This window comes from Armigeres subalbatus, chromosome 1 (genome assembly GCF_024139115.2).
Source record: "Armigeres subalbatus isolate Guangzhou_Male chromosome 1, GZ_Asu_2, whole genome shotgun sequence".
Classification (NCBI taxonomy): Eukaryota; Metazoa; Arthropoda; class Insecta; order Diptera; family Culicidae; genus Armigeres; species Armigeres subalbatus.
The window spans coordinates 80,383,874-80,455,962 of record NC_085139.1 but is presented as its reverse complement, the minus strand read 5'-3'; the positions used below and the strand labels follow the sequence as shown (position 1 = coordinate 80,455,962).

Here is a 72,089-nt window from a genome sequence, read left to right as displayed (position 1 = left end):
TTTTGGTCTAGCAGAAGTCCTAAATATTTAGCTTTGCTAGATCAAATAAATGTAACCCCATTCATAGAGACGATATGTCTGCTAGAAGGTTTTAAATAATAAGCTCTCGGTTTATGTGGAAAAATTATAGGCTGAGTTTTGGAAGTATTCGGCGAAATTTTTCATTCAAAAAAATATACATATTTTTGTTGCAATCTACTACAAATGACACGAAGGCTTCGCACTTTGGCGGCAAGTCCTGTGTCATCTGCAAACAAAGATTTTTGACACCCTGGTGGTAAATCAGGTAAGTCTGAAGTAAAAATGTTATACAATATGAGCCCCAGTATGCTACCATGGGGAACACCAACTCTTACAGGCAATCTATCAGATTTAGAATTCTGATAGTTAACCTGTAGTGAGCGATCTGATAAATAATTTTGGATCAGTTTAATAATGTACAGAGGAAAAATAAAATTCATCAATTTTACAATGAAACCTTCATGCCAATCACTGTCAAATGCTTTCTCTATATCAAGAAGAGCAACTCCAGTCGAATATCCTTCAAATTTGTTGAGCCGAATTAAGTTCGTAACTCTTAATAACTGATGAGTGGTTGAATGCCCATGGCGAAAACCAAATTGCACATCAGCAAAAATAGAATTGTCATTAATATGAACCATTATTCTATTAAAAATAATCTTTCCAAACAGTTTGCTTATTGAAGAAAGCAAACTGATTGGGCGATAACTAGAAGCCTCAGCTGATTTTTTCCGGCTTCAAAATTGGAACAACTTTGGCGTTTTTTCCATTTATCTGGAAAGTATGCCAATCAAAAACATTTGTTAAAAAAATAACCAAAAAGGTTAAAGAGCTCTCAGGAAGTTTTTTGATAAGTATGTTCGAAATACCATCATCACCCGGGGCTTTCATATTTTTAAATTTTCTAGTAATAGATCTCACTTTATCCAAATTAGATCCTAACGAAGGGTCAAAAACATTCTCTTGATTGAGTATGTCGTCGAAGCTCCGTGTAACCTGATCCTAAATCGGACTAGTGAGACCAAGACTAAAATTATGGGCACTCTTGAACTGCTGAGCAAGCTTTTGAGCCTTTTCGCCATTTGTTAATAAATTTTTTTTCCCTCTTTAAGCTTGAGGTTTTTAAAGAATTTTCGTTAATTTCTAAAATGGTTTCGAACTGGGATCCAACTTCGAGACATTATTCTCAAAGTTGGTATTTCTCAGAATAGGGAAACGTTTTTGCCTTTCTCGTATAACAAAGTTGTACCGAAAGGCTATCATTTCACTATGAAAACGAACTTTTTATAGAAGCCTCGGAGACCCATAGTGTTACACCCAACCAGAGACTGCAACATTTTATTACAATCATGCATTAATTCCGCGTACAGTTTGCCATAATTTGCGACATATGCACAGCTTGTATTAAGTCAACGGCAGACCCTTGTATTAGGTACCCGGTCACGAGAAAATAAGAACTGGTTGTGTTAGTGTCTACATTGAATCTAATTTTACAATCCCCCATCGAGGAGTGAAATGCTGTATTCATCGACAACATCAGCAACCATACAAAAAAATTCGGTCCATACTTAGCACATCTAGAATGACGCGCTAACCATCTGGACTATTTACCAGATGAGGAACGACGCGACCAAAGGCAATCATAATCCACGTTTCATGCTATGCGGATGTGACAAGTGGAAGGGTAACAGGGATAGCAATAAATGATACGACTGGAATAAGCACCATGCATATTTGTGTCCTTTTCCGTTATCAAGCTAAATGGAATCGGGAAGATAGTGTGGGTTAAAGTTATATTGCTGTACACGATTCATATACTTGTTCTAGGAGGAGCCAACCAGATTCGTTTGGATGTATTTATCGAAACCAAGTAAACCGACTTAATGCAATGAGCTGTATTAACAAGGATGACATTCTCTGATCGGTTTGAATGCGAGATTTAATACAAAATGCTTAATACAAAGAATGTCACACAGAATTGTTTTGGGTGTATATACCAATCGACTCAGCTCGACGAACTGAGCACATGTCTGTCTGCTCGTGTGCATGGTATACAAAATCAAGGTAGGCTCGTAAAGAAAATGACAGTTCAAAAGTGACGTGATTGTTATCGCAGTATGAACGAGTGCAAAAAAGGCCAAACTCAATCGTAGAGCGTTGACTTGCTTCGTCCCTAGCAGCGATAGCAGTGACGTCAATTGTTTACAGTGGAAATTCATGTTTACGTACATGACGATAGTGCCTTGTTTTTGTATGCCGTGCCCGTGTGTAAGTATATGTGTGTATGTGTGTTTTATTTTTAATTTTTGAGTTATGACACTTATGGTTCTGGGGATCACCCCTGCCAAGTTACCTTCCACAATTGGGTAATCTTGCTTCTATGGAAGCTTGCTTCCACCGTGGTGGGAGGAAAAACCCTCGACTGAGGGAAAAACCTCCTTTACATGTTTTGTTACCTTGCTTCCCCTCGGACCGCAGGACAAACTGTCTACTTCATGGATTCTACCATTCGAACTTTCCATCTTTCTGTCCTATTCGTGTCTTTACTTAAACTTCTCCGGGGAATCGGGAGAACGGGGAAACGGGGAATCTAACTGACTCCGACAGAGCCCCAGCGAAGGAAGTTCTTCCGATACCGATGCCATCCACCGAGTGCCAAGGTCAGTCCAGCGATTCCGGGGGAGCAGGGCGTCCGGTTCACTGGTGCGCTGACGACCCGTGACTGGTTGTATTTCATCGCGAACTACTCGGTCTAGTCCCCGGCGGCGGATCTAGCCTACGCTAACAGAGTGTTCCCCGACGAAGGAAGTTCTCCCGATACCGAAGCTCTTTGGTCGTTACGCCATTTTTTCTGCAACTCGGATAAAATCCGTGTAGCTACCCCGTCGACTGTATTCCACGTGCTTTCCTCTCGGCACATTTTTTCTATCACGTTCTCTTGGTTTACACCGTGTATTTCCCTTCGAACTGCCTCAAACCTGGGGCATTCAAAGATCACGTGCTCCACCGTCTCCTCGATGTTTTCACACTCCGGGCAAAATGGCAAAGCAGGATGCCCAAGCCGATGTAAATACTTCCTGAAGCAGCCGTGGCCTGACAGAAACTGTGTTCAACGTTGATCCACGTTGATAAGTATGAAATGAGTCGGTGGGTCCACCTTCCATTGTCCGTACTGTCCCATTCATGCTGCCACCTCTCCATTGAACGGATTCTCTCCATCTTTCTCACGTTTCTCGTGTCTTTCCGCTGTCAATATCTTCCGCTAGGCTGATGCAAATAGGGACCATCCCGACGATAACGCATACTGCCTCCGACGATATCGTTCTGTAGGCGCTCGCGACTCGTATGGCCATCAGCCAGAACGCACTTTGTAGCCTTGTACGATTCGGCTTGGTTTCCAGCACATTACCCCAAGCGGGGACTCTATACCGCAGTATCGATGACGAGACACTAGCTAGTAGAGGTCTATTTTTATACAAGGGAGAATGCATTTACACACACGTGCATTGTAGTTGCCAAACTACCACACAGAAGTGTACTGGAGTGTCGGACTCGACCGTACCGGTAATACCGACTGAACTCCCTTGGGCTCCGCCATCGTTTCCCCCAGGAACTACCTCCCAGTACTACTTCTGGGGGATGGCAGTACTAAACGTACTCGCTCATTCTCGCTCACACAGGCACCCGTCCCATGCGAGTCTGACTTGGGTGCTCACTCTATCGCACCCTCAAACACACCCTACATACTCTGTTGCACCTCTGTCATGCCGTGTGGGTCTGACTTGTATGCCCACCTCTCTCATACCGTGTGAGTCTGACTTGTATGCTCACCCAAACACTTGATTCACGCTCATGCACTCCATGCTTGCACTCACGCTAACGCTCCTATGAGTCTGACTTGTGTGCTCACCTCTATCATGCCGTGTGGGTCTGACTTTTGTGCCCACCCTTCTCATGCCATGTGGGACTGACTTGTATGCCCGCCCACCTTTATCATACCATGTGAGACTGCTCACCTCTTTCATTCAGTTCGCGCTGACACATACTACTCTAGTCATTCGACCTAACACTCCCTCTGGCATCCCTTGTAGGACATTTCACTTAGGTTCCCACTTCTGACATACCATGTGAGTCTGACTCACCTCGCTCATAACATATGAGACTAGCTCAACTCTACTCAACTCATTCCTTTCGTACCATGTGAGACTGACTTGGATGCTCACCCACACTCCTCTGCCACGCCGCTGGGTATCAGTAGTCATAGGAACCAACATTCCTGCGCTACTCCCAGCGCGGCGTGTGCAGCAGTGGTGGAAATACTCGCTTCACGAGTAAGAAAAGATTGTAATTGGGCCTAACAAAAATGCCATACTCGCGCGAACCAACTGCCTGCATTTTTCTGGCGCTTGCTTTGTTCGCGAGTACGGGCAGAGCAAAGCCGGGCTGGGAGTAAAAACACGGTCGCGAGTTTTTGTGATTACTTCGAATACAATGGATAGATTTGACTTGACATAAACACAATAACAATAAACAATTGTGTTCTTGCTCGAACATCAGTGAAAAATAAGTTCTGAGGTTTTTTTTATGACTTTTAGCAAATTAACCCGAATGACTCGCGAAGCTTCACGAACATTTTTCGGGGTTCGTTTTTTTGTTTTCTCTGCGAGTAGTAGGTAGGCAAGAAAAAGGCAAAACAAATGTTCGCGAGTCTTTTGCATTGCCTACTTCTTGTTTTGTGAGTAAGATTCGCAAATTTCCACCATTGGTGTGCAGTCCATACATACACCTATTCATTCACACTTCTGCCATGCTTCGAGGTGACGATCTCGGTTGCCACCCGCTGCGCCATTACCTCTGCATGGGCAGACCATTCACACACTTCTCCGCGTTCGGCACTTTCGCTCTAACTAACCAATCACAAGTTAGTACTGCTTGTCGATTGCTGCTCGGCGCGCCAGATTCTCTGCAAGCTGCAGGCAATCTGAGTGGTTGCAGTCGAGACTGCGTTCCACTTCTTCACCGCTTGACACATTCTCTGGATAAGATTATAAGTAGACGTCTGGTGCTACTTCTTGGACCGCCAACGTTTGGCATGATCCTTGCTATTGCGCTCATAGCCTTCGCCGACTTTTTGCAGACGTAATCGACGTGGCTATTGAAATTTAGCCGGTCATCGATCATCACTCCCAGATGTTTCAGTGATCGCTTCGATGCAATCGCATGATCACCAACGACGATCTCCATCCGCTGAATCGCCTTACAGTTGCTGACTAATAGCACCTCCGTCTTATGGTGAGCTATTTGTAGCTTCACTCCGTTCATCCAGCTCTCGATCATTGCTATCGCCTCCGTCGCCAACACCTCTACTTCTTCAAGTGTCTCGCCCATCACCGTTAGTGACACGTCGTCCGCAAAACCCACGATTTTAACTTTTCTAGGCAACCGCAGACTCAGGGCTCCATCGTACATCCCGTTCCAAAGAGTTGGACCGAGAATGGAGTCTTGAGAAACGCCCGTTGTAACCCGCATCGACTTACGCCCTTCGTTAGTGTCGTACACCAACACTCTGCACTGAAAGTAGCTCTTCAGTATATGGCACAGGTAACCAGGGACCCGCATTCTATGCAGCACTGATGCGATGGCTTCGAAGCTGGCACTATTGAACGCATTTTTTACGTCTATTGTTACCACTGCGCAATATCGATCTCCTCTTCGCTTCTGCTTGGACGCCTTCTCAGCGCTCTCGAGTAAGGACTGTTCAGCTCATAAAGAGGACACTTGGTATTGTCATTGTCGATGTTTTTCAAACCATCAATCTTTTTCGAAATCTATTTTATTTTCGTTGAATATATTATCTGACCTTCTAGTAATGAAATCAAATTATCAACGAAACAATTCTAGCTCAGAAATTTGGGATATTAATAACAATCTCAATTTATTGAATTTTCAACAGCTCCAACCGTTTATATTCCGTTTTCGGGCTGCCACAGGCTCTACTGTTTCTAGATATCGACAAATCATAGACAGTGTGTTTTTTCCCGATCTTCTTGATGGTTTTGTTGAAATGTTGGTGTATATTTTTTTTTACAAACTGTCAATTTTGCTTATAAAAAAAAATTCGAGCGAAATTCGAGAAGCTTTGACAATAGGCGCCATTTTGTTAGATTTAAACTGTTTTATCTCTTTTCAAAAATTACAGTTGATTGACAGTGTATTATAATCTACGATAAGGCAAATCCATCGAAATTGACCAAACCGACTGTGTAATATCAATGATATGGAAATGCTAATATCATCTTCCAAACTTGGACGTACATGTTCATGATAGCATTAGAGGCGAAAGTATAGAATTGATAGTTCCGTTAGGATACGGCAGGCATGAAGAATGTTTTTATAGAAGTCGATTTGAAAGCGAGCGGAGGGCAATATTTGTGATGACACATATCGCACGACCTTCCTTCTGCCAAGCTCCCGTATGAAGGGGGAGGGAAGAATATCAGTGTGGAAGCTGATATATCTCCACTGGCAAAAGGAAGGTGGTTTGACTTGCTCATATGCCATCGCGTGCGGAAGGATTTGCTATCGACGAGTACTGTCTCCAAATTTCTAATATGACATCAGCATTTAGTCGAATAGGATTTTTATTGCACAGTTCTGTTTTCTCATTGCGTCCGTCTCGTCGCAACCAACTTGGCTGCCTCGAAGAGAACAAAGCAGAGAAAGGCACTGCTGCTGTACCGTCGACCAATAACAGCTGAATTGATGGATGCCCCCACCAAGACCCCCCCACATTTCCATATCATTGTAAATCGTTTAACTTCACGTAGAAGTAACACACACGAAATCATTAATTTAGTGTGTAATATCGTTATGTAAAAGTGTCCTCTCAATAAACTGAACAGTCCTTACCCTAGCAGCACGCGTAACATCTTTCAAATAGGTGTTTGTTCCTAATAAATTGCATTGAAGACACTGGCAATACATCGAGTCACATTAAAGCCACTTCCCAGTTTCAGAAAATCACAATGTTTCATTTCCGTTTAAGTGGCGGCGCAATATTCTACCTATCTGACTTCTTGGGTGGTTTAAAATTCTATGTGTTTCATATCAGAAACAAAACAGATAAGTTCCAGAGTTAATAACACTTCGGTTCATTGCTGTTACGACAATGTTTCTGATATGTTGCAAAACACTTTGAGCTCAGCTGAGCAGTATTTTATTTTGGACAGTCCCCTGCATGTTCCGTATAAGGTACAATGAAGTTACAAATGACTTTGAAAGCTTTGAAACAGTGGACTTTCTAACACTCAGAGAAATTCACATAAATGGTCTAAACATATATTAAATAATCAGATGGTCTATCGTATTCACTACAGTATTCACCGACGAAGGACTCGTCAAGCGGTCTCAATCTGTTGAACTGAATACGGGACATAATTTTGTACGCCGAATTGGGTCCTAAAATGAAGAATCGATATTCGATTTTCTTTCAGGGAACGATGAAGGTAATCATCCTGAACGTGTCAGCTTTTCTTTCGACTCAAAAATCGAAAAGAACATTGTTTAATTTGAAATTAAAAAATATATGAAAAATGCTTCCTCGACAATTTCGGTCTTGTTTGACGTACGGTTTCAAACGCACTAGCGAAACACCGCAGGGCAGTTTGATAGTTAATATATGGGGCTGACGTTTTGGGCTGATGGTTCATTCGTTCTGAAATGTTGCACAGCCAAAAATTTGCATTAAAATGTCTTAAACACAAAAATAGTATTTTTACTGATTTAGAATTTTACCAGAATTTTTATAACATCGGTTCAAGTATTCTTGACCGATGCACTATCGTTTGCAACCATAAACAAGGTAGGGCTTTAGGACCCAATTAAGAAGGGTTATTCCTCGGTAATTGGCGCACTCCAGTCTTTGCGCTTTCTTAAAGAGAGGGCAAATGAGGGCGTCCAACCAGCTGGCAGGAAATTCCTCGTCTTCCCATATTTTTGGCATAATATGGTGCAGAACTTCATAAAGTGGCTCACTGCCATGTTTGAGAGGTTGTAGGACAAAAGGTCGAAGGTCAAAAGGTCGAAGGACAAAAGGTCGAAGGTCAAAATGTCGAAAGGACAAAAGGTCGAAGGGTCAAAAGGTCGAAGGGACAAAAGGTCGAAACAATAAATCTGAGTCAAAAGGTCGAAGGGTCAAACGGTCGAAAGGTCAAAAGGTCGAAAGGACAAAAGGTTAAAAGGACAAAAGGTCGAAGGGTCAAAAGGTCGAAACAAAAAATCTGAGCCAAAAGGTCGAAGGACAAAAGGTCGAATGTAAAAAAATCGAAAGGTCAAAAAATCGAAAGATCGAAAGATCAAAAGGTTGAAACAAAAAAATCTGAGCCAAAAGGTAAATCGAATGTCAAAAGGTCGAAAGGACAAAAGGTCGAAAGGTCAAAAGGTCGAAGGGATAAAGGTTGAAACAAAAAATCTGAGTTAAAAGGTCGAAAGTAAAACGTCAAATGACAAAAGGTCGAAGGACAAAGGGTCGAAAGTGAAAAGGTCGAAAGACCAAATATAGAAATAGCGGTTGTTGGACAGAAGGATGAAGGTCGAATAAATTAGGCAAAACGTCGAGTGTTGATCAACCATTCCTTTGCACATTTATGTTTTACCTGATAATATTTCATTGTTGAATTTTTCCTTCTTTTAGTCATAGGCCGTTCTTTTGAGATTCACATATTTATATTTATTTGTGTTGCACCTGATTTTATTTTATTGTTGAATTTTTCCTTTTTTAATCAAAGACTTGTCATTCGAGTTTCGCACATTAATATTTATTTGTGTTTAACTGTGTTTCCTTTTGTTAAAACATAGGGTATTTTTATTTTTTATCAAAGTATTGCTAGGCTTTATTAACTTTAATTGTAATTCATGAAAATAGTTCTTCACTCATTTTCATCAAAATGATAATTCAAAATATATTAATTTTAGCTTAACATCTTCTAATAACAGTAATATTATTTTTATGTGCTCAAAAGATGATATGTTTTTATTCACAACATTTGTTTTTAAGTTACTATACACGAATGTACAAAATACATTTATTTTTATTATTAGAAACGTTACTCTGCAAAGTTGCGAGGGGTGTAGTTTTATCAAAATTTGCATTGAAGAAGATCCATTGATTACGTAACGCAAAAATTGGGAATTTTTAACCATCCTTCCCCCTCTGACTGACTTTTTGTAAGAAATATGTAAAAATTTTGTAGAGATCGTCACACTTCGCTCAACCCCCGTCCCCCTCCAAGCGTTACGTAATTTATGGACGCTCCCTTACGTGATTTGTGAATGTTTGTGTTTCATTTTGAAGTCAACTAGTAACCCTCTAACGCCCAAAACTGCCTTCAGACGGGAAACTTTAATATTTTTTTATTTTTTATTGTTCAGGTTTCAAAACATTTTTTTACCTGTTTTTCATTCAACCTTTTGTTATTTTTTCAACCCTCTTTTCCTTCGACCTTTTTTTCATTACGACCATTTGTCCTTTCAATTTTCTGACTTTCGACCTTTATCTCTTATCTTTTTAGCTTTTCGACATTTTGCTCTTTCGACATTTTATCCTTTCGACCTTTTGTTTTCGACCTTTTATCTTTTCGGCCTTTTGTCCTTTCGACCTTTTATCATTTCGACCTTTATCTCTTATCCTTTTTTCTTTTAGACATTTTGTCCTTTCGACATTTTGTCCTTTCGACATTTTATCCTTTCGACCTTTTGTTTTCGACCTTTTATCTTTTCGGTCTTTTGTCCTTTCGACCTTTTATCCTTTCGACCTTCTATCCTTTCGGCCTTTTATCCTTTCGAATTTTTGTCCTTTCGACCTTTTGTGCTTTTGACCTTTTGTCCTTTCGACCTTTTGTCCTTTCGATCTTTTGTCCCTTCGACTTTTTGTCCTTTCGATCTTTTGTCCTTTTGATCTTTTGTCCTTTCGACCTTTTGTCATATCTGCCTTTTGTCCTTTCGACCTTCTGTCCTTTCGACCTTTTGTCCTTTCGACCTTTTGACTTTTCGGCCTTTTGTCCTTTCGACCTTTCGTTCTTCCGAACTTTTGTCCTTTCGACCTTTTGTCCTTCCGACCTTTTGACCTTTCGGCCTTTTGTCCTTTCGACATTTTGTTCTTTCGACCTTTTGACCTTTCGACCTTTTGACCTTTCGACCTTTTGTCCTTTCGACCTTTTGTCTTTAGACCTTTTGTCTTTCGACCTTTTGACCTTCGACCTTTTCACACAGATTCGTTTGAGAAGTTCAGCCGGGAGCTGGTCCTTCCCAGCAGCCTTATTGTTTTTTCAGATCTTTAATAGCTTTTCTAACCTCATCTAGTGTAGGCTCCACAGCTTGTCCATCGCCGCTAATATTTATTCTGTTCACCGATGTACCGTCACTTCCACTATTCAAAAAAAAGTCTTGAAGTGTTGCTTCCAATTTGCATTTTTAGCAACCCAAACGTTGAGGATCATAGATCTTCTGGTCGGGGTCAATAAGCATATTTAGCATAGCATAGTTACGGTGTACTTCGTAGATTGGACACTAGTGATACTCATGTTTTTCTTCTGAAATCCTTATTCAGATTGCTATCAGAAATCAAGGTGGGTGTGTTGAATAAAAACAAGTAGGTGTCGAGTCAAATCAAGCTCTATTGGTGAAATGGCGAATGTTGCAAGAGAGAATTCTCTTCGTCGACTTCCCCTCTTTTGAATAAAAGTGACAAGCAGAGGATTTCTTTGCATTTTATCAACTCAGAATGCAAGTTCGCATTGTTTTCTATCTTTCTGAGGTGATAACCCTCAAAGAAATCAGCTGCTTGTCACTTTTATTTAAAAGAGGGGAAGTCGACGAAGAGAATCCTCTCTTGCGACATTCGCCCTTATTCCAGATAGAGCTTGATTTGACTCGACACCTACTTGTTTTTATTCAATTTTGTTTAGTGTGTAAGAAAATCATCGTTGCTCCGGGAACTCATCCGTTATCAGAGGATTTCTGTATAAAATAATGATTTCCAGAAAATACAAAGTCCGATCAGGCTAATTTCCGGTAGGATATAATGTGACACGATTCGAATGCAACATGTTGCGAGCAAATCGGTTGATGGATAAGTGCCTAAAAATGAGTCAGATTAGTGTGCACACACATACATACACATACACACACATACACACAAACGCACATACAGACATCACTTCAATTTGTCAAGCTGAGTCGATCGGTATATAACACTATGGGTTTCCGGGCTTCCTATAAAAGGTTCGTTTTTGGAGCGAGCATATGGCCATTACGTATACTTTGTATACGAGGATTTCGACTGGATGAAACACGAAAATCCAAAACCCGGCCCCATGTGGCATATTGTACCGTTTTACTCTACATACTGCTTTTTAATAATTTTGACAAAAGTCTTAAAAACACATGAGCAAACCATGGGGAAAACGCTTTCGCTTGGCGAATCACTAATCAGTACTCTGGTATGGACAGTACGTGGAGGCGCATTGTACATTGTAGGAGTCTCACTGAGGCGTTTTGCCTTGCCAAAATTTTGAAAGTTGCATCAAAATGTGGAGAATTTCCGTTTTTCCTACCTTCCAATCTATTATTTTGACACTTTTTCGCCTTTCCTACATAATTTTAGGTCTAGTTGTTTTACGGCCATCTAAAGTACGATAAATTTAAGGGAATACTCGAAAGGCGATTTGCCAGGGGGCTTTAGCAGATATCTTGCAAAGGGTACATTTGCCTCACTATACTTCTGTATTCGTCTTAACTCGCAACCGTATTAAAATAAATATGCAATTGTTTTTTTTATTGTTTAGGACAGAGAAAATCACAAAAATATGAAACAAAGCCACTATTTGATATTCATTTCTTACTTTTGATCAAATGAGTAACGAAGCCATGAGCAGAAACAAAATAGTTACCCCATAAACCGATGGCATTTTTAGCTGCAGACCTGTACTTTGCATCCCGCAGGTGTGGGTTGGCGGTGGTCAAATGGTTCCTCTAAGCACAAGTCCGTTGCTTCCTGTCAAAGAGTTTTGCACATAGTGCACATTTGGCCAAAGCCTTCCACCTCCAGTTGCTTCTCCGCTTTCCGTTGAACGCTGTGTACAAATACGTTCGTCAGCCTAGCAAAAAAAAAACTGCCTACCGAAAAACACATAAAGTTCACATCCGCGCACTAGAATGCACTTTTGCTGCACTAAAACTGCATCCTAGGACAGCCGTCGCGCACTACTAGTCTCTATGGCATACACACATTCCGCGAACAGGACAAAAAACCACTCCGGGAGATCCACTGAATCAACATCGTCCCACCAGGCTAAAATATCGATTTTAGGCTGACCACTGTCGCACATATTTAGTCACCCGGTGCGGGTCGGATTTGAATCTCGAAGCAGTACTTCGCACAAAATCGCTTCCGAAAACTATCTGCTAGAGTCCGACTAATGTGTGGGAATTGATTAACTACTAATGAGATCCGTCTCTGTTACTGTTGCATTTCACCTTTAATCTATTAATGAAATTTGCGTCCCAGTAGCTGCTTCGACAAGTGCATCATCGGCGTTCGGTGCCCGAAAATTATTATATACATATAAGCAACTATGGGGCTTTTAGGTTTCGTTTTTCATTTTAGTGAATATTGCCAAAAATCGAAAAAAGGAACCACGCTTCCATATGATCGATTGAGATTCAATGTTTGTTTTTTTTTGCATGGGAAAAGCATTGGAAAGAGCGGAACGAGGGAGGAAAATAAAATTAATAAAAATTAAACCCTATCCGATGCGAGGCGAACGGTTCAAAAACAATACTTTCCAAATGGGGAATGAGGTGGGGTGGTTATGGAACATGTTAGGGTGTAGCTAAAGGCAAAATATTATCAGAACCGGATTCGCAGTAGTAAACATGATAAGTTTAAATTCAGAAGCAGAATACAAATCTCAAATATATCTAGGAACAATAGGAGAAAAGGTTTTAGACATCAGCAGTCTTAAAAATATAGATGTTTGTATATGCAATTTTAGATGAAAATTAAACAGCAGTAGTGGTAACAGTAGTAGATAAATAATTAGAAGCTAAAAGGTCTGAATTGCAATCAAAATGTGTGGAAGAAAGCCATAAAAACAGATTCATAATAATCCAAAACCATCATTTTATTGCATTGTAGCTTTGAACTCAAACCGAACAATTATGGTTTTACTAACTGCATTGGAATTAAATGGTATCAAACCTGCAAATATTGCCAAACAAAATCAAACAATTGAAGCACCATCCTAGTGTTCCGAAAAGGCACTCTTGATATTTTTGTGCATATTGCACTCTGGGGATTCACTCTACTTTCCACTATGCACACAGGTTGCATCGCACCGATCGGCAACAGCAACAAAAAATAGTCGCTCGCTATTACCAATATTGGCTTGCAGTATCGAACTCCGAAGAAACATAAAAAACCATACACGGAGTGCTGCAGTACAGTACAGGCGGTAAGGAGGGTGGTAAAAGAGTGCAGGGTGGTAGAAAAAAAAATTCTCGCGCTTTTTCGCGGGCTACAAAAAAAATATGACAAAAACCGTTCCCCGAGTTTGCGCGGAAGCTGCTTTTCGCGAGGGTGCTTCTCGCCTATAGTTGCCTGTTGAAAAGTGGGTGGTGGAAAATTTAAGTTTTTTTTTCGGAGATTGGTTTGGTCTGACATTTTTTTCCAAAGAGCCCTTTGCAATCACAATTAATATAGTTCACGTTGGTTTTTGTTTACTTTGACCGTGTAGGAATGGACGGAACGAGGTCTTTCGTAGCCGTCGTTGCGTTTCTTTATTTTGCTATCGAAATCGATTTTATTGGGGCAATAAATTGCGATCATTGTCGGAGCTTAATGACACTTTAAATAAAGTGTGTTGATTATAGCAGTCTGAAAGTTTCAATGACAGTAAACATCTGATTGGGTAGTAATGGTAATATTTGATTTGACATTTTAGAACAGTTAGCAATGAATGTTGGCACCATATTACATTCAATGTGTACTATACTATGTATACCATACTATGTATCGAATGCATTAGAAAAGATGATGTAGAACATGTTTCTATTTTAGATCAGTAATTCAGTTTGTCTTTATTTGCTGCATTTAGCAACTTGCGAATGTGTCGGTTCAGTAATCTGCAGTCCAGTTACAACGTTCAGCGCAGCTACAACCTCAACACAGAAAAAGTTCACGAACGGTTAGAACGGAGTTGTCATTCCGTTGAAAAATCTTCATCAGAATCCATTTTGAGTAGACCACAACAAGACATGTTGGAAAATTCTGAGCAGTACTGCCAACGAAGCAGTTCATGATTTCCAAGCGCCGTTTGACTTTATTGTACACAGAATTCATCCACGAGTATTTGGTGATGGATCACATGAGAGAAGTGCGTGACGAGAATGAAGAACCGCCTCACTGCTTTAATTTGTAACTCCTTGCAGTCACGAAACCGAACAGTGCCACATCGAAACTCAGAGTTATTTTCACACTGATGGTAGGACCGGTTGATCAAGACGACGTAGAGAAAATGTATTGAATAATCAACATAACCCAATAAGATCAGCCTTTGCACAGGATCCTTTGGCGAGAGTCGGTCGATCATCCAATTCGAAAAGGAGTACATGCTAACTGGTTCTAAATCTGTGGAAGAAGGACTAAGGTCGTGTGAAGATGATTCGTTGCTGCATAGTTCTGCTGGTTTCAATCTCCACTGCAATCCAGTGTCACTACAGCCAGCCAGCAATCTTGAAAAGCATTCCCAGCTATTTGCGTGACAAGCAAGAAAGAATGACTATCGATTCGCCATCTACTATGAAGACCCTTGGACTATTTTGGGAGAGCTTCGGAAAGGTTCTGGTTCAAAATTTCATTTTGAAAGCAGCCGTTAAGGTAGCCTCAAACCTCGGGAATTTGGTCCGCGAATTTTTCCCCACGGATTTTTACAAATGCGAATTTTTCCGGATCTGAGCACCGAAAATCAAATCCTAGCCCCATTTAAAATACAACAAAACCTCAATGAGTCGATATTGAAGGGACCATCGACTCATGCGCGGAAATATTGAATTTTGGAATATAAAAATCTTGGGAAGCTGTTTGAAGCGACCATCAAGGTAACCCAGAACATATTTTTTTAATATGGAATAATTTGCTTCCATGAGTCGATATCGAGTCATAGAACATCGAGGTTGAACTGTTCACGTGGACCAAATTTCGTCGGAAAATTTTCCCCAGGTGTGAGGCTACCTTTACCGATTACGCACCGCATCATTTAATCTAAATTCTGCTCGCTTGTTTGATCTCAGAGCTTTGAAAAAGAAGATCGCGTATGATGAACTGATGAGCGCAGATCTGAAATCACAATGGCTACAGTTCCAACAAATATGAACCGACTAGAAGCACTTTCCTTACCCCGCTGGATCATATGCGACGATATTGTGAAGTTCATTCAAAGTTCTTCTTCTTCTTCTTATTGGCATTACATCCCCACACTGGGACAGAGCCGCCTCGTAGCTTAGTATATTCACTTAACCCTTTCCCGACCACGACTTTTTTCAATGATTTCGATAGGAAGGAAAAATGCAAGAACAAAAGTTATTTGACTAAGGTAGCTCAAATAAGTGGAAAACAAAAAAGAACATTTTTGATTGTAAATCAATAGTTACATGATTGTTTTCAATAGTTTAACAATTTGGACTTGAAATTGATTATATTTGCAGTTTTATGGAATCATAAAGATGTGTCCAATATTCCCTTTTGTTGTTGAAACAATTCGATGAAGGTTAGAAGGTGCAAAATTTGATGGTGCACCACAGACACCATGGGCGGGGGAGGGTTAAGCACTTCCACAGTTATCCGAAAAATTGCCTAGACCGGCACCGGGAATCGAACCCAGCCACCCTCAGCATGGTCTTGCTTTGTAGCCGCGCGTCTTTCCGCACGGCTAAAGAGGGCCCTCATTCAAAGTTAATTGCTTATAATCCGGGTATTGACCCACCCGAAGTGCTTATTAATTACTATGTCTGAAAATCGATTTATGTATGTGCACAACATGTGACAGTAAAATGTGTTGGAGGGTAACCACTTCCTTCGGTGGGGTTTAATCCCACGAAACCAACTAGACTAGATGCTTTCCCTACTTAGCTACGAAGGAGTTCCGTCGTCCTCCGCTTAGCGGGTACTGATGAAACCAAATTCCAAGCACCAGGTACGTACCCGAACTCTTGCGAACTATTTTCTGGACCAATCATTTCTCTCTCATGTATTTTTTGTACAATGCCATCCAAGTAGGATCAGTATTTAGTATTGTTTGGCTATTAGGAGCCTTTACCATATACCCGAATGCGAATGCGAAAATTGGAGACCGTCACTAAAATATGATATACTTTGAACGTTAATATCTCAGCCGTTTCTGGATGGATTTCCAATTTTTTTCACCATTTGGTCAAGGATCGGATAACGCTTTTCAGTATTTATTTGACAATACAAATTATTATTATTTATTATCGATGAATGGTAAAAAGTTTAGAAATAAGTAAATCAACTTGTACATGCATCGCAAGCACAGACACCAAAATCAAGCAACTTGCGAGTTTGGATCTAATCCTCCGTTCGTACAAGATTTCACGCACAGCGGACACAGCAGCACGAAGGTAGTAGTAGTAGTAGTAAAATTCTTCTTTATTTAATCATTTTATGTTTACCAATTATTTTTTACATGTACAGTACTCGGCCGGCTTGGCCTCCAGCTTCAATTTGAGTTTTTTTGTTTACATTGTTATTTAAGTTTTAAGATATGATATATCATGAGGGCCTTTAGGAGGTGCTAGTGTGTTTTTAAAATTTGATAACCTAACTACTATGTACGCTGGAACTAGCGCCCTGATTGGAGCCTGATCCGAATGCAAGCAACGGACCCTAAACTTTTCTTTACACTCATTAAAGCGTTCATGTAAGGTTTTTATTCAGGCCAGACGGTGGACCTCGGATGTTATTGTCCTGGGAAGGGTGTTGAGGATCATCCCCAGGAATTTGTTTTGGACCCGTTGAAATTTGAGGTGGTGGGTTTTAGCGCAGCTCTCCCAGACTGACATACCATATTCGATCACAGGGAGGATGATTTGCTTGTAGACATCAAGCTTATTTTTCAGGGACAATGACGACCGGCGGTTGGTCAAAGGGTACATAAGTTTCAACAAAACGTTACAATTTGTCACCGTTTTGTCAACCTGTTGCCTGAAAATAGGCTTGCTGTTGAGGGTCAAGCCAAGGTAGTCGGTCTCATTAACCCATTCCACAGTCGTACCATTGAGGTAAAATCTTACAGTCCCCAGGGGGAACATGTTTAGGGGAGTAAGAGTGGGGGAAAATGAGCTGGGGCTTCGCCGCGTTGATACAGATCTGACAGCTGGTGACGTACTCTGTCAGGGCATCCACTGCCACTAGCGCTCTGATCACTCTACCGTTGTAGACGATGGAGGTGTCATCTGCGAACAGAGTCAGAATGCCGCCTTCTGGAAGTACTGGCATGTCGGAGGTGAACAGATTGAAAAGCAGGGGCCCAAGGATACTGCCCTGGGGGACACCTGCGACGATGTTGTGCGCATTGGACCTCACTCCGGTGATTGAGACCCGGAATGTTATTGCCGACAGGCAATTGTTGATGATTTTCACCAGATAGCTGGGAAGATTGTAGCATTGTATTTTGTACACCAGATCATCATGCCATACATTGTCAAATGCCTTTCGCCATTTCTCGACATCGAGTGAGGCCATGGCGGATGTTTTGAGACAAACTTGTTCCGTCTGAGGACGTTGGTAACTCGAGTCAGATCTTATTCGAGCGGATCTTATTCGAGAAGTTGTATTTTTGAGGTCCTCCATTCTGGCCTTGATAATTTTTGTGATTCGATTGCAACGTGCCTTAAGCTCAGGCAGTCCGGTACGCTGAAATTGCCTGCGAGTGACATTCCGCAATCGAATCAAATCTTTGGTGAGAGTATCGATGTTTAGAGAGTTGCTTACCCGCCGAGCCGTCGGAACATGCTGCTCTCTGGCCACCGAGATTTCCTCTTCGATGGTGCACAGTTGGCGGTCGATACTTTCCGGCGTCTCCGGACGCACCTAGTAATCGACGGAGCTGTGGACGCACTGCTGGAACCGCTGCCAGTTCACTCGATGGTACACACTAAGAAAATATTAAATTTACATTCTACTGAATCTCAGTTGTATTTGAACGTATGCTTTAATGTACTCTCAACACCAAGTATTCAGTTTCGCAATGATGCTGGTTTAGAATGTACAGGATGTAAATTTACACGAATTTGGTGCCATCATAACATCGATTGATGCAGTAGGTATCGAACGTCAGTGGCGAAAACTTGTGGTTTGGTGACGGTGTGTTTCGGTATTTTGATTGCCGTGGCTGTAAAAAAGTGATTTCCTCATGAAAACATAAACTAAATTAAATAAACCATAAGTGTTTTTTTTTATTTCGTGGCGTAAAGTAGAATTTATTGCGTTTTCTTAGCAGTTTACTGGCGGAATGCTGCTGTACCGCAGAAAAAAATACCGTTTGATGGATGGCTTTTCTCCCTTGCAGATGATTGTGCAAGTTCATCCAAGCGATGTGATTAGTTTAAGTTTAAAAGAAATGTGATATTCGTTTTGTATACTGTAATAAATTTCATGTAGTAGCTTAGATCCTGTAATTAAATAAAAAGGGAAGTTGTCAAGAGTTTAAGGAGACTTTCCGTAGTGTGGAGCAAAGGCAGAGCATGATTGATCAAAGTGCTACTCACTGAATGTTGAAATGATTAGCACTTCGAAAAGCACCAATGATGTCTCCACTAGAATTGAAAGTGCTATGCTATTGAATTCACAGGTTCAAGGCTATTGATTTAAGAGTAGAGCGATATTGGTGTTGTTCTAAAATTAGATGACAGTTCTTTCATCTGTTCTGCTTATTTCAAGAGGTATTTCGAAGTGTGAGATGGAGTCATGGTAAGACGATGGACTTTGAATCAAAGGTATGTTATTCAAATCTGAGTTGAGGCAAATCTATTCTTTTTATTTTGTTGCTTTGTATTCAAAATATTGTGCACGTCAAATGGAAGTGGTGGTCTTTGAATGCCATGAGCTCAGCTATTGATATTGATTTGATTCCAAAGTAGTGCATATTCAAATGCAGAACAGTTCACATGGACGTGTATATTTTTACCGTGTAGGTCGAGGGTTGCGTGGATACCGGACCGACTCAGCCGAGTGGGGAATCTGGACTCAAGCTCGTGTAGTGGCCTTCTTCCATATCGTTGCTCCAGATGGTGCCGTTTCGATTTCCGCGACTGTTGCCCGCAGGCTTGTTGTTTGGCATTCAAGTCGCTGGCAATGATATACTGGCCTTGCCTCCACGTCAGCTTAACGATGTCCCTCCGAAAGGCAGCCGATGATCTATCGCCGGCTTTGGCTTGCGTTGGACAGTATGCTAGAAGTGGTGAATTCGACACCGATGGCCTCGATGACGCTGAGCTGGAAGTTTGGAATCAGACGACAGTTGATGTTGTAGCGAAGAGCGATGACCACACCGCCTCCCTTGGTCGGCCGGTCGAGTCGCGCGATGCGGAATTCCTGGATGTTGACGTTCACCTCCGGTTTTAAGTGCGTTTCGGTGATGAACGCCACGTCTATTTATTGACCTTCAGCTCAATTGTTTTGCTCTTTAGCGAGCAAGCGTTCCAGTCGACCAGGCCCACCCTAGCCGTATTTTTCAATGATGAATATGCCAAGAGTAAAGACCTGATCGAAGCGGGTTTTCCAGTGGTGAGCTGCGGAAGATCGGCATCAGTTGCTCCGGAGTGTACAGCGGAGATTAAAAATCAAATCCATAGATTTTAAAATGGGTGGATCAATTAATAAGGTTTCATTGGCCTTCTTTCTAAGGATTATAAATCACATTATCAAAATTATGGATCACATAAACAAAAATATGGATCATATGACCAAAATTATGGATCATATTACTGGAACTATGGATCATCATCAGGGTGAAAATTGCGCAAATTTCTGATTTTATGGATCAATTTCCAAAGATTTATGGATCATTAAATTAACCTTTATGGAATCTCCTGAACTATTTTATGGATTTATGGTAGCCTTTTATGGAACATTCATATGTTATTTACGGATCGTTTTCATTTTTTATGGATCGTTTTTTGCATATTGAACGGTGCAAAGCAAGGGCTGCCGATTCTTCCTGTGGGACGGCTTCGTTCTCCGACTGCCGACGGAACCCAGGAGGAGGGAGCGGGGCCATTCGCTGGTGGATGGTGCCGACGATGCTGGAGCTTGGACCGATGCACCTGCCGCTGCCAATCGCTTGTGCGGCTGTAGCGGTGGGAGTATTGGAATCACACGACGGGGAGCCGGGATGGCTGGAAAGTTCACCTCGTTGATTACAGGAACACGGTTCTTCTTCGGAATGATCCTGGTAGAATCCTTCTATCGGATTTCCTGGAACTCGCCTCGCTCTGGGCAGCCCTTTGTAGTGGCCCGATGTTTGTCGCCACAGTTGGCGCACTTGGGATCGGCCACCTTTATTTTGTCGCACTCGTCAGTCGGATGGGGTTTGCCACTCTTGGCTTGGCTGCACACCACGTTTCGCTATCGTATAACAGTACAGCTTTCACCTTAGTGTTGAAAATTCGTATTTTGGTGCGTTCACTTATCTGCCTGTTTTTCCAGATATTTCTTAAACTCGCAAAGGCAGCCCTTGTTTTCTTGATCCGTGCGCCTATGTCGATCTTGGTACCGCCGTCTGACGCCATTTGGCTACCAAGATATTGGAAGCTTTCAACATTCTGCACTGGTTGCCCGGCTACCGTAAAACTGGAAGAAGTCACCGTGTCCAACGATTTGGTTTTGTTGACGTTGATGACTAAACCTGCCGAGGAGGAGCGCTCGGCTAGGTCGTTAAGCTTACTCTGCATATCAGAGCGCCGCACATAGGCGTACGCAGTGTAAAAAGCGTGGCCAAAACTATGCTAATCATTTTGTCGGCTGTAAATGCATTCAATTAACAGCAAAGCTCTTGTGCTCTTTGTATTAAAGTAGTAGTGAAGTATGACCACCGACGGCGTCAGTTGCTGTTATTAGGTAGAGCACCACTTGGCGTAAGAACGCTGGCTTTGGGAGCTACAGCGTGCTTGCGACGAGTGGTGTCCTCCTTTGACTCTGTCATTGAATATGATTTTTTATGTTGTTTTTTCGTTCTTTAATTATTACTTACCAAGAATTCCTAAAATGTGCTTTGTTTGTTCACTTCGACTATACAAATTTGTCATCGGATAATGTTAAAGTCCCTGGATAATTTATTGATATTACAATCAATGGAGCAGATCGGATAAATACGTTGCACTTCAACCGCTTAATTTCTAAACAACCTTTTTCATCCGAAAATGCGTATGCTTTTCATCAAAGTCTAGCTCTTCTTTGAAAGCGAACCATTGTATGAGCTTTGTCGTTAAAATCATAAATATTAACTTTTTCGCCTAGCTTTTCTTAGAAAACTTCACTATATTTAAATAAAACAACTCACGATTGCGTGAGGATGCGTGAAATATTTTTCATGGAGCTTATTGAGGAAAATCCAATCTTTTCAATGCTGGCATTTTTGTTGCTTGATCGGGTTTGGAACCTAATCAAAAGTTTAATTTTTAAAACATATAATTGTAAAAAGGTAAAAAAGCTAGCAATTAATATCATAATTGACGAATTTCGCGCCAATCCTTCAATGGGGCTGGCAGCACCATCTCAGAATCGAATGAAACTTGGTGGGCATAAAGATATGGTATATCTAAGCCATTCTGCATACTTAGTTTTTCAAAATTGTCAAGAGTAACATTTGATGAGGGCCTAATTTTTCTTCATGGATTTTTATAAATCGATGTAACTCTAAAATATAATATAATGTTCCTGTGACATATTTAAGGAAAAAAAGTTTTTCTAAAACTTTTTTAATGTCCATATTGAGTGAAAATTTATCAGCGTGTTTTATGCCTACAGCGCCAATTATAGGTTCAGCAGCCTATCATCAACCAACGACACATTTTGGACGTATAAAAATTTGTTTGGGAAGCAATTTAGCATAATCTAACATAATTGTGGACCAACATTTGAAAAGGGTTTATGTTTAATTTGACTTTTTGTATCGAAGTAACTTAAAAACAATTACAAAAAAATAATTACTTTGAAAACGGGCAATGTTGCCGAAACGAAACTGAAGTGATATTTATTTGTAATAGTGGAAAAGAAGATGTTATTTTTCAGCAAAGGCTAACCACTGAACGGTGTAATTTAGAAACCGTTATAAAGCCTGTAGATGATTTTGTATCGTATTTTATTGAAAAAATTGATAAACTTATAATGGTATAGCTTATGACATTATTTGCAAACAGCAATACACTTGTACTGTTAGATTTCTCTGAAAATTATCCATTCATTATCCAAAATGCTGCTCAAGGAATAGTTCCCAGGCAACAATACATCCATTCGAAGTTTACTTTAAAAGAAACGGTTAATTAGAAAACGTTAGCTTTGTTAATCAGAAGTAATGACCCATGACACAACAGCTCTTCACTTATTCATTTCAAAATGAATTGATTTTTGAAACAGTCGATCGATTTTACAAAAATACTTTTGTGTCTGGGTGAGCTGCAGCACATAATAAAAATAAAAGGAACTTTGCAAGTCTGTGTAATTTAATTCAAAATATGGCTTAGAAGCAAAATGGCACTTTTTTACACCATCGCACGGAAAAGGCCCTTGCGAAGCTATTGGTGGCACTCTCAAACGAATGGCAAAACGAGCAAGTCTTGCCAAAGATTATGGAAATACCACAGACAAACAGACATAACAGCGTGAACAATTTTCTGAAAAAGCCATCGGGCAACTCATCTACCACCATCTAGCGAGCATGTTACACGAAATGATGTTTCGTATGACATCGTCACCAGAAGGCGCTGGAGAGAAATGGCAAACCCGAAGGATGACGACACTAGCGCCTCTAGTTGTGAATTGCGTAATCAATCAGATTCAAATTGACCGTTGAAGTCATGGTGGATGGTATTTTATCTAATGTTACATCTGTTTGCCTGTGGAAATACTATCAAGACTTCTCGGGAGTTGTACGAATGGGCGAATGGGCACGTTTTCAATCAAACAAAAGTATCACTATATTACATTTCTGATATATCACGTATGAACAATACCGCCATCGGGGGTGGCAATGGGTCTGGGGGTGAGAATGGGTCATCGCTCTCACCGCGAGCATGGAGGGCGTAGAGCAAAATCGTTCAAAAAGGTCTCTTATATTTTTGTCTTCTTGTTCTCAGATACATCCATTCTACAAGCATTCTAAGTAGTTGAAACAGTGACCCATTCTCATCCCCATTTGACCCATTGTCACCCCCGACGATGGTACTCAACAAGAGTTTGATGGACTTTTCAAAAAACTATAATTGGCACACAAAAGCTTCATTCTTTTATACTAATCGCTCATAATAAAGTCCTGGCTAAAAAATATTCCAACTCAGATGAAGACCCAAAAGTCTTTGAATTGTTCGACTAAGTTTACAAATTAATGAGTATTCAAGTAGAAATAAGAATTAAATGTAGTAACAAATAAAATTGAAGAAAAAATTAAAAAATGCGGAAAATTTATTATTCTTTAAATGTGCGTTTACCGGAAATCCCCCTAATGAAATTACCTACCGAGCTTCATCGTTTGGAATCAAAATGTTTATCTGATAAAAAAAAATCGACCTCCAATTTTTTTTTTTGCTAAACCAATTTTAATCTTTACATTCATTAATTTATTTTCTCGGTGAACGAAACGCTCTTTTATGTTTCAGACTTCATAGTTCAGACAAATTTACAATAGTCCATCAAACATCACAATTTTGTAAATCTGGTCATTTGTGTGTAACATTGATATAAGCAATCTAGGAAAATATACGCCCTTTTCAAATGTTGGTCCACATTAATGTTAGATTATGCTAAATTGCTTCCTAAACAAATTTTCATGCGTTCAAAATGTGTCGTTGGTTGATGATAGGCTGCTGAACCTATATTTGGCACTGTAGACATAAAACACGCTGTTAAATTTTCACTCAATATGGACATGAAAATGAAAATTGTTAGAAAAACTTTTTTTCCTTAAACATGTCACAGGAACATTATTCCCAGAAAAGTTAGATAATTAAAATACCTATCTGCAGAAAAATTTCATTCTGAGATGAGGTTTTTTGTAATATTGATTTTAATTTTAAAACCAATTTTTGTCAGTGTAGAAATCGGTATTTTATTTTTTGGATATTTTTCCGCCAAACAACACTTTTTTGTAAGTTTTGTCATTTTAGAGTAACATCGATTTATAAAAATCCATTAAAAAAATAGGCCCTCATCAAATATTACTCTTGGCAATTTTTGAAAAACTAAGTATGCAGAGTGACTTGGAAATACCATATCTTTATGCCCACCAAGTTTCATTCGACTCTGAGTCGAGTTCTGGTCGAGTTGGCGCGAAATTCGTCAATTATGAATCACCTAAAAACAATTTCAGATCGAATCAAGCTTGGAAAGGATTTTACATACCCTCATTATTTGTTTCTATATTGATTTTCATCTTAAAAATCAATAAAAACCCAGAAATGCACGGTAAAACATGAACATTTTTTCGTAGACAATTGCGATAAAACTAGAATGTAAATTATGGTGATGTTTTGGCAGCCAGCATGGCTCACAAGTAATCAATATTGATCCAAAAATCCCAGGAAAGTTAGTATTACTATTTGAGAGTACAAAAACGAAAAAATATGGAGATATCTAATAATATTGTTTTTGACTTTTGGCCAGCATTTGGGCTGAGATACTCCTTAGTGCGCCGTTGCGCGAGGAGTGCAACGTCATCAGCCAATTCGAAGTCGTTTAGGTGCTCCATGGTTATAGGCTGCCATAACAGCCCGCGGTTTGGTTCACGGTCAATCGCATTCACCAGAATCTCATCGATGGAGCCCTCGCAGCAAAGCCTTGAGCGGCTTCGTTTCGGGGTAGTCATGAGTGTAGTACTCATACTTGTGGATCCCGAGGAGCTCTACGACGGAGTGATAATGGTCCTTGTTTGCCGGCATCACTTTCAAGCCCACGCTGCAGAGCCAAAAAGTACATTTTAGCCCCTTAGCGATCAGCTGACGAATTTTTGGGCGTAAATCCGGCGGATCGCCCTTCACAAACACGGGCGGGCAATTCTCCTTCCGCTCCGGTTGCACCTGCGGCAGCTGCGATTGCTGCTTCTTCCTCTTTTCGGCGGATTTGCTTTCGGAACACGTTGCTCTGCAAAACCTGCTTGGAGGTTACCCGCGCCACCAAGAGCAGTGCGCTTAGGCACTTTTCCAGCGACCGAATCGGTCACCGAGTCTCCCATGACGGGTCCGGGAGAAAATAACGCCAACGCAACGAAGCGAAAACGTAACCAGCGAACGACTGGCCCACTGCGCACTGGGTGTTGTGTGAATGTGTCTTGTCCGTTGTCTAATGCTTGGTTTTAAGAGTTCAGTCTTCTCACAAAGAAATACAGATTTATAAGTTTCAAGCTCACAAAAGTTTGGGAAAACGATTATTTGTTTTAGATCGCTCAATTCTTAACGTTCACCAAAATCAAACCATTCTTGAACGTGGTTACAAGGTTACGCACCCCCAATTATCGGCAGGTGCCCTTTTCCTTGTATCAACAGTCAAAACTAAAATAATCCATTGTTGCTATTATTACTGTCCAAGCATTCATCATATTGATGGCGACTCGATTCCACACAATTTGCTCTAATAGGAAATTGACACTCGAATTTTCGACTGTGGCAGGCATCCACTGTTTGATATTAGTTACAACACTTGGATGCTGCAATCAATTAGTGCAATTGATCTGCCCGTCGTCATGTGACTGTCAGCCGACCATTCTCGGTGTAACGAATGGAGCCATTGTTGTTGCACGGTACTTAACCGACACGCAAACGGCGATGTGTATGAGGTATGTAATTTCATTACAAAATGAACATCAGTTTGTTGAACACGTGGTTACGGTTAGTTGCAGTTGATCGTTGTTGTTTTTCATTGGTCAAAGACTGTAACATTATGACATCGGTAAACAGTTTTCTGTAGCAAATCGGGACCGATTGACAGTGCCGAATGTTAATTGTCTGCGTGCTACATAGTGTGGCTTAGTAAATTAAATTGGATTTAAATGAAGTCGTGCCAGAGGAATCAAATCAAAAGTTCGGCAGAAAGTACACGGTTACTTTTCTACTACCGTCACTTTCACTTTATCGAAGTAAAGCAATTTTAGGTCATATGGCTGATCAATTTATTTTTTTTCGTTGCGTAAATCACTATTTTAATGATTCATCCTTTTGTTTTGGTTAAAAAATCAATCCCATTTATCCATTGTTGCATTAGAGAAGTTGAAAAAACCGACTAGTCAACCTAGCAGCTATGACGCCTTTCCCATTCACTGCAGAAAGTAATAGGATAGCACATTAGAATGGTCAAACCTAATACTTTTTTCGGTGTTAGGTCTGGACATAATTTCGACAAAAAATGTGGACTGATTTGCGAAAATAAAAACATTCGAACAAAACTGATGACCATCACACCGAATACTAATTCAAATCGTTAATTTTTATATTATGACAATATGTAAGTTATTTAGTTACATGAAAAAAAAAAGATTTAATGCAGTTAGAATGCCAAAAGTTTGGTCCTTTTGAAATAAAAATGGCATTACGAAAACTAAACTTTACTTCAGACCAAACCATCAGCACCGGTTACGTCGACACTGCTGGCATGGCTTCCATTATCCTTGCGCATTTCGTGTAAATAAATTCATTTAAAAGTTTTTCCTTAATTTCCATATAGCAGTGCTCAGCGCAGCGTGGCAAAAACTAAAAGGAAATTATAATTCGTATGCGGTGTACACAATGTTCCTTGAGGTCTGACTGGCTCTCAGCATCGTGGGTTATTTCCACTCTGTTCCGACAAACAAACACTCTATGCGGGCTTCTTGCGCCCATCCCCCTCCCACCACTATCTGCAACATTTAATGAAAATTTCAGTTCATAAAATTTGCCCGCTCGCGCAGACTCTCGTTTGGCTTTGTTATACGCTTCTTCACGGTTCCATGGAGCGGAAGAAAAAGTTAGAAAATTATATTTCTCCTCGGAAAGCCAAATTACCACATTTTAAAAAGTTAGTATTTTGCAACAACCGCCACCGACTGTGGAACGCTACGAGCTGTGAGCACGGAGTAGAGGCGCACACAATGGAAACTGCGGTGCGGTTTCGGTGGATGATGGTTGGCGTAGATTGAGAGGTTGGCGGCGACAAAAGTTTTCTTGGTTTTTGAGTGGATTGCGTTTTCTGGCACTGGGTAGGAATGAACTCTTGTTTTTTTGCCTTTTGCAATTCTGACGATTATTTTATCGATATTCCATAAGGCCGAGTAGTTGTTTAATGTATGCCGCCATGCCATGCCAGATTGTGTAACTAGGGGTCTCCAGTAGCCTTGCGAGCAAAGGCGTAGGATTGCCAATCCGGAGATGGCGAGTTCGATTCTCGGTCCGGGCTAGGATGTTTTCGTGTAGGATGGTAAAAGTTCACCTTTCCACGTTTTCTTTTACTCCACGTCTATTTGGGATGAACTTCTTTTCATCTTTCTTACACTTGTTATATTCCACCACGGTGGAATGGGGAACATTTAAGCGATCACGCATTCCGTCTCCGTGGATTTTGTCCTGAACTTGCTCACCACTAGGGCATCGGCAAAGTTATTCACAGCTTTTGATATCTCATCTTCAGTGCCGTACCCTAGTTAGAAACTTCATACCCCGCAGTATTAGATTATTATTATTATTTATTCAGACTAAGGCCGAAGTGGCCTGTGCGGTATATAAGAGTCTTCTCCATTCGGCTCGGTCCATGGCTACACGTCGCCAACCACGCAGTCTACGGAGGGTCCGCAAGTCATCTTCCACCTGATCGATCCACCTTGCCCGCTGCGCACCTCGCCTTCTTGTGCCCGTCGGATCGTTGTCGAGAACCATTTTCACCGGGTTACTGTCCGACATTCTGGCTACGTGCCCGCCCCACCGCAGTCGTCCGATTTTCGCGGTGTGAACGATGGATGGTTCTCCAAACAGCTGATGCAACTCGTGGTTCATTCGCCTCCTCCACGTACCGTCCGCTATCTGCACCCCACCATAGATGGTACGCAGCACTTTCCTTTCGAAAACTTCAAGTGCGCGTTGGTCCTCCACGAGCATCGTCCAGGTCTCGTGTCCGTAGAGGACTACCGGTCTAATGAGCGTTTTGTAGATTGTCAGTTTGGTACGGCGGCGAACACTATTCGATCGGAGCGTCTTGCGGAGTCCAAAGTACGTACGATTTCCAGCCACTATCCGTCTCCGAATTTCTCTGCTGGTGTCATTTTCGGCAGTCACCAGTGAGTCCAAGTACACAAATTCTTCTACCACCTCGATTTCGTCGCTACCGATGCAAACTCGCGGTGGGTGGCTCATCTTGTCGTCTCTTGAACCTCTTCCTATCATGTACTTTGTCTTCGACGTGTTGATGACTAGTCCGATCCGCTTAGCTTCCCTCTTCAGTCTGATGTAGACTTCCTCCATCTTCTCAAAGTTACGTGCCATAATATCTATGTCGTCGGCGAAGCCAAATAGCTGGACGGACTTATTGAAAATTGTACCACTCGTGTTAATCCCTGCTCTTCGTATTACCCTTCCAAAGCGATGTTGAATAGCAGACACGAAAGACCATCACCTTGCCGTAACCCTCTGCGCGTTTCGAAGGACTCGAAAATGCCCCTGAAACTCGAACTACGCACATCACCCGATCCATCGTCGCTTTGATCAACCGTGTCAGTTTATCCGGAAATCTGTGTTCGTGCATTAGCTGCCATAGCTTGTCTCGATCGATTGTATCATATGCGGCTTTGAAGTCGATGAATAGATGTGTGGGCACGTTGTATTCGCGGTATTTCTGCAGTATTTGGCGAATGGCGAACACCTGGTTTGTGGTAGAGCGTTCGCCCATAAAACCCGCCTGGTACTGCCCCACGAACTCCCTTGCAGTTGGTGCTAGTCGACGTCATAAAATTGTAGGCGGCGTTCAGCAATGTGATTGCGCGGCAGTTGCTACAAATCGCCCTTTTTGTAGATGGGACACACGACACCTTCCATCCACTCCTGCGGCAAAACTTCCTCCTCCCAAATCTTGGTAATGACCCAGTGCAGCGCTCTAGCCAGTGCCTCACCACCGTGTTTAAATAACTCTCCTGGTAGTTGGTCAACCCCAGGGGCTTTGTTATTCTTCAGCCGGCCAATCTCCTCCTGGATTTCCTGGAGATCCGGATCCGGTAAAATTATGTAGTGCGGGCGTTCTCCCAGGTCCATCACCATATCGCAAACTTCGTCTGTCACATCGCCATTCAGGGGTTCTTCGTAGTGCTGCCGCCACCTTTGGATCACCTCACGCTCGTTCGTAAGAAGGTTCCCGTTTATGTCCTTGCACATATCAGGCTGTGGCACGTGGCCCTTACGTGAACGGTTTAACTTCTCATAGAACTTTCGTGTGTTATTAGCGCGGTACAGTTGCTCCGTTTCTTCACGGTCTCGATCTTCCTGCTGGCGCTTTTTCCTCCGGAAAATCGAGTTTTGTCTGTTCCGCGCCTGTTTATATCGTGCCTCGTTCGCCCTCGTGCGGTGTTGCAGCAATCTCGCCCATGCTGCATTCTTCTCTTCCACTAACTGCTCACATTCGCCGTCATACCAGTCGTTTCTCTGATCCGGGGGCACCGTGCCAAGTGCAGCGGTTGCGGTGCTTCCAATGGCGGATCGAATATCTCTCCAGCCATCTTCAAGAGACGCTGCGCCTAGCTGCTCTTCCGTTGGGAGTGCCACTTCCATCTGTCGCGCGTATTCTTGGGCTAGTCTACCGTCTTGTAACCGCCCAATGTTAAGCCGCGGCGTCCGACTTCGACGCGTGTTGTACACCGTCGAGAGTTTTGAGCGCAGGCATACTGCAACGAGGTAGTGGTCGGATTCAATATTCGCACTGCTGTAAGTGCGGACGTTTGTGATGTCGGAGACGAATTTACGGTCGATTAGAACGTGGTCGATTTGGTTTTCCGTTTCTTGGTTAAGTGATCTCCATGTGGCCTTGTGGATATTTTTGCGGGGGAAGAAGGTGCTTCGGACTACCATTCCGCGGGAGGCTGCGAAGTTAATGTATCGTTGGCCGTTGTCATTCGATACGGTGTGCGCTTCTTTCTCGTCGTCGGATCTCCCTTCGTGTGGGCAGTGCACGTTGATGATGCTATAGTTGAAGAAACGGCCAGCTTGCACATCCTTGCGTTGATTGGCTGCCACCCAATCACGCGTTGGCGCATCTTACCCAGCACTATGAAGCCGGTTCCCAGCTCGTTGGTGGTGCCACAGCTTTGGTAGAAGGTAGCCGCTCGATGTCCGCTTTTCCATACTTCCTGTCCTTTCCGGAAAATCTTCTGCAGCGCCATGACGTCGAAGTTGCGGGGATGTAATTCATCATAGATCGTTCCGCGCGTTCTGTATGTTGCCTGTCGCAACCTGCTAAGCCTAGCGACTTGCAGTTCCATGTTCCAAGCTTCCAATCGTGATCCTTTATTCGTCGTCTAGGTCTTTGCCGATTATATCGAGTCGCATTATCTCTTATATTGTTCGTATTGTTTGGTTTTCCAGGCGGCTTATTGGGCCTGCGCAAACCTCCTGTCTCGTCGGAGGGCCGTCGTGTCAGGGCTGTTTAGCGTCCAATCTAACACCAGGACTTGGGCTTGTGCGCTTTGAGCGGCACACGGTTGCTTTGGTGGGGCCTACTTGCGGATACATGCAGCTTTTTATAGAGGTTTAACAGGGCACACTGTCAAACCCCACCACATCCTACACACTTAGTTTTATTCACCGACCTCGGCTGTGCGAATCTCGGTTTTAGCATTTTAACTGAGGTTCAGCTAACAAAATGCCAGGTTGCTTAGTAACAAAAATGTTCAGCTGAATATCGGCATCCGTTTGCTGAGATCACATTAAAATGCATTGCCGAGCAGACGGCTCTTCAAATCTCGGCATATTTTAGCCGAGATTCGGCATTCAAAATTAAGTGTGTAGGCAAGCCCCACAACTCGCAGATGGCCTGGGGAGACATCGTCAAGTCCTTGGACATAGTCCCTGCTGCCCGCAGTATTAGATACGAGACACTATGTAAGAGACGCCTTATGTCGATTTTTGGACCGACGATATTTGGCATGATTCTCGTTATTGTATTTATTGTCATCATGAATGTTTCACAAGTTTACGTGGCCGTTGAAATCCAACCGATATTCGAACATCAATCCGAGGTGCCCTTCGATGTAATCACACGTTAATCCGATATCGACCTCCAATGAATTATTTGGAATTCCTGAAAAAACAACACCTCTGTTTTGTGGTGGGCTATCCGCAGCCTTAATTCATTCTTTCAGTTCAAAATTGTACTTATCGTCTCCTTCACCGACACATCCACTTCTCCGAGTGTTTGGCCTTTTAGTGTATGATCTAATAAAGTCCCAAAAAAGTTCCGCTGTAAATCGCGTTTAATTTTGGTCTTCATTCATCATACATCAAGATTCTACTTTGGACGCAGCTCTTCAGGATTGACAGAGATATTCGATAGCCAACATTCCGTTTAGCTGACGCATTTAAGCACGAGGTGGCTTAACGGATCTCTTTTTTGTTTCTGATGACAAATGAATAGAATGACAATAATCCAAAATATGAAATTTAAACTGTTTTATTATTACTCTTATAATGGTCACAATAATCTCCTATAGAGCATCAACAAATTAAATGCAATGTTTTATTGCAGTTTTATTATTACTCTCAACATGGTTTTATTAACATCTTCTAGAGTGGTCCATTTAGTCGGAAGCCTATCTTAAAAGTTATATGAAGAGGTTTTGGTGGAGTTCTTAGTTTTAATAAATTCTAAAATGTTACTTGGGTTGTACGCCTTTTTAAACCGCTCTCGGACATGGTTAACATCGCTTATCAACCAAACCATTTTTTGCATTTAAAATGAACAAAGACAAACCATTTTTAAGCGTCTTCCTCTTTTAGTATTCTTAATCTGAATAATCAGATGTGGCGCGGTAGGTTTCCACAGGATTGGAGGAGAAGCTTGGTTATACCGATATCGAGGAAACGAAATTTCCAACTGGGATCTTTCCAGTTGCAGGCTGATCTTCTATAAGGTTGTACGTGCACAAGGTGACTGAGAGAATGATCAACTGTAATCTACGTGAGAAACTGAAGGAGCACCGAAGATTTGGGTTCCGTTAAAACACGTTCTGTTCTGGCTGTGGAATCAGCTCATACTATGTCAGCTTAAAGAAACGCCTTCGAACAAAGAAAGCACACAGTCTTTTATTCATTGGACATCTAGGAGGCGTTTAATCGTACAGAGCAACTAGTGCATTGGGGCTCTCAGGAAGCGTCCTCGTTTTCATTCGAACATATCTTTCCGATTATTCCGACTATACTGACAGATCAAAGCAGCAGATGGTGCAGTCCATCTTCGAGTGTCATCCTTGGGATTTGCTACACTGCCAGCAATAACGCTCAAGGAGCGTCATCGTTTGTCCGGCTCCAACATCAAATTGGCATCCATTGACTATGGGTTAACATTACGTTAGCTCTTTTGGAAAGTCAAAACCAGATCAGATGTACATATAGATTCAGGGTTAAACTCATCAAAACTCCGTCTAAGCTACTCAGAGCCAACAACAGGACCATCCAATGCTGGATTAGCCAAGTGGCTTCAAATACCCGATTATCATACGAGCTCAGGTATCAGGTATTTGGCGAAATGTTCATTATGCCGAACGGTCATAAAGCCGAATGAAAATTGAAAAATCAGTTCTTCTTTATTTTTCTGTCTCTTTTTCGCTTTTTTTCCTACTTCTTCCTTTTTTCTTCTCATTTCTTCCATCTCACTTCTAACTTCTTACTTTCCTCTTTATCACTTCTCATATATCTCTTCTTACTTTCTTCTTTCTTGCTTCTTAAATCTCATGTCTCGCGTCTGATTTTTTTTATTAGTTCACCATCTTCGGCAACGTCGCACAGATGAAGGTTAGCCGCTTCACTGCTTGTTTGTGAACGAGTCTCATTATATGCATGGGCATGGGAATGATGACCGTATGCATTTCGTAGTTGCTACTCCGTGATCGACCAGAACAATCGCAATTGCACAGGGAACCAATGAATGGGAGTTGCTTTCCAACCACGATGTGCACAGTCCGAGAGAGCTCTAGTATTTTGGATGGTCGATAACGGCGCTGGCCACGTCCTCACGGCAATCGGGGATGGGAAGGAATTGCTGATGCAGTCACTCGCCCACTGCAAGCCGAGAACACCACGAGTTCCTGTAGATTTTTTATTGGAATCTGGGGTTAGGTTCGTCTTGGATAACGGGTTGCCAATGTGATAGTAATGGAAAGGTGGTATGTATATTCTAATTGGATGCCGAAGCTAGCTGTTTTGCTCATTTCGAATTTTAACAGTTACCTGCTAGAACTAATAAAGTTGTAGGTATAGGAATAGAAGATGGAAACGGTATGAAAGCCCATTTTCAGTTCTAGCGATTGCTAGAACATTAGAAATATATGGGCCTGGAATTAAACCCACGATCTCCTGCGTATGAGGCAGAAGCGGTAGCCATATGACCACCAAGCCCGTTGTGAACGAGTCCCATTATATATTACTTCACTAGGGATGCCGTTGTCATTCTTCCTATTTTTATGTAGTTCCAGAAAAGGGAAGGATTCTTCCTGACAGAAGCTTGTACTTTGTGCACATAGTTATAGTAGCCTGAGAAATCCGCGGACAGTCGATAACATTCCGTCCACTGTATCAGACCGTAGAAATGGTATCCTGCCATTCTCGTCCATAAGTACGATGATTGGTTTATGGTGGATATCAATAAGCAGTAGTGTAGAAGTTGTCTAAATTTTATCGACGATCTCAGGAAGAGTGTTCAATATCGGAGCTCGGTGACAGTGGAAAAGCTGGAAGGGACGTACCCAGTCACCAACCGATAGAACTATAATATAGTTCTTAAATTAAATAGTTGCGATCATATCGAAAAAAAAAACAGATTAATCCACCTAGCGGTGATGGTGCCTTTCTCGTACATTATAAAATGTGACAAGAAAAGCACATAAGAGAGGTCAAACTTGCAATTTAGGAAGATAGATTCAGTTATTTCCATCATTCATTTCATTTATTTAGTTTACATCTAAACAGATAACACTGAATCAACAATTTGAGCCAATTTTCAATAGCGATAAATGCGGGAGGATTCGGTTAATCGGTTAAGGCTAGGTACAAAAAAGTGTGTCTTAGATTTTTTTGTACACACACTATGCTTGTATAACACTATGGGTCTTCGAGCCTTATATCAAAAGCTCGTTTTTGGAGTGGAGTACTTAGTATACGCGAAAGGCAACAATTTGTAATCGGAAGTAATTTTATCAACTTTTGATTACAATACGGAAGTAATTTTACCACGTTTCCTTGAACATGAGTATGTCATAGTTATAGCCGAATAACGCGAAACTAAGTTGAGTATTTTTTGTGCGCAATCCTCTGTCATTCTGGTAGTACACAGAAATCATATTTTTAGAAGAATGCCGAGCGGTGGTAGGTGTAACACCAACGATGGCTTGCTGGATGAAACGAAGCGGCCTGAAGCTGTTCAACGGCGGCTGGAATCACGTGCGACATCAGGCAGTAAGCCGAAACTACTAACAGTGTACTTGCCTGAAGATGGTTGTCGGAAAGTCCTTTTTCCTAACTCACAGTCAGGACCGGGACGGCTGATGATCGTGGCTCGACTGTGATGTATGGATAATGGTTTTTCTCAAGGCTTGAGGCAAGTGTCCGATCGCAGGATGTAAAGGCTTGAGATTCCACATTCAATCCGCAGTTGGAATCAGGGGAGGTGATCTGTTCGAGCTGAATGGCTTGACTAAGATAAGGAGCTTTCCTCACGGCCAGCAGCAAGTGTGGATCACGGTGCCCATTTGCGAGTTTGAGCGGATTGAAATTCAGACGTTGCGTAACGTCTGAAAGCAGGATCGGTGTAGGCAGGTGTACTTACCTGAGGAAGATTGCCGGGAGACCCATTCTTCAGTGTCGTGATCAGAGTAAAGGGTGGCAAAGTCATATAGCAGGTCAACAGTTTCAACTGGTTGCTATGTTGGGAAATCAATTCGTTGGGGTACAGACTTAAGGCGTTTTACAGAGATGGGACATTGGGACATACTCCAGGAAGAGTTACTCAAATCGAAGAGTTCATTGTATGGTGAGCTGTGACTGATTTTCAGCAGGTGACAATCAATGAATTTCACGGAATCAGAATAACATTCACCAACTTGATGGTTCTCAGAACATTGCGGATAGCATACGATTTTCTTGCAATGAACAGATTATTGGCCGTATTCGGAACAATTGAAGCAACGCATAACATCATTGATTTCGATCACTCCACAACGTTCCCAACCAATGTCGGTCTCCAATGTATGGATGACATTGATCGCGCGTCGTTTTTGCTTATTTGGATTAGTTTAAGATCAAGGGAATCCATTCTGTGATTTTGTTTTTTTTTGGCAACCCTAGCAGTACAATCTAAACGAATTTGGTTAATCTTACTTTTCCCTTTTTCATCATACTTTTCACTTTTCAATTTTTCCTTTTCGCTTTTCACTTTGATCTTCCATTTTTTTAATTTCCACTGTTCACTTTTTACTTTCCACGTTTCACTGTTCACTGTTCATTGTTCACTGTTCACTTTGCACTTTTCACTTTTCCAATCTTACTTGTCGTTTGTCACTTCTTACTACCAACTTTTCGTTTTTCACTATTCACTCACTTGTCACTGCTCATTCGGCCTGATGATAATTCTTCTAATGACCATTCAGTCTAATAACCGTTCGGCCTGATGACCTCCGGCGTAACGGCCTTCCACCTTATAACCCAGCATCACGTGCTCGAACAAACCCTTCCAGCGCATCGGGAGCTCTATTCGCCGGTGTCCAATCACTTTCTGCATATAGCCTTCGGAATTTTTACCTCAAAACCCATTGATGCTGTCTGCGCTGAAGGAAGCATTTTTCCTTCTCGCTACCAAAGATGTTATCGATCATTTAGTAATTTGCGTTCGATCATTTAGTAGTTTGCTAATAATTCATTCCAGAAGCTGAATTTAAAAATATGTTGTATGGTGGACTTCTAGTGTGAAGGATTTTTACAACTCTGCCTTTGAATTTTATTCAAAGTTTGAACAGCTAGTTACTATGGTTATACAAATGGATACAGTTATACATAGTTGATTGAAAACCAATTACGCCACGCTTCCGGGCCAGTGTTCACCAGACCGTTTTCAGAGCAATGTTTCCAGGGATCACAATTCTAGAAACTCAGCAGCTAGGAAGACTTACACAAAAATATTAAAAACCATTTTTGCTACATCGTGGCACTGGTTATTTCAGCGTTCAAGCAAAAGTTTTGCAGATGAGCAACGATCTGCAAGGATAACAAAATTAAAACTTCCATGGCAAAACAGGCGGTTCCGACTCCGATGAGGATTTTGAGGATTTATTTTTACTTCGCCAGGTTTCTTACTGGCATAGAAGTCGCACGTTCACCACAATTCCACTTGCGAGACGATGATGCTTGCATAATCTGCCCCGCACCTGCACCTTCTTTGACCGCAGTCCACCGTCGTTACCGCACTAGCAAACGGACTGAGTAAAATGAATTCTCTATGGGGAAAACCACTAGAAAAACTAACGTTATTATAACTCCAGCAGTGTGGATGAAAACGCAAACGTGCCAAGTGCGGCGTGATAGACACAGTCGACTGAATTTGAGTTCTTTTTGCCTTACCTACCTGGATTAGGGGACTGAATCATACCAATGTGGTTTTATCACAGAAGTTGAAGGTACATAGCTGAATAGATGTCTTGAAAATGGAATGGTTCTACACCGCGTTTGACATTTCGACCCTAGGTTTGGGTCTATTTTCAAACAATTGGCAACCCGAAAATTCCACATTATATTACCCGCCAACGGAAATGCTGCCAGTATAGCTCTCCTTGATTGAATGAACTTTGTCAATCTCAGCCAGCACAACACCGTAACAAATAAAATACGAAGCATTTTGTATACAAATATTGTATGAGACCTTACAATTTTGCAAGCTTTTCTCACAATATTTGTTTGTGAGTTTACATTATTTATGTAAGAATCTAACAATTTCACATATGCGCTATACATATACTTATACAGGTTTTTTGTAGTTTAATATACATAACCGTTAGAAAATCTAATAGTCGCTGGTTAGGGGTGCCAATTAATTCCAAATTTCTTTATCTCACGGTATCTTTGTCCAAAGAGGCTTATTTTCAAAAAATCAGTATCACCAAAACATCCACTACACGAAATTAAAGGTTTTCCTCTTTCACGTAAGTGTAGTTTTAAAATGTTCTATCGGCGGTACCGTCGTGCGGGGCTTCTTTTGAAAATAAGGCTACTTTGGACATTTTAAAACAAGAATTATAACGAAAATTACTATAAAATTGTCATTATCACCAATCGGGTGTCTTGTTGATAGTTGGACGGCAACTTTCTGTTACAAATTTGGTATTTTTCCGTTTAGTTTTTTTCAAAAAAATAAAAATCCAAAGTAGCCCCCGGAATCAAAAGAAGCCCCGCACGACGGTAGCACTTTTCTATAAAAATCGGTCAAATCTGCTATCATTTGAGATTTTTATGGAGTCCGTGTGTGTTTCATAGAAATATTCTAGAGAAGGTGACGAGCTCGGTGGTCTAGTGGCTACCGCTTCTTTCTCATGAGCAGGAGGTCGTGGGTTCAATTCCAGGTTCGTCCCTTTCCTATTTGGTATTTGTATCTAACTACTTTCTGTGTTTCATGGGTGGTAGGTCGATTGGCATACAAGTTTTATAATAATAAATTTCGGGATTAATGCAACATATTTTCAATTGTTTTTAATTATTGTTGCTTTTACATAATAAGGGAGATGCTGTTTATAAATGATTTTAGATTAAAGAATTTATGTGAAAATCACTTCTCGAAGACATTGGTAATCTCCATTAAATGTCTGCCACATCTGCTTTTTGCACTTACCGTTTTGCCTCTGGGTCAGTCACAAGATCGCTCTTGACATGTCACAAGAGACGAACACTTGAGCAACAAAATTGTAAATTTTCAAAAACAAAAAAATATTTTTAAGTCAAGGAAGTATACGCTTCTTTCTGAAACATGATTACAGATATGATGCAGAAATGAATCCTTATTCAGTTAATGCATTTGTTCAGTTTAAAGCAAGAGAAGGTATGATTGCTTCTTTCAAAGAATGAATTTCCCCAGAATACAAGAGAGGCTATGATTCCATTTTTCAATTTTGACATTTGCTCGGTATGAGGTAAGGAAGACGTGATCCCCTCTTTGGAAGAATGCATTTCTTCAGCAGAATGCAAGAGACGATATGAATCCTTCCTTCATTTTGGGCATTTGCTCGGTTTAAGACAAAGGGAGATATGATTCCTCCAAGACAGATTTGATCCCTGCTTTGAAAGGATGCGTTTGCCCGGTAGAAGACTAGAGAGAATGTGACGCCTATTTTTTTTTTCAATTTGGGCATTTTCTTGGTTTAAGGTGACTCGGGGAAGCACTACACACCGTGTTATTTTTCCTATCTTTTGTCTCTTTCTAGCATTATCACCTCGTAACTTTGGAGCGGCGTATTTCGGTTTTTAGTTGATTGATGTAACTGTAAATGTATCAGTATATAGATGGAGAGTAAGAACGCGCCGCTGATACTTTTTCAAAAACATATTTGTTGTAGAAACAAAATTAAGCATTCAATGATGAAAATGATGACGATTTGATGATTGTTTGTTCTTCCCGTATTCCCTTAAGGCAAGGGGAGATATGATTCTTTCTTTGACATGATACATTTACTCGACAGAAGGCAAGAGGGGATATGATGCCTTCTTTCAATTCAGACATTCGCTCAGTCCCAGTCCCAGTTCCAGCAGAAAGCAAGTGAGTATATGATTCCTTCTTTCAGTACTGAAATTGGCTCGGTTTAAGGCAGGGGGGACATGATCTGTTATTTCACAAAATCTATTTGCCCAGCAGAAGACAAGAGAGAGGATATGATTCCTTCTTTCAATTTGGGCAGTTGCTCGATTTAAGGCAAGGGAGACATGATCCCTTCTTTCAATTCAGACATTTGTTCGGCTAAAGACTCAATGTTTGTACAGTGTTCGCAATAATAACCTCCGAGGAGATATATAGGAGACATGATCATCACAGTCGAGCCACTCCAGCCAGTGATCATCAGCCGTCCCGGCCTTGTGCTTGAGACAGGTGGAGGGACCTTCCAACAACGTTTCTCAGGCAAGTACGATCTCAATACGACCAGTTCAACTCGTGTAAAAAATCCCGATTCCAGCCAAAATGCCGCAACGCTTCATCCAGCTGAAAATTGTTCCAACGTCATTGCTCAAAATGATGCGCAATTCTTGTGCGTCTACTACCAGAATGTCAGGGGCCTACGTACGAAAACGACGGACGTGAATCTACGATTGTCGGCTTGTGATTACGACATAGTAGTTTTAACCGAAACGTGGCTACGGTCTGATATATGCAATTCAGACTACACCATATTTCGTTGTGATCGTAGTGAGTCCACCAGCAACCTTAGTAGAGTGGGGTGTGCTAATTGCTGGGAAACGACGATATCAACGGCTTGCTTCCCGTAAATGCGTCTAGCGAGCAAGAAATTTCTCTAACCGAATCAATCTCCGCCAGCGGTCTGGTGCAAATCAACTCCATTTCGAATCGTAATAGTAGAGTGCTTGATCTTGTGTTCACGAGCTCGTCGGACATCTTAGAAGTTTCTCAGCCAGCCTTGCCCCTCCTACCAACAGATGATCATCACCCGCCAGTGCTAATACAAATGGATGTTTGCAGTTTCGTACCCGCTCAAACTGAACGCGATCCAGATGCTATAGATTTCGACTTCCGGCGATGCGATTGTCTCTCTCTTAATTCTGAGCTTTCTACGATCAACTGGAATCAATATCTCCAGGCGCCTTCTATCGATGGTAATGTTGTCTTGTTCTATGACAAACTGTATGAAGTTTTTCAATTGATGGTACCTCGTCGCCGAAGTGATAATCATGGTATTAGCAGAAACCCCTGGTGGAATGCTGAACTTCGTAACCAACGAAACAAATTGAGAAAAGCGTACAAAAGATTCTTCGCCAACAAAACCGATGAGAACAGGAATGCACTCCGACTGGTGGAATCTTCCTACAACGAGCTTCTTGACTCCTGCTACCGTAGACACCTGGACAACTTGCAGTCGAATTTAAAGAACAACCCCTCCATGTTTTGGAAGTTTGTGAAATCTCAGAAGACAAGTAACCAAATTCCGAAGACTGTGAATTACGGTAACGCTACTGCAACTACATCTGACGAGGCTGCGAACCTTTTTGCGGCATTCTTTCAAAGCGTATTCAATGCAACATCTCTGGCAGCAGGCTTCCAGAACGTCCCAGTCCATGAAATACGTCTTCCACGCTTTCAGTTCTCCCATCGTGAAGTGCTAGAGGCTCTTTGTGAGCTTGACGTGTCCAAAGGGGCAGGAGTGGACGGCTTAACGCCCTATCTTCTGAAAAGCGGTGCTGAATCTTTTGCGACTCCACTGCTACTGCTTTTCAATCAATCGATGAAAGACAATACGTTCCCGGAATTATGGAAAACTGCAAAAATGATCCCTGTCCACAAACCAAAAAGTAGGCGCAATGTTGAAAACTACCGCGGTATATCGATACTATGTTGTCTTGGCAAACTCTTTGAATCTATGATCCGCAAAGTCATATTATCAGCAACTAAACATGTAATATCGGATCACCAGCATGGTTTCGTGGCTCTACTACGACCAACCTGTTATGTTACTCTAACGTGCTGTTCCGTGAAATCGAACGGCGAAATCAGGTGGATTTGATTTACTTCGACTTTTCGAAAGCGTTCGACTGCATACCACATCATCATGCCGTCAGTAAGTTGCGACACACGGGCTTTCCAGACTGGGTAGCGGACTGGATTTTATCCTACATGACTGGCGGAAAAGCTTACGTTGAAACAAACTCTTCCCGATCCAAGGACTTCAACATTCCTTCGGTGTTCCGCAAGGCAGGGCCATAAATTTTCGTTCTCTACATAAACGACCTAAGCCTTCGAATCTCATCTGCAAAACTACTGTTTGCCGACGATCTCAAAATCTTCAGGATGATCAAATCATTACTAGACTGCGTTGCTCTGCTGACGGACATTGATGAACTTCTTCGCCTATATACCATCGATGGAATGGAACTGGACCGTGTCGCTTCAATTCGAGACTTGGGAGTCGTAATGGATTCTAGACTGCGTTTCAATGAGCATATTCTACAATTACTGCTAAAGCTTGGGCAGTTCTCGGATTCATTCGTCGTAATGCATCGCAGTTTACAGACATATATGCATTGCTTGGTATGGTTTGGGTCACCGTGAACTTTTCTATCGTTAATTTGTTAATATTTTCGGTGAAAACTAAACACACATTTTGCATAATTTTGCATAACGTTTCGGCCTACATTATGCAAAATTAAGCAAAGTGTGTGTTTAGTTTTCACCGAAAAATATAAAAATTAACGATAAATATATATGCATTGAAGTCACTGTACTGCGCCCTCGTGCGTAGCATTCTTGAGTATGCTGCCCCTGTTTGGGATCCTTACCACACTTCGCAAGTCATTCGTATTGAACGTATTCAAAAATCATTCATCCGTTTTGCACTTCGTCACTTACCGTGGAATGACCCTGAAAATTTACCAGACTATCCTGCTCGCTGTCAGCTGGTGGATCTTGAACTTTTGTCAAGAAGACGGTTGAAACTAAAAAGATTATTGGTCCACCTCATCCTCAAAGAATACATAGATTGCTCGGAACTTCTCATCGCTCCTAGCCGTAGGTTACGGCACGCTACACTCATCGCTGTCCCCATGCACTTGACAAATTATGGGTATAACAGCCCTTTAAGTTCCTGTTTCAGAAATTTCAACATTGTGTGTGAAATGTTTGATTTTAATATTTCTAAGCATTGTTTCAAAACTAGGATTAAGAATGTAGTTTAATTTTAGTCTGTACGATACCATCGAAGACGATTCAATAAATAAATAAATAAATAAATAAATGATCCTTTATTTTAAAGAATCTATTTGTACGGCAGAAAACAAAAGAGAGGAAATGAATCCTTCTTTCAATTTGGACATTTACTTGATTAAGGAAAGCGCAGATATCTTCTTTCAAATAATGCATTTACCAGGCAGAAGGAGTTCTGTATGTTTGACTGTTGTAGAAGAGGGTGACAATATGATTCATCTTTAAAACTATAGTGAACTCTCCCTAACTCGATATTGAAGGGACCATCGAGTTAGGGAGGTATCGAGATAGGGAACACATTTATATCTGACCGAATGCCTTTTGGCCGATTACTTTAAATCGGTTTCCTTATTAAGTAAAGTGAGAAATGAGATGATCGAAGTGAATAGTGAACAGCGAGAACTGAGAAGTGAGAAGTGAGACGTTCGAAATAAGCACAGAGTAGTGAGTATTGAGAAATGGAAGTGAGTATTGAGTAGTGCGATGTGTGCAGTAGCATGTGAGTAGTGGAAAGTGAGAAATGAGAAGTGAGGAGTCAGAAGTGAGGTGTGATAGTTGCAAAGTGAGAAGTAGGATATAGGTAGTGAGATACACGGAAGCATTTACGAGCAGTGAGAGAAGAAAATTGGGTAGTGAAAAGCGAGATGTTGAGCAGTTAGAAGTGAGTGGAGAGATATAAGACATAAAGAAGATGGAAGACACAAGAAGGAAGGAGAAAAAAAGAAGAAAAGTAAAAAAAATCTCGTTTCTTACTTCTCGTTTCTCGGTTCTCACTTCTCATTTTTTACTACTCCTTTCTCACTTCTCATTTCTTACTACTTCTTACTTCTTTCATCTCACCTCCTTCTTCCCAGTATTCACTTCTCACTTCGCACTTCTTACTTCTCACTATTCATTTCTCCCTTCTCATTTCACACATCTCATTTCTCACTTTGCACTTCTCATTTTTCACTTTTCACTTCTCACTATTACTTCGCACTACACTACATTTCTCTCTTCTAACTTCTTACTTTCCACTACTCACTTCTCATTCCTTACTTCGAATTTCTCAATGCTCACTTTTAACTTTTCACTTCTCACTTCTAACTATTCATTTCTCACTTCTCATTTCACACATCTCGCTTCTCACTTCATACTTACTTCTCATTTTTCACTTCGCACTTATACCTTCTTTTATCTCACTAATGACTTCTCATTTCTCACTTATCACTTTTCACCTCTAACTTTTTACTTCTTACTTTTTATTTCTCACAACTCACTTCGCATTTCGAATCTCTCACTTCTAACACTTGCCACTACTTGCTTCTCAATTCTTACTTCGCACTTCCCACTCCTCATTTCTCGCTTTCCACTTCCAACTTCTTATTTCTCACTTCTCACTTCTCTGCTTATCACTTTCACTTTTAATTTCTTATTATATCGTGCATGTTACTATTTCAGACATCATCGAGTTAGCGAGATAAAAATACATTGGAAAATTACTTCGATGATGAATCGTAGTGTGCCGCGGTCGGGAGTGTATCGGAAAATTTTTGCTCCCGTCATTTTTTTGCGTTTTATTCAACTTGCTAATTTAAATTTAAGTGAAAAAGTATTATGTAGAGAGATTTTACTGATCCGGTTTTTTTTTCGCCCGCTTTTTGTTCTGTGGTTTTTTGTCGCTCTAAGTGATACATGAGAATAATATTTCGCGTCCGGAAGAAGAAACAATTTTCAAACTGACATGCTGATTCCACACCGCCTACAATGTGACCCCTATCCAATAAATGACAAAAAGGAAAAACCCCTTAAACGAACTCCTTAACTTGTACCATCTACTGAAAATCGCCGGAAAAATCGTTTCTGTGGTCGTCGTTGTTCGCGTATCCTGCTGAATTGCGGAGCTGGTTGATGGAGAAGAAAAAAAACACTTGAATCTGGTGAGAAAGTTCCAATTGTTTCCTTTAACCCTCTAAGTCCCAAATGTCCGTATTCGCTCAAAACCATTTTTACTTCCATCTTCAGTCAAATTCAGATGTTAAACTTTTAGAATTGTGTTGCTATAGTTTTTCATACTTGGACATAATTTCTATCATATTAAAAGAATTATGTATCTTTTAAGCTCTTTATGATAACGGATTTATTGTGGAAGAATACTAACCACAAATATTTCACTCATCGAAATAATACAAATTTAAATACTAAAATATAAAAATAAAACCAACTTATGAAACACATTACATAAAAACTACTATGTTATTTTTAATAAAGCTTCTTAAAGTTACTTTGAAATACACTTTGATTGACTTCAATGTCAACAAAATGAATTATGAATTTTAATTATTTAAAAACTAAAAACATCCATCTAAAGGCGATCTTGGGAATTAGAGAGTTAATTGTATTATATTTTTGATACCTCATTTGTATCTATTATATTTTTGTTACCTCATATATTGCCAACTAAATACGTACAGGGCATCGTTTGCTACTATTGCTGCGGATATTGTGGGAGTCCCAGGTATCCGGTTCACGCTTTAGTTGGCAGCGGTGGCTCTTCTCGACCTTCTACTCTCTGAGTAGTCAGTACGAATAAGGGCGTCCTTGTGAAGTTTTGCTGTACCTGTTATGGCTAGCTAGTGCATCCCCATCCCCTACACTCTCTGAAGACACCCTTCTTGCTTCTGCAGTGATTCCTTTTTACAGCACTAGTCTTCATAACGAAAAGGGCACCATTACAGAGCATGAGATATGATCAAATTATTCGTAGTACTACTTGACCAACACCCCCAGCTGGGTGAGGGATAGAGGATGACACACACATTGGAAAATTACTTCGACTTAGGGAATATCGAGTAAGGGAGATATCGACTTACGGAGGAAATGCAGTATGCTAGATTAAAGGGACTTTGAATTTCATCGAGTAAGGGAAAATATCGAGTTAGGGAGAGTTCACTGTACTTCTCATAACGCATGTGAGAATAGGAATCCTTATTCTAATAAAAGTTATAAACGCACAATGGGCAAGTTTTCTTGCGTAATCTTTTTTTTTGTTCCTGTTGGGTGATTATCACTGCGACCATTCTTTAGATCTATTGTGATATACCAACCGTTTAATATTTACCTGTTCAAGGTGATAAGTACTATAAGAAGTGACTTTCAACACATGATTTTAGGTATTATCCCAGCATGGAAAGATGTGACGTATGAACCGCACCACCTTACATGGCGATAAAGACCATATTTCAGATGGCTGTAAGATACCCTTATCAAAGAACTTGATTCTTCTGTTGATAAGTGCAGCACAACTGCATAATAAATGCTCAGAGGTCTCACAGTCCTCATTACAAAACGACAAACATCATCTTCGACCTTCATTAGTTTTAAATGATATTTCGCCGAGCAATGTCCTGTTATTAAACCTGTATAAGTACACAGATCTTTTTTGACAAAGCGAGCAGCTTTTGTGTGTTTAACGCATTTGGTGTTAAAAATCTTTTAGCTTGACGGGCTATTGTGGAATTATTCCAGTTCCTATTTATCATCATTTTTCCCAGTTCCTGAGTTCCATTTTGATAGAGCTGCGTACTCTTACATGGTAAAATAAAAAAATAATTCAATGCAGATTTATCTTGCTAACAGGTGTGTCAACATTTGAAATGTTCCCGTTTTGACAGAAACCTTCTCTATTTTTATTTTGCTGCGTCGAACAATCATGCGTCCAATTACCACATATTACCCATATGATGCGAACAACGTAGCTGAATGGGTCGATAAATATCAATAATTAATAACACAGCTCTAATAAGAATTATGCCTAATAACCATTATGCCATACGGCCGTTATGCCAAACGGCCATTATGCCAAACGACGTTATGCCAAACGACTTTATGTCAAACGGGGTACAATCGTTCACGTTCTATCAAAACGATTCCTACCCTCCATACTATACCAAGAATCCCACTAATGGTTTGTTCGCCCCAGTGACATCTGGCCAAATGGCTTTTGCCAGAATTAGTTTCGGCCAAACGATCCTTCCCCTCGAATTCATCCCAAATTTACTTTTTAAAACATCCAACATTTTCCCTCGATATTCCACCAGAAATTCCTCCTCGAATTCTGCCAGAAGCCTCCCCTGATATTCCTGCCCGAATTCTGCCAGAAATTTTCCCCGGAATTCGTACAAAAACTACTTTCAGAATTCCTTCAGAAATTCGCCCCGAGAATATTCCAAAAAACTCCTCCAGGAATACCTCCTGAATTTTTCCCAGGAATTCCTTCAGAAAGTTTCGGAGTTTCTCCGAAATTTCCCCCAGAAATTCCTTCGAAAATTCGCATTGGAGTTCCTCCATAAATTTCCCCGGAATTATACCCGAAATTGCCGCAGAAATTCCTTCAGAAATTCATTCCGGTATTCCTCTTGAAATTCCTCCCGCTTGAGTTTGGGTCCGCGACGTTAGGCATAATTACGTTGGGCATAATGAACGTTAGGCATAATTGACATAGGGTATAATATACCTTAGGCATAATTCTACCTTCTTTATGTCATGGGCTGTTCTTTGGGTGACTTATGCCTACAAAAATTGCTTCAAAAATTCCCTTAAATTCATTCCGAAAATCCTTCAGAAATTCCTTCAGAAAATGCCTCCAGATTTCCTCTGAAAATTCTACTCAAAATTTGTTTGAAAATTTCCCCTGGAATTCCTTTATAAGTCCCCCCGAAACTCTTTCACAAAGTTCCCCTCCACAAGTTTCCTTCGAAAATTCTCTGAAATTTCTTCCTGGCCTTCTTTGGCCTCGTTTTATTTTGGCTTCTCTGTTTTTATTTCTAAAACTGCATTTTAATAAGTACATTACTAATTGAAAAGCCATATAACAATCATTTTATTCTAGAAGCTGAATAAAGTCCCCAGTTATTCTCCTGCAAAAAAATCTCATTTGAAAACTCAATTACTTTGAAATTGCATACTTTCCTGTGCAAAGCTACAATTCGATCAAAAACCATCCTATTTTATCTACATCGGATCATTTCTTTCAGTAACGCTCCTCGACATGTCCAGTTTTCTCTTACAACAAAGAAAAATCAATTCCGAACGAAATTGTTATGCAAATCCAGCCCTCTCTTCTCCCCGCTGAACACAATTCTTTCTACGGCGATGTCGTCCTACGCAAATCCCAGTACATAAGCCCTTCTCGTGCGCTGCAAACATCCCGTTCCTCCCTTCCCGGTGGTGGTGGGCATTGAAAAGAAGACCACAAGTTGAGATCGAGGCATTCGGTTCGGGGACGGGCACGGCCGCCTAGCGAAGTTTTAATAAAATATGAATCCCCTTTTAAAATACAAGAGTTCCACGATTACGATCCGTTTCCTTTCGGTCAGGAGCCGGGGCGGGGTGTGTGTGGTGAGAACGGAAGTAGCAAACAAAATTCCTCGCACACAGGCCACAGCCAACCGCCGTGTCCCGAAAATGCTGTTACACACCAACGCATCGCAATAGGGACCGACACGGGAGTGAAGGGAGAAATCTGTATTTACGAGAAGGGTGGCAATGGGAAGGCAGCAGAAATTTGCTAAAGGGTTTTTCCGTTCCAAAAAGATGGCTGAAGGTCTGCTGCTTCTGCTCGGTCGGTAATCATGTTGTTGTTGTCGAGGAGAGTGGGCGGTGACGATGGCGGGCGGAGGCAGCAGTAGTCTGAATGGCGTTCTAAAACAAGGTTCAGAAAAAGGCAGGAAATCATTGCTTCCTTTATGTGTTGGGAACGTGAAAACCAGAAAGCAGTTCTTAGGGATTGGAAAAGAATTAAATGCAGGGGATGCTGTTGTTGTTGGTTGAGTGCTGTACGCTAGGGTGCGATTTAATTAATGCTTTGAATAGCGACTCTGTTTTTGAAGTTCTTGGTGAAGCAATTCCGTGGTTGTCGATAACACTGCTGTGTCGATGGTTGATGGAAAAAGTTTGTGGGATTCGGAGTGGGAGAAATTATGATCTGGTTCTTCGCCGCGTTGATATAAATCTTCCAGCTAGAGAGGTATTCTGTCAGAACAACCATATCACGTTGGAGCTTGGCCACAAGTATTTCGATCACTCTGGATGTGCACGTGAGAGATGTTATCTGTGAAAACCTTTCTGAGGCTCTGGTATAGAATACGAAAAAAAACGCTCCAAAACATGTTACTCGTGAAAGATTGAGAAAAATGTTCTTCAATTGAAACACCCTAATGTTAGCCTTCATACAGTTTGTTGCTTGGATCAGGTGCAGAAGCTGTCCATTCCTTGCCAATCTGGCGCCTGAACTGTGTCGAAATTGAGTAAAGTGGGCACCTTCTCCCATACAACGCCAGGAATGTGCTATCTCGTGCATGTATATAGAACCCCTTTTCAGGGGTTAGCAGCAGCACCTAGGTCTCCACTTCGTACTGCATGATACTGATGAGGACGATTGTATCGTGTTCGGTGCTTTTGGGTTTCCAAAGATAAGCAATGAGATGGTTTATGTATGGTACTGGAGGGTAGTGCAGAAGGTATACAGTCTCCAGTCTCCTTACATATAATTTTAAACAAGGGATCTGCTCGGATGAATCGACCGACATTGACCGGCGTGCTGGACCGGCCTGTGCATATCGGCATACGAAGCCAAAGTGGCAGAAATCCTGAAAACCAATTCGTAGAAGGGTGGTTTCGTTGCTTTCTGTTTTGGGGGTCTGCAACCAGACTGAGATTGGCTTTTTAAGCTTTAATTTGTTCCATCCGGAAAGGAAGCCTTGATGCATTTTATTTTATGTTTTCGAGCAACTAAATTTGATTTCGTGCTTTACGGGCAGCAGGGACTATGTCCAAGGGCTTGACGATCCCTCCCCAGGCCATCTGCGAGTTGTGGGGCTTGCCTAGGATGTGGTGGGGTTTGACAGTGGGCCCTGTTAAACCTCTATAAATAGCTGCATGTATCCGCAAGTAGGCCCCACCAAAGCGACCGTGTGCCGCTCAAAGCGCACAAGCCCAAGTCCTGGTGTTAGGTGGGACGCTAAACAGCCCTGACACGACGGCCCTCCGACGAGACAGGAGGTTTGCGCAGGCCCAATAAGCCGCCTAGAAACCAATCATTACGAACAATATAAGAGATAATGCGACTCGATATAATCGGCAAAGACCTAGGCGATGAATAGAGAATCTCGATTGGAAGCTTGGAACATGGAATTGCAAGTCGCTAGGTTTCGCAGGTTGCGACAGGATGATCTACGATGAATTACATCCCGCAACTTCGACGTCGTGGCGCTGCAGGAGATTTGCTGGACAGGACAGAAAGTGTGGAAAAGCGGGCATCGAGCGGCTACCTTCTACCAAAGCTGTGGCACCACCAACGAGCTGGGAACCGGCTTCATAGTGCTGGGTAAGATGCGCCAACGCGTGATTGGGTGGCAGCCAATCAACGCAAGGATGTGCAAGCTGAGGATTAAAGGCCGTTTCTTCAACTATAGCATCATCAACGTGCACTGCCCACACGAAGGGAGACCCGACGACGAGAAAGAAGCGTTCTACGCACAGCTGGAGCAGACATACGATGGATGCCCACTGCGGGACGTTAAAATCGTCATCGGTGACATGAACGCACAGGTAGGAAGGAGGAAATGTATAGACCGGTCATCGGACCGGATAGTCTGCACACCGTATCGAATGACAACGGCCAACGATGCATAAACTTCGCAGCCTCCCGCGGAATGGTAGTCCGAAGCACCTTCTTTCCCCGCAAAAATATCCACAAGGCCACATGGAGATCACCTAACCAAGAAACGGAAAACCAAATCGATCACGTTCTAATCGACGGTAAATTCTTCTCCGACATCACGAATGTCCGCACTTACCGCAGTGCGAATATTGAATCCGACCACTACCTCGTTGCAGTATGCCTGCGCTCAAAACTCTCGACGGTGTACAACACGCGTCGAAGTCGGACGCCGCGGCTTAACATTGGGCGGCTACAAGACGGTAGACTAGCCCAAGAATACGCGCAGCAGCTGGAAGTGGCACTTCCAACGGAAGAGCAGCTAGGCGCAGCATCTCTTGAAGATGGCTGGAGAGATATTCGATCCGCCATTGGTAGCACCGCAACCGCTGCACTAGGCACGGTGCCCCGGATCAGAGAAACGACTGGTATGACGGCGAATGTGAGCAGTTAGTGGAAGAGAAGAATGCAGCATGGGCGAGATTGCTGCAACACCGCACGAGGGCGAACGAGGCACGATATAAACAGGCGCGGAACAGACAAAACTCGATTTTCCGGAGGAAAAAGCGCCAGCAGGAAGATCGAGACCGTGAAGAAACGGAGCAACTGTACCGCGCTAATAACACACGAAAGTTCTATGAGAAGTTAAACCGTTCACGTAAGGGCCACGTGCCACAGCCTGATATGTGTAAGGACATAAACGTGATCCAAAGGTGGCGGCAGCACTACGAAGAGCACCTGAATGGCGATGTGGCAGACGAAGATGGCGGATGGACCTGGGAGAACGTGGGCAGGACATAATTTTACTGGCTCCGGATCTCCAGGAAATCCAGGAGGAGATTGGCCGGCTGAAGAACAACAAAGCCCCTGGGGTTGACCAACTACCAGGAGAGCTATTTAAACACGGTGGTGAGGCACTGGCTAGAGAGCTGCACTGGGTCATTACCAAGATTTGGGAGGAGAAACTTTTGCCGCAGGAGTGGATGGAAGGTGTCGTGTGTACCATCTACTAAAAGAGGCGATAAGCTGGATTGTAGCAACTACCGCGCAATCACATTGCTGAACGCCGCCTACAAGGTACTCTCCCAAATTTTATGCCGTCGACTAGCACCAACTGCAAGGGAGTTCGTGGGGCAGTACCAGGCGGGTTTTATGGGCGAACGCTCCACCACGGACCAGGTGTTCGCCATTCGCCAAGTACTGCAGAAATGCCGCGAATACAACGTGCCCACACATCATCTATTCATCGACTTCAAAGCCGCATATGATACAATCGATCGGGACCAGCTATGGCAGCTAATGCACGAACACGGCTTTCCGGATAAATAAGCGACGATGGATCGGGTGATGTGCGTAGTTCGAGTTTCATCCTCAAGTACCTTCGAAACCCGCAGAGGGTTACGGCAAGGTGATGGTCTTTCGTGTTTGCTATTCAACATCGCTTTGGAAGGGGTAATACGAAGAGCAGGGATTAACACGAGTGGTACAATTTTCAATAAGTCCGTCCAGCTATTTGGTTTCGCCGACGACATAGATATTATGGCACGTAACTTTGAGAAGATGGAGGAAGCCTACATCAGACTGAAGAGGGAAGCTAAGCGGATCGGACTAGTCATCAACACGTCGAAGACGAAGTACATGATAGGAAGAGGTTTAAGAGAAGACAATGTGAGCCACCCACCGCGAGTTTGCATCGGTGGTGACGAAATCGAGGTGGTAGAAGAATTTGTGTACTTGGGCTCACTGGTGACTGCCGAAAATGACACCAGCAGAGAAATTCGGAGACGCATAGTGGCTGGAAATCGTACGTACTTTGGACTCCGCAAGACGCTCCGATCGAATAGAGTTCGCCGCCGTACCAAACTGACAATCTACAAAACGCTAATTAGACCGGTAGTCCTCTACGGACACGAGACCTGGACGATGCTCGTGGAGGACCAACGCGCACTTGGAGTTTTCGAAAGGAAAGTGCTGCGTACCATCTATGGTGGGGTGCAGATGGCGGACGGTACGTGGAGGAGGCGAATGAACCACGAATTGCATCAGCTGTTGGGAGAACCATCCATCGTTCACACCGCGAAAATCGGACGACTGCGATGGGCCGGGCACGTAGCCAGAATGTCGGACAGTAACCCGGTGAAAATGGTTCTCGACAACGATCCGACGGGCACAAGAAGGCGAGGTGCGCAGCGGGCAAGGTGGATCGATCAGGTGGAAGATGACTTGCGGACCCTCCGTAGACTGCGTGGTTGGCGACGTGTAGCCATGGACCGAGCCGAATGGAGAAGACTCTTATATACCGCACAGGCCACATCGGCCTTAGTCTGAATAAATAAATAAATAATAAATTTGATTTCGTGACATTTCACGAAATAGAAGAACACTTTATTTAAAATAAATGATTTTTCTAGGTTCAACTTGAAATTAACTCACGTTCTTATAAATATTGATCACTTTTGATATATGAAAAGAGCGTCATAAGAATGTTCATGGAGAAATCCTTTATCGATCGATACCTCTCTATAGTGTACATTTAAAGAAAAATCTAGAACACCTTTGGGAGCTTCATTGACTCCTTGTACAGAAATATAGGAAACAGATGCTTGTTACACTCGATCATACGAAAAAGCTATCCACATCCCTAATACAAACATTATGTATAGGATTGAGTTCTTTTTCAATTGACTTAGCTAGACGAAATTAAATGTTTGCGTAGAAAAATGTGAATTGAAATATTCGATTTGTTCGTAACATACCTATTCCAATGCACGGGGAATCCGAACGCATTCGAAAATATACCCACCGGAATTCTGTATTGCAGTTATGGCCTGATTTTTCACAATATCTCCGATATTTAAAAACTTTTTTGATTGCAGTAATCCTGACTATTTTTAAAATAAATGTACAAACATTTTAACTTGTAACGATTATAGAACTGGAGAGCTATTTTGCCCTTCCTGATTCACTGTGATGATCATGTTATGCCGAAGTCGCTCGCAACTTTCGAGTTCATTCCCATGCAAAACTTTCAAACTCATGCCCAAGCATAACTCCAATTCCAATATCCCCAATCAGTATTGCACCGTGCTTAATTTATAGCTAGAAAAATTGCATCAACCCGCTTTGCAACTGCACTCTATCACCGGACACGCCTCGGATGGCGAGTTTCATTGTCGAGATCACAATAAATAACTATGTGTTCCATAATTTTGCACCACACGCTCCAAAACGCCGCTGCTCCTCCGTCTCGTTTGACAGCAGCGAATAATGGAACGGCGAATTGAGATCCGGAGACATCCAGCCGCACACGCTGCATATGCGTGAAAGTAAAATGGAATGCAATTAGCCGTGTATTGTTCCATATCCTTTTTCATTATTTTCCATTCCATTTTATCCTAGCCGGATGGGAATGCACCACTTGATTGAAAGTTGGTGACTTCGGAGTATAGGGTTATGGCAGGTATTTTCGTCTGGGGTCCGCCTTAGGCTAGAAACCCAATGGATGAAACATGTTGCTGTCGGTCAACCGCGCCATAACCTCTGGTGGCATATTTGGACAAGAAGAAGTTGTAGCAAAAATAAAGCTTTCTTTCCGTGGCTTTCAAACCTATGACGGGGATCAGACCCTGGATAGCAATGCTGGATCAATTTTGGTGCAACCCGGATTGGTGGCTTTTAACCCTTTTCACAAACTTAGTGTATGAACGCCCGGAGACAAATATAGGGGAAGAGGTTCCAGTATGGGCAACCCTACGTATCTTTTGACAGATAACAGATGCTGTCATTCAGATAACCGTTATTTGTTTGCTATAGTAAAATGATGTTTTGTGCTCAATATCAAACCAAATTGACATCTCTACTTTGAACTATGAACAACTTTTTTTTACTAGAAAAACAACAGTAAAGTTTTTTTTGAACTTTTTTAAAATGTTATAAATTAAAGTGATTGAAAAATGAGTTCCATTGCATATTTATTTATACAGTCAGTTTAATCTATTTTAAGGTTCAATAACGATTGCCTTAAAACATTTTGCTTGATTTTTTTTCTACATTCCAAGAAGGCTGCGAAACTCGGTTGTGGGGACCGTTATTTTATTGACAAATCAATCAATATCGCTGTAGCTATCCCTTAACTTTTCTTTAAAATTGGTTGGATTTCTCTTTTTTTTAGCCGAGTTTTCAACCAAACCACAAAATTGTCATTAGGCCGAATAGCTCATCTTGCCGAAAGGGTCATTGGGCCGAAGGGGTCGTTAAATACATTTGGTCGAATAGGTCATTTGGCCGAATAGTGAGAAATTAGGATTGATAAAAAAAGACGTCTCACTTTTCACTCTTAATTTTTCTCTTTTCATTGTAAAAAGTGAGAAGTGCGAAATGAGTAGTGAGCCGTCTCACTACTCACTTCGCACTACTCACTTTTCAAAGTGAGAAGTGAGACGTCTCACTACCCAATTCGCACTACTCACTTTTACAGAGAGAAGTGAGAAATGAGGAGTGAGAAGTTGAACGTCTCACTCTTCATTTATAACTTCTCGCTGTATAAAGTGAGAAGCGCAAAGTGAGAAGTGAAACGTGTTACTACTCAATTCGCTCTCCTCCTTTTTTACAGGGAGAAGTGAGAAATGAGGAATGAGAATTGAGACGTATCTACTCTTACTCCTAATTTCTCACTTTTCAAATGACCTATTCGGCCAAATCCTTTATTTGGCCAAATGTACTATTTGGCCAAATGACCCTTTCGACCTAATGACACTTTTCGGCCAAATGACCATTTCGGTCAAACTACCCTTTCAGCCAAATGACCTATTCGGCCGAATGGCCCTTTCAGCAAAATGACCCTTTCGGCCAAACGACCCTTTCGGCCTAGTGACCATTTCGTCCAAATGGTCCATTCGGCCAAATGACCCTATCGGCCAAACGACACTTCCGGCCAAATAACACTTTCGGCCAAATTACCATTCCTGCTAAATGACCCTTTCGGTCAAACGACCCTTTCGGCCAAATGACACTTTCGGCCAGATAACCATTCCGGCCAAATGACCCTTTTAGGCCAAATTACCCTTTCGGCCAAATGATCCTTTAGGCCAAATGACTTTCGGCCTAATGGTCTGTTCGGCCAAATGGTATATTCGGCCAAACAACTTTCGGCCAAATGGTTTTCGGCCGAATGGGTTTCTGGCAAACGACCCTTTTCTCGTTGCATTCGCAGCATTTCAGCAATATCTGGTCTACGGTGAACACCTGGTCCGTGGTAGAGCGTTCGCACATGAATCTTGCCGGGTACTGCCCACGAACTCTCATATAATTGATATTAGTCAATGGCGTGAAATTTGAGAGAGTATCTTGAAGGCGGCGTTCAGCAATGTGGTTGCGCGGTAGCTGCTGCAATCCAGCTTATCGCCCTTTTTGTAGATGGGACACACGATACCTTCCAACCTTATCCTACAAAATCACCCAGTGCAGTGCTCTAGCCAGTGCCTTACCACCGTGTTTAAATATAGTTGATCAACCCCTGGGACTTTGTTGTTCTTCAGCCGGTCGATCTCCTCCTGGATTTCCTGGAGAACCGAAGCCGGAAGACGTATGCTCCCAGATTCACCACCATGCCGCCATCGTTATCTGCCACATCGCCATTCTGGTAAGGGTATGCGATAACACCTTTTTTTCGAAACGAAACGAAATAATGATTTACTTACGGGACTTCGAAACGATATGAGGTCATTCGATTCCAAATTTTACGAAACGAAACTAAATTTAATTTTTCTTCCGCAGAATTTTTATTAAATTATTTTAACATCATGTAGGTAGGTAGAGTAGAAGTACTGCATTTCATCACCATGAACGTACTTTAAAATTGTCACAAAATTGTAACTGCCAGTGACGTCCACCGTCTATGTAGTGGACGGCCACACGTCCCAAATTAGCTCACCGTTGGGGTTCTCAGAGTTGCCTTATCTGCTCAAGGGGTTCACAAGGGAATAGCATGAGAGTACGAGACAAAGACGCGATTACATGCAAAAGGATAGCGTAGGAAATAAATCAACCAAATAAACACATTTTTATTCATAACTAGCAGACCCGACGAACTTTGTTTCGCCTAAAATTGATTTGAAACTTAATTAATTATCGAGTTATGAAGAAATTGGTGTTTTATTTGTATGGGAGCTCCCCTTTCGAAAGGGGAAGGGGTCTCGAACCATCTTAAGAACCTTCCCCGGGCTCAAAAACCTCTGCATACAAATTTTTACGCCTATCTGTTCAGTAGTTTCGGAGTCTATAAGGTTCACAGACAGAAATTCATTTTTATTTATTTTATTTATTTATTTATTTGGGTGGTTCTACATCAACAGGCTTCGAAGCCCCAATGATGGTTTGTGCATTGACAAAAAACATATATTACAAAAACTAAAACTATCTTAACACCGTAAAAAATCTAGCTCGAAGCACGTCTCTTGATACATTAAAGTCAAACTCTGAAGCCACACGGTTGAATGTCCTCTGTAACCCAGTAATAGCATTATTCACTCCATAATTAGTACGATGAGATGGTGGTCGCAGCATCATATTGTTCCGAATTGCTCGAGGTCATACATAAATGTCTACTCGTTCAAGAATGCTCGGGCAATCTACTCTGTTTTGGAGGATGTCGGAAACTAGAAGAGCTCTAGCTACATCTCTCCGCCTTGCAAGGGTATCCAGACGAATTAGTCGGCAACGGTCCTCGTAGCTTGGTAGATGCAGTGGATCTTGCCATGGTAGTCAACGGAGTAATATCCGAAAACGTTTTTGTTATCCGAAAGATAAATCCCAGACATTTGGAAGCCTTATCTACTGCAAAAGATACGTGTTGCTTAAATGTTAATTGGGAGTCTAGTATTACCCCCAACTCCTTAATTTCGTCCACCCTTTCCAACTGAACTCCAGAAAGAAAATAGTTATAAACTTGTGTATTCTTTAGTCGAGAAAACGTAATAACTGAACATAGATTATGTATATAGATTAATTAATTTTTTCCAATTCATAGTGCAAGGATTGGGTTAGTAAGTAGGGATAAGGAATTGATGCGGCCGATTAAAACTTGGGGGCCCATTGTCGACATGCGCGCAGGTGACGTATCTGTGGTTACTCCTCATTACCGTCGATAGCCGGCTGGGCTGCTCGCTGGACGAGAAGACAAGGGCTGCGTGATATGTGACGCGTTCTTCCTAGCGGGTTGGACCGGATTCTGGCTACGAAGGGGACAGCCGGAGAAGTCGTAGGTGTTGACCACGAAGACTGGGCTTTTGCAGTTCGATGAGATGGAGGCTTTTGTGAGTTGGGCTGTCTGCAAGGCCGGATCCTTGTTTTGCCGAATGAACAGCCGACGCGGCCGTAAGGGTTGACCACGAGGCTGAAGGCTTTGCTATTCGTTGCGGCTTCTTCTCGGCAGCTTGGCGGCCGACTTAACCGGATCATGGCTTCTCAGGATATACAGTCGGCGTGGTTGCGGCCGTAATGGTTAACACGAGGACGTTGAGGTTTCTTCTCGTCAGGTTGGCGGTCGACTTAGCCGGATCGTGGCTTCACAGAACAGCCGGTGCGGTCACAAAGGTTGAATACGTGAACGAGGGCTTTGCTTTGTCGAGAATTTTTCTCAGCAGGCCGGCAGTCAGCGGGACCGGATCTTAGCTTCGCGTAGGGTACGGCCGGCGTGGCCGTAGTGGTTAAACACGTAGACGAGGACTTTGCTACTCGTCGGGGCTTCTTTTTAGTGGACTTGCTGTTGACGGGGCTGAACCGTGGCTACGTGGAGGGAAGAGCCGGCGAGGTCGTAGTGGTAAACCACGATGAAGAGGGCTTTCCTACTCGTTGGGCTTCTTTTCGGCAAACTCGGCACTCAGTCTCACTGTTTTCCCGGGAAATTAACCCTGTGATGGTAGAAAGTTTCTCCCCAAGCACTGCACTCCTCGGTCATACACAGTCGCACTCGATCACCGTACCATGTGAGGGATCAATCTCTTCTACGGGAATTTGCACAGTCCGTGGGTCTTTTCTTGACGTCTATTTGAACACGACTCCCCAATCAATCGATCGCAACCTCGGATCTCCAGTTTTTTCTCCTCTTTAGCACTTTTCTTCTTTTGACTCGGGTGAAAAGTCGAAAATGGGATAGGAACGTATTTGCACTTCTAATAGCAAAGTAGGCCAAATGCCTCTAAATAATTTCCCCATAAATTTATATTTATGCAATTGCCCAGGTGTTTGCCCATTGGTACCGTATTCGGTTACAAAATGCAAAATACTCTTATTATTGTGGAGGTTTCGGGACTATTACATGAAACGAATTCTTCTCTAGCAAATCTGATTACACTATTATGATAAACCATTGCTAATTCATATAAATATTTCGTTTAATTTTCGAGTATTTTGATTCAACTCCGCCACACGTTTTTAATTTTCGGTGTCCGCTTGAAATGGTGGTTTGAACGGATACTGAATCCATTAACGCCCTGGGCATAAATAAGGGGGGAGGCTTAGCCCTCCCTAGAAACAAGAAAGGTCCTTCTAAGGTTTTAAAAGTCAGTTAGCAGTGATTTCAATTTTCAACATGTAGCTGAAAAAGTTAGAAGACAAAAAAATTATCTTCCATATTGTCTAAGACTAGTTTAGTACTTTCCATTTAATTCCACTACGTAGTGGAATTAAATGGAAAGTACTAAACTCGTCTTAGACAGTTGAAAACATTCCACTAAAAGAGCATAAATATTTTTTCTATCTCCCACATTCAATATTCATCCTATCATAATGAAATGAATAGACAAATGAGCTTCCCAAGCAGCACACTTCTCATAAACGAGTTACTTTGACCCGCATTACCAAATTCAGTCATATATGAGTTCCTGCAACCAAATCTCGCTTAACTTTTCAAAAGGTCCTAAGTAACATTTTTTCATGAATTAATTTAAGTACTGCAATCAAAAGCTTTCATGTTTTTGTGTTGATTGCGCTATTCAAATTAAATCATGAAAAAAATGTTACTTAGGTCCTTTTGAAAAGTTAAGCGAGAAATCGGTTCCAATTGTGCTATTACGGTTGTTTCTTATTTCTGAGAAAGAATCTCATCAGCATCCGAGAAGATTCCTATCAGAATCCGAGAGGAATTCCCATCAGAATCTGAGATAAATTCTCTTTGGAGTCTCGAAAGAATTCTTCGAAGAATCATCGAAGTATTCCAACCGGAATCCAGAAGAATGGATTTCTTTCGGTATGGATACGCTTGGATACCCTTCATAATCTATGGAGAATTAACTTCAGAAGATTTGGTTCGAAATTCCCCCGGAATCGTTCGAGAATTTGCGTCGGGATTCCTTGACTACTTGTTTCTTAATACTTCGACGATTTACTTCGGAACTCCTTAAAGATTTAATTCGGATTCTCTCGAAGTTTTGCCTCAGAATCATAATTAATGGTTTGTTTGTTTTGAATAGCTTCGAAATCCTTCGACGATTTACTTCTACATCCATGGAACATTCACGTTTGAATTCCTGGAGTGTTTTCGGCTGAATCTCTGAAACATCTCCGTGGGAACTTCTGGAACATTCCCATAGGAATTCCTAGAATATTCCCATCGGAATTCGTGAAGGATTCTGTCGTGACTCGCCATTTTCTTCTGTGGGATTTTCAAATAAAATTACCCTTTTTGCCTTTCTCGTATACTAAGTATACGTAAAGGCTATATGTTCGCTCCAAAAATGAACTTTTTATAGGAGGCCCGGAGACCCATAGTGTTATATACCAATCAACTCAGCTCGACGAATTGAGGTGATGTCTGTGTGTGTGTATGTGTGTGTGTATGTGCGCACCAAAAGAGCAAAAAGTTTAGCTCACTTTTTTTGCACTTACCCTCAACCAATCTACTCGCAACAGGTTGCATTCGACGCAGTATACTGCCCCATTATTTCCTATTGAAAATTGGCCGGATCGGACTATGGGCTTGGAAGTTATGGCCAAAATACTTTTTCTCAGAAAAAAGTGCGGAAAAAAATCTAGCTCACTTTTAATGCTCTTACCCTGAACCGATTTCCTCGCAACAGGTTGCATTCGACGCAGAATCTTGTCTCATTATTTCCTATTGAAAATTGGCCCGATCGGACTATGGGCTCAGAAGTAATGCCCGAAATACTATTTTTTACCGCACGAGAAAGGCATCATCACCGCTAGGTGGATTAATCTGGGTTTTTTTGCACTAGTATAAAACACGTTTACTTGAAATAATCCAACAAACTGAATCGAATCTCCATGCCTGCTGCGATTAATCATTTTTTTTACCCATCACTGAAACATGTTCGCCAGATTCTCTGCCTACGAAATCCCTGGAACATTCCCGTTCAAATTCCTGGAATAATCAATTCGGAGTTCCTGGACGATGGAGAATCCCTAGAAAATTCCCGTTGGAATCCCTGGAATATTCCCTGAAACATTTCCATAGGAATTCCTGGAGGATTCACGTCGACATCCCGGGAGGATTTGCAATCGCTGTAACATTCTCTTCGGACTCCCTGGAATATTCCCCTCGAAATCCCTGGTAGATTCGCTTCAGAATCTTTGGAGGTTCCCTTCGGTATAATGGTCCTAAGTTTGAAGGTTTGATAAGTATTTTCGGCATTTATTTATGTTAGCCTGTTCTTCAAACGGACAAAGATTGCCCTGGTATCGAGACAACTATTTTAAGTTAAATTTTTCATCAGTAATCAAAGAAAATTTTTGTTCAACGTATGTATGTATGGATATTACAGTCAGCAACAACGAAACGTGCTAAATCGGATCCACTCTATCTTCCATCTATATCTTATAGCTACACCATACACTCAAAGAGACGATGAGAGTCGATCAGAACCTAATAAACTGTAAGTTTGAGTGATACTCTCATCGTCGGCGGACTCTTTCCTCTCACCGACAACCAACAATGAACTGGAAGCAACATAACTCACCACAGTCAAACTCGAAATCAACGAACAATATCGCACTGTGACACAATTGATTTACGAATATAACTAGGGGGACACACAGAATCATTTTATTATCTATTTATTTTCAAACTAAGGGCGGAGTGGCCTGTGCAGTGCATAAGAATCTTCTCCATTCAGCTAGGTCCATGTCTGCACGTCGCCAACCACGCAGTCTGCGGAGGGTCCGCTTTCTTGTTCCCGTCGGATCGTTGTTACGAACCACTTAAATCGGATTACTGTCCTGTATTCTGGCTACCTGCCCGGCCCACCGCAGTCTATCCATCTGTGCACGTTGGATGCTTCTCGCCTCCTCCACGTACCGTCCGCCATCTGAACCCTATCATTGATGGTACGGAGCACTTTCCTTTCGAAAACTCTAAGTGCGCATTGGTCCTCCAAGAGTATCGTCCAGGTCCGGTCTAATGAGCATTTAGTAGATAGTCAGTTTGGTATGATGGTAGCGATCGTAGCGTCTTACGGAGTCTAAAGTATGTACGTTTTCCAGCTACGATGCGTCTCTTAATTTCTCTGCTGGTATCGTTATCGAAGGCCACCAGTGAGCCGGCCCAAGTACACGAATTCCTCAACCATCACGATTTCATCATCACCAATACAAACTCGTGGTGGGTGTCTCGCATTGTCTTCTCTTGCACCTCTTCCTATCATGTTCTTCGCCTTCGACGAGTTGATGACTAGATTCTTCAGTCTGATGTAGGCTTCCTCCATATTCTCAACGTTACGTGCCATAATATCTATGTCGTCTGCGAAACCAAATATCTGGATGGACTTCGTGAGAATCGTGATGATCCCTGACCTTCTTATTAACCCCTCCAAAGCGATATTGAATAGTAGGCACGAAAGAGCATCACCTTGCGGTAACCCTCTGGGCGTTTCGAAGGGACTCGAGAATGCCCCTGAAAATCGAACTACGCACATCACCCGATCCATCGTCGCCTTGATCAACAGTATCAGCTTATCCGGGAATCCGTGTTCGTGCATTAGCTGCCATAGTTGATCTCGATCAATTGTATCATATGCGGCACACATACTACAACGAGGTATCGATTGGATTAAATATACGCACTTTGGTAGGCACGGATACTCGTGATGTCCGAGAAGAATTTACCATCGATTAGAACGTGGTCGATTTGGTTTTCCGTAGCCTTGCGGGGTAGAAAGTTCTTCGGACTACTGTTACGTGGAAGGCTGCAAAATTTATGCATCGTTGGTCATTGTCATTCGATACGATATGCAGACTGTCCGGTCCGATCACGATTTTGACGTCCCGCAGTGGGTATCCATCGTATGTCTGCTCCAGCTGTGCATAGAACGCTTCTTTCTCGTCATCGGGTCTCCCTCCGTGTGGGCAGTGCACGGTGATGATAGTTGAAGAAACGGTCTTTAATCCTCAGCTTGCACATCCTTGCGTTGATTGGGAGCCACCCAATCACGCGTTGCCGCATCTTGCTCAAAACTATGAAGCCGGTTCCCAACTCGTTGGTGATGCCACAGCTTTGGTAAAAGATAGCCGCTCGAAGCCGGCTTTTCCACACTTTCTGTCTTGTCCAGCAGTTGCGGGGATGTAACATCATCGTGTTGCAGCCTGCGAAACCTAGCTACTTGCAGCTCCAAGCTTCCAATCTTGATCCTTTATTCGTTGCCTAGGTTTTTGCCGATTATTTCGAGTCGTATTAACTCTTCTGTTGATCGTAGTTTTTGGTTTTACAGGCGGCTTATTGGACTGCTCAAACCTTATGTCCCGTTGTAGGGCCGTCGTGTCAGGTCTATTCAGTGTACCACCAAACACCAGGATTAAGGCTAGGGCGTGAGTTCCGTCAAACAAGCCCCACCACAACCAAGGCAGGCACCACAACTCGCAGTTGGCCTGGGGAGGGATCATCAAGACCTTGGACTTAGTCCCTAGTGTCATGTCGCGTTGCTGGATTTGTTGCTGTTGAGTCCATCCGTTTGTTCTACTTGATCAAAGATAGCAAGAAGCAATAAGATAACCGAGTTCAAAACTTTTCATACATCTCACCGGAGACACTGAAATCAATGAAAGTTCTTTAAAACTCTATTCTCCTTCTTCACAATAACAAGTCGCTCTATAGATTTAATAAGTCGTTCCACATTCAATGCGTAATCATGATCATGGACCAAATAAATATCTCGAGCTTTCCTTGTATTTTCGTTAGTTAGGTGTGTTTCCTGATCGATGTCAACATTTCCCTATTCAACTTCTCCAGCAACATCAATTCCGTTATCCTCATATCCGTGGCCTAAATCCATCGAAGTTGCTTCTTCGTTCGAGGAAACATATATATATTTCCATCGGAGTTGATATTACAGCTGCAGGATTAACTGGGACAAGTGATGGAGCTGCGAAATGCCTTAATGGATTTCATAGCTCGACTTTGTTATCATTGAGATTTATTTCTGTGATTTGTAAATAAAAGCAGAGTTGAAATGCATCGAGCAGATTTGACTGCTCTTATTACCCGGGTTTTGACAAATCTCGGTCCAGAGTCTCACAGTCATAAACATAATTTATTATACGCACTTCGTTAAATGAAAATAAGATTGGTAAACATCTTGCCAGTTCACTTTTAAAGAAACTGTTTTTGGCCATCGCCTTGTATGAGTTGTTTGCATGGTGCAATGGCTCAGTTGTTATTACTTTATTTTATTGACATTTCTTCAAAAGATGATCGATTAAAATTAAGAGTGAACTAATTCGGTTTTTGTTCACTTGGGGCGCTTTTCGTGTCTCCGTAAAATTATAGAAGTCGGGTATCTTGTTGCTTCTTGCCGTTTTTGACTTGATGATCAGCCACCCCTATTATGGAGAACAGCAATTCTATCAGATTTGCACCTACAGGAATGAGCCTCCCTCTTCCCTGTCAGTATTTGACCATAGTTCCTATCGGGGTTGGCTACCCGATTTTCCTCACACCTAGACCAGCACCATGGAAAGGTAGGGATAAGAGTTGCTGGGTAAAAGGCTAAACATCGCGAAATGGGGTCTATTTTCGTCCCTCAGGAACGCATTACACATCATTTATTATACTAGAAAGTTGTAAAGGTAATCGAATGGATACCGAATTGTCTTTTGTTTTCGTAAAATCAGAAACTGGTCATACCCCACCTTTCTCTAAAGGCAACTTGACGCCAGCTTGTCTTTGACAGCACCAGATTCGCGAAGGGTGTAACGCGGCTCGGTTCTTTTTTCTTCGTTATCGAGTGCAATTAGACTGCAACTGGAAGGCATTGATTGGTGGCAGTTATTTCTCGTTGCAGCTCTACCTGGTAACGACTGAAAAGACTGCAGCGATTGCAGCATCATAAAAGATAATACAATTTAGGGGTACATGCCAGATTACAAATGGAAATTAACTGCAGTCATGCAACTGAACCCCACTGCAGTCAATGCTTTGTGCGTGAAAAACTTGGAAGAGCCTACACTCTTTCGAAACGGTGTTCGAGTCGTGCGTCTGTTCTGAGTCCAAGTGCAATGTGTCTAGAAATGAACTCGGATTGGTCTGGCTCGCTTGTCCATTTACGATGCATACTGCAGTCGATTTACAGAGTTGACGATGAGTGCCTATAGGCTTTGGATAAGGATGGGATCCTGGAGACTAAATTGTGACTATTGAATAGCAGATGATTTTTTTTTCCTCAAATGGATCCAACTGCAATGATGAAATACCTATTTCAAAAAAGACCCATAGATTAATCCACATTGTGGTGATGGCATCTGTGCTGTGCAATATAAAAAGTTTGTATGAAAAGAAAATAACATTTAGGTTAGCTAAACTGATACATGCATACTTTACTTATGTATGTATGCACAGAATGTATGCTTCTTGCAATTTAAATTCAGTATAATTACGACTATTTTTTAAATCAAAATTCCCTTCAATACATATACTGCTCTGATCTTAACTTCGGAAAACAATACCAGGTTTAGTTTGATTCCCAACACAATTTGCTATTACATATATACATACACACAGTAGTGATTATGGAGTATTTCGGTAGACCTTGGTGCACGAAAAACAAACGAGAAAAAATATTTTAAGCTCTTTTCAGTGGAATGTATTCAACCGTCTAATACGAGTTAAGTTATCTCCATTTAATCCCACCACACCACAATTGTGTGGTTGAAATACGTATCTGCAAAGATATCGAAATAATTGGTGGAATTAAATGGAGAATACTTAACTCGTCTTAGACGATAAAATACGAAGCGTAATTTTCGCGCCATCGCGAAGTGCACAAATTGCGGTATTCTGGAGAATAATTCTGCGACGCAATAAAGCAATGGAAACGGTGTTCCTTTGAGAGATATCTCTCTCCGTTTAAAACCTTTTAAGGAATAACGTACACCGTACTTTAAATTTTGTTGTTGATTCAAGGTGAGAAGGTTATTCATTACACTTAAATTCAAAAGATAATGGCCTGTGCAGCTTTCTTCGTTTGGCTCATAGCTGCTGGTCATCAGCAACGCAATCTACGGTGGGTTCGAAAATTTTCCTCCATCTTATTGACCCACCTTTCTCACTGTGCACCTGCGTACTTGTTTAATTTTTTAAACATTCTGGCTATGTGTCCAGCCCATTGCAATAGTCCGAATTGTTGACACGATTCACAGTTCAATTACCTCCCCCGTATGCCGTCTTTTATCTCCACCCCACCATAGGCAGAACCAATAACTTTTCTTCTATAGATTCCATGAGCTTTTGTCTATAAACGAGTATTGTCCAGTTTGGAATAATAATTTTGTTCCAAAACTATTATTGCATTTTTCTCAAGTTAAATACTTCAGTTAAAGTGTTCTTACTTTTCTTGATATATTATACGAAATTATGCGATCCGTTTCCTAGCTCAAGAGAACATTTTTAGGAGTGCTGTTGATTGTGTGCATACCTAACTCACAAACACCAATTTTTCATCATTCCGGTAGATTGTAATCTTTTTTTATTGCATCCATCCTGACAACCACGAGAAGCTACTTCCAAACGGACTCAATCCTCTCGAACGTGTTCCATCAATTCACATACTACCCACAAGAGTTACCCAATTTCAGTCAATAAAATGGCTTTCGCCAACTGATATTGGACAATTTCGAACAATAGAGCACCGTACTGTAGGCATTCATTCTCTAAAGCTTTATTACATTTATGTTTAATTTCACCCGCAATGCAATGAGTGTTGCATTGCACATTGCATAGAGCTGCTCTCTTGCCGATGAATAAGTCTAGTCGAACACGCGGCTATGGGGAAAAAATCTCCCATCCTGGGTGGCTGTTTTCAAGAACAATGGATGTTCGTTCCAAGCAATCCGCAGATATGGCCACAAAAACGAGTGCATGGTAGTTTTTTTTCTGGTGATGGATGTTTAGGCTATTTTTTCGTTCCAAACACCCGAAATTGCTTTCATCTGACTTAGGCAGTTCAACCTGCTGATAGTGGTGGAAGACATTTCGAACATTTATCCAGCAGTTGTTGTCATGGTGCAGTTTGCACCTGCGATTGCATCGGTTCGGATACTGGGTATGGAGAGGCTGCTGACTGGTTTCGCCTTTTGAGTACCATTTTGATTCAAATTCCGATCATATTCTGTAACATGTTTTTTTTTTTGCTAAAATTCGTTATAGTCTTTCAAAAGATTTATCCAATTAATAAGTAAATAGTTCTATTTTGCTGAGGCAGTTCGAGTTTACTTGAAGTTGATCTAAGTTGACCTCGAGCTACTACAATCTACTTTTCTAATCAAATGTACATATATGTTGAATTGAATAAACAGGGACTCGTCCACTGGAAGTGTTTTCTTCTTCTTCTGGCTCTACATTCCAACTGAATCTTTGTATGCTGTTAGCATTTCCTCAGTTATTAATTGAAAGATTTTCTTTGCTCTCCATTACTTGAGTGAGTATGTATCTTGTGTGGCAAGTACGATGAATACACTATGCCCAAGGAAACGAGAATTTTTCCCACCCTAAAAGATCCTAGACCGGACCCAGAGTCGAACTAGCTATCTCCAGATTGGCAATCCTTCGCCTTTGCTCACAAGGCTAACTGGAGATCCCCGAAGTATCTGCAACGAAAGCAAAAACGAACCAAAAGATAATTGCAATATACGTCTTACTTAAATTGCTAAAGAAATGAAGCCATCGGAACTGCCCAACACCGTTGGAAATAGAAACAAAGTGTTCCGAAGACAAAGTTTGACTGAGCAAAAGTTTTTTTGTCTTTATTTGAGAGTCTTTTAGTCCAGAGCTCATCTCTGAGCAACATTTATTTATTTTAAAAAAATATAAAATTATGAGGTTGTTTGACAAACGATTTAAAACATAGTCAATTCTTCATACAAATTTGATGAAAACTATTGCATTATAAGTTGCAAAAAATAGGATTTTTAATCATGACTGTACCAGCCATATATGTTTCGATTGATTTGTGGTACGTTTGAGCGAAGAACACGGAGGCAAAGTAAAGACACATGATGCCTAATCAGGTCTTTTGAATAATCACGATAAGTAATATAGACGAATTGTAACTTGTACAGTTAGAGGAGGGTTCCAGAGGAGGGCTCCGGCTCAATAATGGACAATGTTTAAAAGCGTCATAGAAGTACGATGGGATGCAGTACTCCAACTGCTTTACGTTTAAGCATGGATCCCGAAATTTCCATCGGAGGCTTACAGAGGACAAAGTTACTGAAATTAAGAAAACAGAAGATCAACTTGGGCAGCACAACCTGGATCGTGAGCTACAGAAGGTCGGCGTGAGTGTGGCAGTAATCCAGGAAATACGGTGGCCCAGAATTGGAGAACGTGAATTCCGGGTGGTGGATCCCATAGCGAACACTTCATACAAGTACCATATCTACTATAGCGGTGGTGACAGAGCAGAACGAGGAGTTTCTTGGTGATCGGGAAGCAGATGAAGCGTGTTATCCGGTGGAAGCCGATAAGCGACCGTATTTGCGTGTTGAGAATGAAGGGAAAATTCTGATGAGCCTGTTCAGCATATATGCCCCAACGAACGATAAGCCTGATGATGTGAAGGATGCGTTCTATGAGAGTCTTGTTAAGGTCTACGGAGAGTGTCCAACACACGATATAAAGATTGTCATCGGGGATGCAAACGCGTAGATCGGAAGAGAAAGTTTCTTTCGCCCTGTCATTGGAACGGAAAGCCTTCATTCTGCTACCAACGATAATGGTCTGCGACTTGTAACCTTTGTTGCTCCTAGAGGGATGGCAATACCTACTTCGCACGTAAGAATATCCGCAAACATACTTGGCAACATCCGAGTGGAGACACTTGCTCTCAAATAGACCACGTGCTGATCGAAGGACGACATTTCTCGGATGTCACAGATGTAAGGTCCTTCAGAGGTCCGAACATTTACTCGGATCACTACCCTGTAGTTGCAAAAAATCGGGCGCGATTTTCCAGCGTCACGAATTGCGTTTCAATATCCAACGCTTGTCAGTTGAAGGAGAGAAACAAGAGAAGAGAAACAAATCTACTGCAGAAAAAGGCGGTGTGGAGAGTGTGATAGCTGAAGCGCAGGAGAACATGGATAGAAACGATATGCGGAGGTTTTACGCAACTATCAAAACTCTGATTCTACCGATGGCCCTTTATGGACATGAAGCATGGACGTTAAAAGAGCCCGACTGGAAAACTATCGGGGGTTTCGAGCAAAAAGTGCTGCGTACAATGCTCGGAGGGAAACTAGAAAATGGTGAATCAAGTATACAAAGAAGCAAATATTGTGAATCGTATAAAATACGACAAACTTCAGTGGGCTGGTCACTTAGTGCGAATGTCGGTAGAAAGTATAGCGAAAACAATATTCAACAGAGAACCAGATAGATGTCGGCGACTTCGTGGAAGGCAACGAACACGCTGGCTGCACGCGGTGGAATCGGACCTGGGGACCCTGAACGTTCGGGGAACTGGAGGAACATCGCCCAATACCGACGATTATGGAGCTCTACAATACGCCAGGCATATGTGTATCGACGCTGTAGCCAACCAGATATCCGGGTAGGTTAAGGACAAGCCTCCCGGAATTCAATTCGAAATGCATTCGCTTTTCCAAGGACACCCCATTCATAACGGAATCCACACATAACTGTCATGTTTATTATTCCACGCATGCTGCGACGCAGCAAAAGTGGAAAAATAAAAATGGCATGTGTGCGTAGGAGGCTTGTCCATATCCAGTTTTCCGCGAGCGAGCGGTAATGGCCGCCATCGTGCCTGCGGGTTAGTCTTCGATTTGACGTTTGTGGAGGTCAACTGCACCCACCGCTCCGAGAATTCTGACCAATGTGGCATATAAGAAGGTGCTGATGAAGTGAATTCAAGCCTTCTTATATATCACATTGATCAAAATGGTTGGAACGGTGGGTGCAGTTGACCACCACAAACATCAAATCAGAGAGTAACCCGCAGGAAAGCTGGCGGCTATCACCACTCGCGGAAAACTGCATAAGAACATACCCAACAAATATTGGAAGCTGAAATAAAGCTTAAGTCGTAACGAATAAGCTTTTTCAGCTAAAAAACTAGCTTGCTCAGCTTAAATTGTTTGTTGGGTGGGGACTGTCTCATTTGGAAAATTAAACTCAAAAGTGACAGCATGAAAATTTAAAAATCATCGGTCATAAGAATGGCTGGTGCTAAGCAGCAATTCCAATGAGACATCGATGAAAAATGATTCGATGACTGTCAAAAGTAATCTTGTTCTGCCAGCAGGGTTATTCTATAATTCTTGAAATGTCCCTTCCATGACTCGAGCGTGGCAGCACACACTAGTGACCTGAACCACACTATAGATTGGGAGCAAGCAAAGTTAGTAAAATGCGGTCGAGAGAATTCCTAATTAAATACCTGGGAGCTCTTTCACATTGCTACCACTGAACAATCGTTAAATGTCTCCTCCAAATGTTATATTTGGCCAAATGTCATATTCAGTCAAATGTCCCATTTGATCAAATGTCCCATTCGGCCAAATGTCCTTTTCGGTCAAACGTCCTATTCGGCCTAATGGCCTTTTCGGCCAAATGACCTTTTCGGCCAACTGACTTATTCGGCCAAATTACCTATTTGATTAAATGTCCTATTCAGCCAAATGTCCTATTCGGCCAAATTCCTTTTCGCAAATGACCTTTTCGGTCAAATTACTTTTCAGGCCAAATGACCTTTTCGGCCAAATGATCCATTCGCACTATGGGGCGGCCCAATACAAAGTGGAGGCCAAAAATATTGAACGATTGTTTTTAATTTTAGGGGTAGTTTAAATGCAAATCAAACCTGGAATCAGGTTACTATGTATAAGAATAGGTGGAGGTGGAAGCCCCCTTCCTAGCCAGGATTTGATTCCTTCCCCATTTTTTAAATTATGTTGCATAAGAGTATTGTTTTATCAATCAGGTATTTTGGTGATGAATTATTTGTCTTCCAAAGCTCCCCCTCCCCCACCCCTACAAACTTATCTGACCACCCCCCTGGAAATATTTTTTCCGATCGAAATACGGCATCAATTTCGTCGCTTCTTTTTGTCAACATCAGTGGTGCAATTTATCAACAATGCCTGCTGAGTGTGATTCTTTTGTTTTGTATTTTTCTCTGCTCCTCTTTGCCTATGACGGTGCCTTTCAGTCAGAACGACAAAGCAGGAGTAGCTTAGCAAACTCGGTTTGCCAACAGCGGGCTGAAGCTGATGATCATTCGGCACAAATTTCCTGTCTTTGTCTTTCAAGTGATAGTATTCACCCATGCATTTATATAGGGCCGTCGCATTCACACAGCAGAGAGTGAACTGAATAGACTGTCAGTGCAGGCTGCGTGTGCAATGAGAAGGGAGGTCTTTTGTTTACTTTATCTTTGATTGTTGCTGCCAACCATTTTCAGTTTTCACTGCTAGGAAGTGAGTGTGAAGAGGGAATGGTATCAATATCCAACAAATTTCAGTCACTGAGATTGAGAATTCGCTCCCCTGGTCAACATGCGTGCTCACTGCTGAAAAAAATCACAAAAATGAGAAATAAATATCATTGCTTCGTACAAAATAAAACATAATTTTTCCGAGGCAGCCAAGTTGGTTGCGACGAGGCGGACGCAATGAGAAAACAGAACTGTGCAATAAAAATCCTATTCGACTAGATGCTGATGTCATATTAGAAATTTGGAGACAGTACTCGTCGATAGAAAATCCTTCCGCACGCGATGGCATATGAGCAAATCAAACCACCTTCCTTTTGCCAGTGGAGATATATCAGCTTCCATACTGATATTCTTCCCTTCCCCTTCATACGGGAGCTTGGCAGAAGGAAGGTCGTGTGATATGTGCCATCACAAATATTGCCCTCCGCTCGCTTTCAAATCGACTTCTATAAAAACATTCTTCATGCCTGCCGTATTCTAACGGAACTATCAATTCTATACTTTCGCGTCTAATTCTATCATGAACATGTACGTCTAAGTTTGGAAGATGATATTAGCATGTCCATATCATTATAATTTTTATTGATAAGTTGTCATAATAAATTTTATTCATTAACTTTCTCTTAAAACTAAATCAAATTTACAAGCAATTCTACTCATTTTCTACATTTTAATCAAGAGCAAAATCATCAATCGGAGCTGTCAAAATCTTCGAATACTAAAAGTGATTTTACAACTTCTGGATATTCAAGGGATACCTTCTTTCGCATTCTGCTTTCTAGATTTTTTAAACTTATCAAAGGATCAGATGAGCTCATAGCTCGAATAAAGACGTCATGTAGATTATCAACCCGTGACCTTTTCCAGCATGATGGGTACGACATTTTTTTAATAGTTTATGTTGGCATTCTGCTGCTTCTTCAGCTAACATGTCAAGAGGAGCCGG

The 72,089-nt window shown here is 41.8% G+C and overlaps 1 protein-coding gene across 1 annotated transcript; it reads left to right on the top strand.

Moving 5' to 3' along the window:
* Nucleotides 1-39,579: 39,579 nt before the first annotated feature.
* Nucleotides 39,580-41,491, top strand: LOC134206295 (uncharacterized). The gene is made up of 3 exons (XM_062681999.1): nt 39,580-40,037; nt 40,091-41,079; nt 41,202-41,491. Exons 1-3 carry the CDS (start codon nt 39,580-39,582, stop codon nt 41,489-41,491), a joined length of 1,737 nt encoding a protein of 578 aa, XP_062537983.1.
* The last annotated feature ends 30,598 nt before the right edge of the window (nt 41,492-72,089 follow it).

Coding starts and splice junctions, on each gene's coding strand:
- LOC134206295 (XM_062681999.1), top strand. CDS start 39,580: ATGATCATCACAGTCGAGCCACTCCAGCCAGTGATCATCAGCCGTCCC. Junction 40,038..40,090: donor ATATCAACGGCTTGCTTCCC/GTAAATGCGTCT, acceptor AATCTCCGCCAG/CGGTCTGGTGCAAATCAACT. Junction 41,080..41,201: donor CCCTGTCCACAAACCAAAAA/GTAGGCGCAATG, acceptor TCGGATCACCAG/CATGGTTTCGTGGCTCTACT.